This window comes from Triticum urartu, chromosome 7 (assembly GCF_003073215.2).
Source record: "Triticum urartu cultivar G1812 chromosome 7, Tu2.1, whole genome shotgun sequence".
Classification (NCBI taxonomy): domain Eukaryota; kingdom Viridiplantae; phylum Streptophyta; class Magnoliopsida; order Poales; family Poaceae; genus Triticum; species Triticum urartu.
Genome location: NC_053028.1, coordinates 289073606 through 289145694, shown reverse-complemented (window position 1 = coordinate 289145694; position 72089 = coordinate 289073606). Strand labels below are relative to the sequence as shown.

Genomic DNA, 72089 nt, shown 5'->3' with positions numbered 1-72089 from the left:
GCCAGGTACAGGCCCAATATCGAAGCAACCGTACCGGATGCCAGCAAAGGATTTGGTGGAAATTAAGAATCAGATTAAGGAGTTATTGGATAAAGGTTACATTCGCCCAAGTTCTTCGCCTTGGGGATCACCCGTACTTCTAGTGGAAAAGAAGGATGGATCATTAAGGATGGTTGTAGATTATCGGGGATTGAATGAAGTAACCATCAAGAATAAGTACCCACTGCCAATGATTAATGATCTGTTTGATCGTTTACAAGGAGCTAAAATGTTTTCCAAGATCGATTTGCGATCAGGATACCATCAATTGAAGATTCGAGAGCAGGATATACCTAAGACTGCATTCACCACGAGATATGGACTGTATGAGTATACCGTTATGTCATTTGGATTGACTAACGCACCTGCCTATTTTATGAACCTGATGAACAAAGTGTTTATGGAGTTTTTGGATAAGTTCGTTGTAGTGTTCATTGATGACATCCTGGTTTATTCAAAGAATGAAGAGGAGCATAAGGAACATTTGCGTTTGGTTTTGGAGAAACTAAGGGAACATCAGTTATACGCCAAATTCAGCAAATGTGAGTTTTGGTTGAAGGAAGTTGGATTCCTCGGACACGTTATATCCGGAGAAGGTATAGCAGTTGACCCCACTAAGGTTGAGACCGTAACCAAATGGGAATCACCAACGACAGTTGGAGAGATCCGGAGTTTTCTTGGACTCGCAGGATACTACCGGAGATTCATTGAGAACTTTTCAAAGATTGCAAAGCCTATGACCGAATTGTTGAAGAATGATACTAAGTTCAATTGGACTGAGGAATGTGAGGCTAGTTTCCAGGAATTGAAGAAACGCTTGGTTACCTCACCAGTATTGATTTTGCCAGATCAGACCAAGGATTATGAGGTGTATTGCGATGCTTCACGTCGAGGACTTGGAGCAGTGCTTATGCAGGAAGGAAGAGTTGTTTCGTATGCTTCACGGCAACTGAAGCCTCATGAGTTGAATTATGCCACGCATGATTTGGAGTTAGCAGCCGTAGTGCATGCATTGAAAACGTGGAGATATTTCCTCATTGGAAATCATTGTGAGGTGTACACGGATCACAAGAGTTTGAAGTACATTTTCACGCAGAAGGAGTTGAACCTCAGACAAAGGAGATGGTTGGAACTCATCAAGGATTATGACACGAGATTGCATTACCATCCCAGAAAGGCTAATGTGGTAGCTGACGCATTGAGCCGTAAGAGCCATGTCAATATGGTAATGACAGGAGAAGTACCAAAGGAGTTAGCAGAAAACCTTCGTGAGCTATGTTTGGAAATAGTTCCGAGAGGCTATGTAGCAACATTGGAGATTCAGTCAACATTGATGGATAAGATCAGAGAAGCTCAGAAATCTAACAAGGAGATTGCTGCTATAAAAGAGAAATTGAGCGAAGGACAAGCAAAGGGATTTCGTGAGGATGAGCACAATACCTTATGGTTTGAGGACCGTGTCTACGTGCCAAATGACCCGGAGATCAGGAAGTTGATTTTGCACGAGGCACATGATTCACCGTATTCGATTCACCCAGGGAATACCAAGATGTATTTGGATTTGAAGGAAACATTCTGGTGGACCGGAATGAAGAAGGATATTGCAGCACATGTAGCAGTTTGTGACGTTTGTCAGAGAGTAAAGGCAGAGCATCAGAAGCCTGCCGGATTGTTACAACCATTGCCGATACCCGAATGGAAGTGGGATAAGATAGGCATGGATTTTATCACAGGACTGCCTAGGACGAAAGCAGGCTACGACTCGATATGGGTAGTAGTTGATCGTTTGACGAAGGTAGCCCATTTCATTCCAGTTAAGACCACTTACACCAGTGCTAAGTTGGCAAAGATATACATGACTAGGATCATTTGTTTGCATGGAGTTCTGAGAAGAATTGTATCAGATAGAGGAACCCAATTTACCTCAAAATTTTGGAATCAGTTGCATGAAACTTTAGGAACCAGACTAGAGTTCAGCACAGCTTTTCATCCGCAGACAGATGGACAGACCGAAAGAGTCAATCAGATTTTGGAAGATATGCTGAGAGCTTGTGCACTAGATTATGGATCTAGCTGGGACGATAACTTGCCGTATGCGGAGTTTTCTTATAACAACAGTTACCAAACCAGTTTGAAGATGGCACCTTTCGAAGCTTTATACGGAAGGAGGTGTAGGACACCATTGTCATGGGACGAAGTTGGAGACCGTCAGTTCTTTTGACCAGATTTGATTAAGGAGTCTGAACGGAAAGTTAAGTTGATTCGCGATAGGCTCAAGGTAGCCCAGTCCAGGCAGAAGAGCTACGCAGATTCTAAACGCAAGGAGACAGCTTACGAAACCAGAGATAGAGTTTATCTTCGAGTATCCCCACTTCGAGGAGTTAAGCGCTTTGGAGTTAAGGGAAAATTAGCACCGCGTTTCGTTGGACCGTACAAGATCTTGCAACGTATGGGAGAAGTCGCTTATAAGTTGGAATTACCAAAGGAGCTGTCGGGAGTTCATGATGTATTCCATGTTTCTCAGCTGAAGAAATGTCATGCCGAGATGGCGGAGGTACCGCTAAGAGGTACCGTGCCATTCGAAGCGATTCAGTTGAAGGATGACTTAACATATGAGGAGAAGCCAGTCAAGATTCTCGATTATGCCAGCAGAGTCACCCGCAGCAAGGTCATCAAGTTTTGCAAAGTTCAGTGGAACCATCACTCAGAGGATGAAGCCACCTGGGAAAGAGAAGAAGATTTGCTCAAGGACCACCCTCACCTATTTTCTAGCCAACCCGAATCTCGAGGGCGAGATTCATCTTAAGGGGGGTAGGTTTGTAAAATCCCAAAATTGCAATTTGGAATGTTATACACTAGATCATCATGCATAGCATATTTTCTTGCATTTTGGTCGATCCTAGAAATTTCACGCAACTCAAGGACCTTCGGAGAGAGTTGGAGATTTCGTTATTTTCATTTGAGAGTTTTCTCAAATTTGAAAAGAGGATCATTTGATTTATTTATTTCATCTTCAATTATTTTTCCAATATCAAAAATATGAGAGAGGGAATAATATGACTTTCCCAAATTTAGGAAAAATGAAGATTTAATGAATAAATCAAATTTTGGTTTTGCCGGAGTTTTGTTTGCTTTTTATTTGGATAGGGAAAATACGTGTTTCCAAAAATTGCATCTAGGTCCGGAGGAAAGTTCATTTTGTTCGGCTCATTTGTAGGAGTAGGGGACTTACTTTAGATTTTTCGGAGTTCGTTTAGTTTCTTTTTCTTTGTTTTTCTGCGCGCGGAACTATTTAAAAAAAAGGAGACCGCAGGCCCAGCCGCCTGGGCCAAGGCCGGCCCAGCCGCGCGCGCCAGCCGCCAGCCCCGCCGCCAGGCCGAGTCCCAGCGGGACTCCAAGCCGCCGCCTCCCCTTGCCCCTTCCCCAAGCAAGAGACCCCCCCCCCTCCACCTATATAAATACCCCCATAACCCCCCCCTCTCCACACCACCCCAAGCCCCAAGCCGCCGCCGCCTTAAGCCGTCGTCGCCTTAAGCCGCCGCCGCCCTAAGCCGCCGCCCGGAGCCCCTCCTCCCGAGGTAGCCGTGCCGCCTCTTTTTCTTTTCCCCGGTTCGGTTTTTCTTAAAAGAACCGTTCCGTTTCTTTTCCGTTTTCTTTCCGGTTTTTCTTTTCGGTTTCTTTTCCGAAAACCCTAGATTGGTTTTCATTCTTCTTTCGGACCGTTCGTCTCAACGAACGTGATCACTGATTTTTCCCGGTTAACAACGCCCGTTCGTTTAACCGTTTACCCCTTTCTTTTTGTCAGATTTATTCCGCGATCGCGATCTCAGATCCGATCTTTGTTCTAGTCTTTCTTCCCGCTCGTTAATCGGAATCAGGTGATTCAAGCGCCTGGAGTTTCGTCTCGAAACCGCCGTTCCGTCTAATCAACTTGAACAAGTCTTTGCTACAGTAAAATTTGACCTAGTTGCAACTTGCTAGAACCGAGTTGTTTTCTTCCGCCGTTTGTTTTTCCGTCGTCTTTTCGGTTCTTTCTTTCTTTGCAACCGGAGTTCTTAAGTTGAACTTTCTGGTTCGTTCTCTTGTTCGAGTTTTACCCGTGCATTAGATGAGTACTTATTGTATGCTTGTTGTTTGTCTGCGATAGATCACCCGGATTGCGCCGCTTGTTACTTCGAAACCCTAGGTCTCGCGGATCCTCAGCAAGGCAAGTAACACTTTGATCATACCTTTTCTACAACCCATGTTTTATTGCATTAGATCAATCCTCTCACATTGCATGATTAGGATCTAATTAAATTGTGGGATGGGAAGTAGATGAGGTAGTACCTATTACCTGTATTATTATCAAACCTTTGGGAGTTACTTCTACGTTTGCTTATTATGCCATGCTATGCTAGTAGACGTGGATTGGGTGAGTGATATCCATGAAAGATGTGAGATTGATAATTAAGGGTTTATCTAAGGTGGCAACTTAAACACACATCTGGGTGGATTGAGGCACCTGATGTCTATCAGGACTTGCCTGTTTTTATTTCGGACCGCCACCCAGGCTCAAAGGGATCATAGGATCATTCATGCTAGTAACTTCCGTGTGCAGCCACAAGCCATTATGGGCTCTGTCATAGTTGACTAAGTTGTGCGAACTCTTACGGGTAGACTAGCAGATGTAGGGGAAAGTAGGTGTACCGGTCTACCCACATGTAAGGTGCTAGCGCTTCTGAAAGACTGTGTCTCGGTCATCCGTCTTCTCAAACACCCTGCAGTGCGAGAAACCAAACGGAGGTGATCGAGTCTTGTGGGGAAAAGTGCGCAAACCTCTGCAGAGTGTACAAACTAATCATGATTAGCCGTGTCCCCGGTTATGGACAACTTGAGTATCTAGTACTTGAATATCATGTGAATCCCATCACGTTACTTCTAATTAATGTTGTTGGGTTTTAATTACTTAATTGGGATCGGAATGCTGTCAACCATTCTCGATGTTTAACAACTACCATGATAGTTAAATAAATTTATTCCTTTGCAGTAGGGAAAAAACTGGCTTTACGCAAAACTGTAACCATAGAGCTTTCCACCAGCCATATATGCATATAGTATACCTGTTTCATTCCATTACTCTCTATGTGTTACATTGCCAGCATATTTCATGTGCTGACCCGTTTTCGGGCTGCAACTTCTCATGTTGCAGACTTTTCAGACGACGAGTAAGGTGCTTTGAGGTCGTGGTTCTATACTCAGTGATGCCGTTGGAGTTGATGGACCCATTTATCTTCGAGCCTTCCGCTGTTATCGTTATTAGTTGGCCTTAAGCCATATTTATTGTGATAAGTTCTCTTTTGAGACATCGATGTAATAAGTGTGTGATTGCCACTCTGCTATAAATCCTTCGAAGTACTGTGTGGTGTCAGCATTACTGATCCAGGGATGACACCGGAGCACAGTAGACTTGATCCCTTCGGGTCGGGTCGCTACACTGAGGAGGCGGAGGTGGAGTCTGAGGAGGAATCCGACTCAGGCGTCGCAAGTCTGGCTACAGCATACGTTGCCAAGTCATCTTCAACACTGAAGACAATGACTTCATCACCGACACCGATGCAAATGACAAGGACTACTCCGCTTCTACCTACTGCTTCATGGCACGCGGTGCCAAGGTAAACACACGCACTACTCACTATCAAACATCTAGTGATGATGACTCTGATTGTGGTTCAAAACCTAGCTACAAAACACTTGCTAAAATTGCAACTGAACAACAGAAAGCTATGGAACATATTCGAAAACTGTTAGACAGAAGCGATGATCTGTTAGGTGCTGAAATGACTCGATCTGAATCCTTAATTGAAGACATAAAAAATCTTCACGTTAAGTATCATGAACTTGAAAGTCATCATGAAACTCTCTCAACAACTCATGAAAAGCTTTCCTATGATTATCTTCAAAGGAAGCAGGATCTTGAGAAATTGAGAGCGGTTCATGAAGATCTTCAAATAGAAAACGAGTCACTTCGCGCCAAACAGATCAGTCCCGCTCAGGAAGGATTTGAACCACCATGTCTTAAATGCATTGAGCGTGATAATGCTACTTCTGTTGCTGAATGTTCTACTGCTACTGCTATTGCAATATCTTCAACTGTTGATGTGGTAACTAACCCCTCTGCTGAGGATACCACCGCTATTGCTGATGAGAATGCTAGGTTGAAGACACTGCTTGAAACAGGGATGTACAAAAGTCTTCAAGGGAATCAGACACTATGTGATGTCCTCAAAAAGCAGATTCTGAACCGAAATCCTAGGAAAGAGGGTGTTGGGTTCGTAAGGAAAATGAATGCAGATGGCTCTTACTGGATACCTGAGCAGTACCCCAAAACCATGTGGGTTGCTGCAAAGGAACCTTCAGCAGATCCGTCCAATCTAACTGGCTTCACTTGTGCTAACCCCATTATCATTGATGAATCCTTTGATGCAAACTATATACTGTTTAAGAATCAGAATGGTGAAGTGTTTGCCAGGTACATTGGTACTAACTGCAGGAATGGACCGCCTATGAAGAAGATCTGGGTTCCGAAAAGGTGTCTGGAAAATCTTCCTGTGAATGTCTTCATGACACCTCACGTGAAGAAGACAAACCTCAGACCAAAGGCTTCATACGGTCCAAAGGCTTCATACAAACAGAGGACTCACCTGAGTCGCACTAACGGAAATGTTTTGCAGGGAAACCATACTCAGGCATATGAATATGAGAGCGGTTCATCAAACCGCCATGTTCATAAGACCAAGAACTATTCTGCTTATTCTTATGAGTACTATTGTCCGCCTGCAAGACTGTTTGCTAGGGCTTCAAAGCCAAAATTCTCAGATGCAGCACTTAGACTTATTGCTTCTAAGCCACCCGTGAAGATGTGGGTGGCTAAGAAAGCTTAACTCTCTTTTGCAGGGAAAGGTCTCCAGCAGAAAACCAAAACCGTCTAACGCTATTGCTGGGGACCTTAAACATCTTGTAGGGCGCAAGATAAAATGCCCAAATGGTCTTACTATGTACTTCGTACCTGAATCGCTTGCTACTCTCCCTATTAGTCCTAACCTGGATCTAAGCTTTCATAACCCACTAGTTCGTCAAATGTTTTTGCTTCACAATGCTCTTGGTGAAGCCTATCCCCCTAACTGCACTGTAGGGTACGACACTAGCATCTTCAGAATGGATTATTGGCAGTGGGTGTACAAATCACATGACTGGCAAAAGAAGTCTTCTTATGGACTCAACCTTACGTCCATCCGACAAAAGCCACATCACATTTGCTGACACTGGTAAAAGTAAGGTATTGGGTCTAGGTGGAGTTGCAATCTCAAGGGATCAACACATGGATAAAGTCATGCTTGTTGAATCCCTTGGCTTCAACTTAATGTCTGTCTCAATGCGTTGCGATTTGAACATGATCGTAATGTTTGGAAAATATCGTTGCCTTGTACTAATGGAATCTGACAAGTCTCTGGTGTTTGAAGGGTATCAAAAAGATGATTTGTACGTGGTAGACTTCTCAGCAGGACCACAGCTTGCAGTATGTCTTCTAGCAAAGGCTTCAGAATGCTGGCTCTGGCATCGGAGGCTTGGACATGCTGGCATGAGGAACCTCCACACCCTTGCAAAGAAAAAGCATGTCATAGGCATCGAGGGCGTCAAGTTCAAGAAAGACCACTTATGCGGTGCCTGTGAAGCAGGGAAGATGACGAGGGCCAAACATCCCTCGAAGACAATCATGACCACAACTCGACCCTTCGAACTGCTTCACATGGATATTTTCGGTCCCACTCATTACTCAACTCTTACTACTACTGCTTGCCTCTATGGCTTCGTTATTGTTGATGATTATTCTAGATATATTTGGGTGCACATAATCCTTTACAAGACTAAAGTGCAGGATGTCTTCAGACGCTTCGCCAATCGAGCTATGAACAATTTTGGCGCCAAGATACAGCACATCAGAAGTGACAATGGCACTGAATTCAAGAACACTGGCCTTGATACATATCTTGATACCTTGGGCATCACACATGAATTCTCAGCCCCGTACACGCCACAGCAGAATGGCGTCGTCCAACGCAAGGACAGAACACTAATTGAGATGGCCAGAACAATGCTAAATGAATACAAGACCCCAAGAAAATTCTGGCCTGAAGCCATTGATACTGCATGCCATACAATCAATCGTTTTTATCTTCACAAGCTACTGAACAAGACATCTTATGAGCTCCTTACTGGGAAGAAGCCAAATGTCAGTTACTTCAGAGTATTTGGCGCAAGGTGCTGGATCAAGGACCCACATCACACCTCAAAATTTGCACCAAAAGCACATGAGGGTTTTATGCTTGGATATGGAAAGGATTCGCACTCCTACAGAGTCTTCAATCTCTTTCATTACAAAGTGGTTGAAACAGTGGATGTGCGGTTCGATGAGACCAACGGTTCACAAAGAGAGCAGCTGCCAAATGTGTTAGATGAAGTTCCATCCAGTGAATCAATCAAGCTAATGGGAAATGGAGAAATTATACCTTCTGAAGCTCATCCTGAAGAAGAACTTATCATTTCAGCACCTGATCAACATGAAGACAATGCTCAGCCTGAAGACATTCCTTCCAACAATGACAATGAACAGCAAGAGCAAAGTCTTCGCCCTGTACATCCTCGCGTTGCCAATGAAGTGCAGATTGAAAGAATAATTGATAGCATCAATGCACCTGGTCCACTCACTCGTTCAAGGGCAACTCGGCTAGCAAATTTCTGTGGGCACTTCGCATTCGTCTCAATAGCAGAACCGAAGAAAGTTGAAGAAGCCTTCATGGAACCTGAATGGATTCAAGCTATGCAAGAAGAGCTTCAACAGTTTGAGCTAAATAATGTATGGGAACTGGTTAAGCGTCCTGATCCACGGAAGCACAATATAATAGGCACCAAATGGATATACCGCAACAAGCAAGATGAGCATGGTCAAGTTGTCAGAAACAAAGCTCGTCTCGTTGCTCAAGGATATACTCAAGTGGAAGGCATTGACTTCGATGAAACATTTGCTCCTGTGGCTAGACTTGAAGCCATACGCATACTGCTGGCCTATGCAAATCATCATAACATACTTCTATATCAAATGGATGTGAAGAGTGCCTTTCTCAATGGCAAGATTGAAGAAGAAGTGTATGTTGCACAACCGCCTGGCTTTGAAAATCCAAAACATCCTGACATGGTATACAAGCTCAACAAGGCACTATATGGCCTCAAACAAGCCCCCGGGCCTGGTATGACACACTCAAATACTTCCTGAAGAGCAAAGGCTTCATACCTGGTTCCCTAGATCCCACTCTTTTCACGAAGACATATGATGGTGAACTGTTTGTGTGCCAAATATATGTGGATGACATTATCTTCGGCTGCACTAATCAGAAGTACAGTGAAGAGTTTGGATATATGATGCAAGAGCAATATCAGATGTCCATGATGGGGGAGCTGAAGTTCTTCCTCGGTCTTCAAATACGACAACAACGCAATGGCATCTTCATATCTCAAGAGAAATATCTCAAAGATTGCCTGAAGAAGTTCGGTATGCAAGACTGCAAAGGCTTCACAACACCAATGCCAGCCAAACATCATCTGGGTCCTGATGACAATGGTAAAGAGTTCGATCAAAAGGTATACCACTCCATGATTGGTTCTTTACTTTATCTATGTGCATCTAGGCCAGATATTATGCTTAGTGTTTGCATGTGTGCTCGATTTCAAGCGGCACCAAAGGAGTCGCTTCACTTAGCTGTGAAGTGAATTCTTCGATATTTGGCTCACACCCCAACTCTAGGGTTATGGTATCCAAAGGGCTCAGAGTTTGATCTGGTTGGATTCTCGGATGCTGATTATGCTAGTGACAAAGTTGATCGCAAGTCTACATCAGGCACATGTCATTTTCTGGGACGATCACTCGGTGGCGGCGACGATGTGGGGCGGCGCCGCGGCCCAATGCCGGCGTGACACGTGGCGGCGGGAGGCGGACCGAATAATGTCTGTCGGCGGGAATATGTCCGGCGCGTGCGAGGACGGGTGGATCTAGGGTTAGGGACGAAATGAACCCGAGATTTCGGAGGAGGGGCTATAAATAGGCATAGAGGGAGCTAGGAGAGTCCAAATGAGGTGCGGTTTTCGGCCACGCGATCGTGATCGAACGCTCTAGGACATGGAGCAGAGTTTGGTGGGTTTTGGGCCAAATTGGAGGGGTGTTGGGCTGCAACACACACGAGGCCTTCTCGGTCCCTCGGTTAACCGTTGGAGTATCAAACGAAGTCCAAATGGTACGAAACTTGACAGGCGGTCTACCGGTAGTAAACCTAGGTCGCTTGGCAAGTCTCGGTCCAATCCGGAAATGTTTAATCCCCACACACGAAAGAAAGCTAGAAATGACCACCGGAGGAGAACGAAGCGCCGGAATGCAAAACGGACAACGGGGAAAATGCTCGAATGCATGAGACGAACACGTATGCAAATGCAATGCACATGATGACATGATATGAGATGCATGACAAAGACAACAACACACGGAGACAAAAACCCGAACCCGAGGAAATAAAATAACTTAACGCCGGAAACGGCAAGAGTTGGAGTACAAATAGGGAAAGTTACATCTGGGGCGTTACAGTTGCCAAGTCCATCTTCAACACTGAAGACAATGACTCCATCACCGACACCGATGCAAATGACAAGGACTACTCCGCTCCTACCTACTGCTTCATGGCACGCGGTGCCAAGGTAAACACACGCACTACTCACTATCAAACATCTAGTGACGATGACTCTGATTGTGGTTCCAAACCCAGCTACAAAACACTCGCTAAAATTGCAACTGAACAACAGAAAACCATGGAACACATTCAAAAACTGTTAGACAAAAGCGATGATCTGTTAGACGCTGAAATGACTCGATCTCAGTCCTTAATTGAAGACATAAAAAATCTTCATGTTAAGTATGAGGAACTTGAAAGTCATCATGAAACGCTCTCAACAGCTCATGAAAGGCTTTCCTATGATTATCTTCAAAGGAAGCAAGATGTTGAGAAATAGAGAGCGGCTCATGAAGATCTTCAAAAAAAACGAGTCGCTTCGCGCCGAACAAATCAGTTCAGCTCAGGAAGGATTTGAACCACCATGTCTTAAATGCATTGAGCGTGATAATGCTACTTCTGTTGTTGAATGTTCTACTGCTGCTACTGTTGCAATATCTTCAACTGTTGATGTGGGAACTAACCCCTCTGCTGAGGATACCACTGCTATTGCTGATGAGAATGCTAGGTTGAAGACATTGCTTGAAACAGGGATGTACAAAAGTCTCAAAGGGCATCAGACACTATGTGATGTCCTCAAAAGGCAGATCCTGAACCGAAACCCTAGGAAAGAGGGTGTTGGGTTCGAAAGGAAAATGAATGTTGATGGCTCTTACTGGAAACCTGAGCAGTACCCCAAAACCACATGGGTTCTTGCAAAGGAACCTTCAGCAGATCCATCCACTCTATCTGGTTTCACTTGTGCTAACCCCATTGTTATTGATGAATCCTTTGATGCAAACTATAAACTGTTTAAGAATCAGAATGGTGAAGTGTTTGCCAGATATATTGGTACTAACTGCAGGAATTGACCGCCCATGAAGAAGATCTGGGTGCCGAAAAGGTGTTTGGAGAATCTTCCTGTGAATGTCATCATGACACCACAAGTGAAGAAGACAAACCCCAGACCACAGGCTTCATACGGTCCAAAGGATTCATACAGATAAAGGACTCACCGGAGACAAACTAACGCAAATGTTTTGCAGGGAAGCCGTACTCAGGCCTATGAATATGAGCGCGGTTCATCAAACCGCCATGTTCATAAGACCAAGAACTATTTTGCTTATTCTTACGAATACTATTGTCCACCTACAAGACTTTTTGCTAGGGCTCCAAAGCCAAAGTTCTCAGATGCTACACTTAGACTTATTGCTTCTAAGCCACCCTTGAAGATGTGGGTGGCTAAGAAAGCTTAACTCTCTTTTGTAGGGACGAGTCTCCAGCAGAAAACCAAAATCATCTGACGCTATTGCTGGGGACCTTAAACATCTTGTAGGGCACAAGATCAAATGCCCGAATGGTCTTATTATGTACTTCGTTCCTGAATCGCTTGCTACTCTCCCTATCAGTCCTAATCTCGATCTAAGCTTTCATAACCCACTGGTTCGTCAAATGTTTTTGCTTCACAATTCTCTTCGTGAAGCCTATCCCCCTAACTGCACTGTAGGGTACGACACCAGCTGCTTCAGAATGGATTATTGATAGTGGGTGTACCAATCACATGACTGGCAAAAGAAGCCTTCTTGTGGACTCAACCTTACGTCCATCCGACAAGAGTCACATCACATTTGCTGACACTGGTAAAAGTAAGGTATTGGGTCTAGGTAGAGTTGCAATCCCAAAGGATCAACACATGGATAAAGTCATGCTTGTTGAATCCCTTGGCTTCAACTTAATGTCTGTCTCAATGCTTTGCGATTTAAATATGATTGTAATGTTTGGAAAATATCGTTGCCTTGTTCTAATGGAATCTGACAAGTCTCTAGTGTTTGAAGGGTATAGGAAGGATGATTTGTACGTGGTAGATTTCTCAGCAGGACCACAGCTTGCCGTATGTCTTCTAGCAAAAGCTTCAGAATGTTGGCTCTGGCATCGGAGGCTAGGGCATGCTGGCATGAGGAACCTCCACACCCTTGCAAAGAAGAAGCATGTCATAGGCATCGAAGGCGTCAAGTTCAAGAAAGATCACTTATGCGGTGCCTGTGAAGCAGGAAAGATGACGAGGGACAAACATCCCTCGAAGACAATCATGACAACAACTCGACCCTTCGAACTGCTCCACATGGATCTTTTCGGTCCCACTCATTACTCAACTCTTACTACTACTGCTTGTCTCTATGGCTTTGTCATTGTTGATGATTATTCTAGATATACTTGGGTGCACATAATCCTCTACAAGACTGAAGTGCAGGATGTCTTCAGACGCTTCGCAAATCGAGCAATGAACAACTATGGCGCCAAGATAAAGCACATCAGAAGTGACAATGGCACTGAATTCAAGAACACTGGCCTTGATACATATCTTGATACTTTGGGCATCACACATGAATTCTCAGCCCCGTACACGCCACAGCAGAATGGCGTCGTCGAACGCAAGAACAGAACACTCATTGAGATGGCCCGAACGATGCTTGATGAATACAAGACTCCAAGAAAATTCTGGCCTGAAGCCATTGATACTGCATGCCGTACAATCAATCGTGTTTATCTTCACAAGCTTCTGAACAAGACATCTTATGAGCTCCTCACTGGCAAGAAGCCAAATTTCAGTTACTTCAGAGTATTTGGCGCCAGGTGCTGGATCAAGGACCCACATCACACTTCAAAATTTGCACCAAAAGCACATGACGGCTTTATGCTTGGATATGGAAAGGATTCGCACTCCTACAGAGTCTTCAATCTCTTTCATTATAAAGTGGTTGAAACAGTGGATGTGCGGTTCGATGAGACTAATGGTTCACAAAGAGAGCACCTGCCAGATGTGCTAGATGAAGTTCCATCCAGTGAATCAATCAAACTAATGGGAACTGGAGAAATCATACCCTCTGAAGCTCAACCTGAAGAGGAACTTATCATCTCCGCACCTGATCAACCGAAGACAATGCTCAGCCTGAAGACAATCCCTCTAATAATGACAATGATCAACAAGAGCAAAATCTTCACCCTGTACATCCTCGTGTTGCCAATGAAGTGCAGATCGAGAAAATAATTGATAGCATCAATGCACCCGGTCCGCTCACTCGTTCAAGGGCAACACAGCTAGCAAATTTCTCTGGGCACTTCGCATTCGTCTCAATAACATAACCCAAGAAAGTTGAAGAAGCCTCCATGGAACCTGAATGGATTCAAGCTATGCAAGAAGAGCTTCAAAAGTTTGAGCTGAATAATGTATGGGAACTGGTTAAGCGTCCTGATCCTCGGAAGCACAATATAATAGGCACCAAATGGATATACCGCAACAAGCAAGATGAGCATGGTCAAGTTGTCAGAAACAAAGCTCGTCTCGTTGCTCAAGGATATACTCAAGTGGAAGGGATTGACTTCGATGAAACATTTGCTTCTGTGGCTCGACTTGAAGCCATACGCATACTGCTGGCCTATGCAAATCATCATAACATACTTCTATATCAAATGGATGTGAAGAGCGCTTTTCTCAATGGCAAGATTGAAGAAGAAGTGTATGTTGCACAATCGCCTGGCTTTGAAGATCCAAAACATCCTAACATGGTATACAAGCTCAACAAGGCACTGTATGGCCTCAAACAAGCCCCTCGGGCTTGGTATGACACACTCAAATACTTCCTGAAAAGCAAAGGCTTCATACCTGGTTCCCTTGACCCCACTCTCTTCACGAAGACATATGATGGTGAACTGTTTGTGTGCCAAATATATGTGGATGACATTATCTTCGGCTGCACCAATTAGAAGTACAGTGAAGAGTTTGGATATATGGTGCAAGAGCAATATCAAATGTCCATGATGGGAGAGCTAAAGTTCTTCCTCGGTCTTCAAATACGACAGCAACGCAACGACATCTTCATATCTCAAGAGAAGTATCTCAAAGATTGCCTGAAGAAATTCGGTATGCAAGACTGCAAAGGCTTCACAACGCCAATGCCAGCCAAACATCATCTGGGTCCCGACGACAATGGTAAAGAGTTCGATCAAAAGGTATACCGCTCCATGATTGGTTCTTTACTTTATCTATGTGCATCTAGGCCAGATATTATGCTTAGTGTTTGCATGTGTGCTCGATTCCAAGCGGCACCAAAGGAGTCGCATCACTTAGCTGTGAAGCGAATTCTTCGATATTTGGCTCACACCCGAACTCTAGGATTATGGTATCCAAAGGGCTCAGAGTTTGATATGGTTGGATTCTCGGATGGTGATTATGCTGGTGACAAGGTGGATCGCAAGTCTACATCAGGCACGTGTCATTTTCTGGGACTATCACTTGTATGTTGGTCTTCAAAGAAGCAGAACTGTGTATCTCTCTCCACTGCTGAATCTGAATACATTGCTGCTGGATCTTGCTGCGCTCAGCTTCTGTGGATGAAGCAAACACTCAAGGACTATGGCATTCATCTGAAGCAAGTGCCACTTTACTGCGACAACGAAAGCGCCATCAAGATTGCCAACAACCCAGTTCAGCACTCGAAGACAAAGCACATTGAAATTCGTCATCACTTTCTCAGAGATCATGTTGTGAAGAAAGACATTGATATCATACACGTCAACACTGAAGAGCAATTGGCAGATATCTTCACCAAGCCCTTGGATGAGAAGAGGTTTTGCAAGTTACGGTGTGAGCTAAATATCCTGGAATCCTCAAATGTCCTGTGATCAGGCACACATCCTAACCCTTATGCATATTGATGACTTAGATGTGCAACACACGAAGTAAGGTATATCTTCAATCAATGAAGACATACATTCTAAGTGTGAATACATTAATGTGGAATTTGACTTCGGAGCGCCACGATAATTGTGCGCTGTGTCTGGGTCTAATACTTCCTATACGGTGGGTAACGCCACCACCAAACGTTCTATTTTGAAGTGTTTCACTCATGGCGTTACCTTGCAATGTCTTCACATTTGGTTTGGCTTCGATCTCAACATATTTTCATGATTATCTTCACTATGTTGATTATATATATATGCTAGTGTTCTGTCCTCTACAGCATTCACTTATAGCTATGTCTTCGTGTTGAATCTTTTGAACTAAGTGAATGTGATCGGACCCTAACCTCTCTATGCTTTCTATCTCAAACTCTATCTCCCCAAGTCATATGCATTCTATTGAAACTATCGAATGTCTTCTCTGCGTCCTTGTCAGCAAAAGATACAGAGACAACCATTAAGTCCGTTTTCAATGCTCATTCCTCCACATGAAATCCAGAGAAGTAGGAACGACCACCCGACAATCCAGGCGTGCGTGGGACGTGGAACAAACCCCAAAATTCCGCATACTGGCCACGTGTTCCTCAGATGCGAATCGCCAGGGGCACCTGTGTAATAGCACAGTGCCGCCCCTGTGCCTATAAATACACACTCACAACGGTCATTATCTCTTCTTCCACCCTCGCACGAACCCTAGCGCCACCGCTAGCTCTCAACGACACCGGCGACGAAGCGCTTCGCTGCCGCAACCTCTCCGACGCCGTCTTCACGCCAACCGCGGACATCGTCCTCTCCGCCGTCGCCGTAGGTGTCCTCCGTCGCCAAGTTAGGGCACGGAAGAGTGAACTGCTCGGCCTCATCTCCCACTCCGTCTAGCAGTTCTCAGTGTGGTAAATAAAACTCCCTTTTTATAGCACCGTTGATCCTATTGATCTGTCACTTTCTACCACAAGCAGTTTCTGTTCACACAAGCTAGATCTCTCTCATACTGCATCTCATAACATGCCTAGTATATTCAGTTGTGCTTCACAAAGTAGTTAGATTCCTCACTTGTACTTATCTGTGGATTCGTACAAATCTGGAACCAAATTCTTATCTATAAGTGAATGTCTTCGCACGATGAGGTCAATGTCTTCTAAACAGATTTATCTTCAAAATCTTCTGAGAATGCATATGACCTCTTCCCCTTCCCTCGCACCTTAATGCTGTCACAGGTACATGTCCGTGGGAGAATCCTTTGGTTCTCATAGTCTGCATTCATTTGCAGAATTCTTACAGCATCACATAAATTCTCCCGAAGCCAGTTCATGTTGGTCCAGCAAACGAAAACCTTTGAAGCCTTTGAACGTCTTGAAGCCTTTCAAGTTAAAGTTTATGGCTTCAGAGAAAGCAGCAAGGAAGGGTGGCAGAAAGCGTCGTGGTGAGACCTCCAAAGATCTGCCAGATGAACTCTCAGAAATGTACAAGACAGATCCTGAAGAGGATTACAGTCAGCGCAAGACACGAATCCAATGGATTCAAAGATATTGGGCAGAACAATGGTTCAAATACAGATTTTTGACCCAGGAGTATGCTGAGAAAAACGCCATCAAGAGACCGTGGGGTGACATCCTATTCAAGAATCTTCTACCCAGGTCCAGAGATGAAGCCATTGCTCAAGGCTTCTATCCATGCATGGTCCGTGGACCACAGCCTGCTGATGCACACTCGTCGTCACTGCTATGGTGTTGTGACGACAATCTGTTCAAGCGCAACTTCCAGTTTGCTCAGAACTCAGCAAAGCAGAACAAGAAGACTTTTGGGTTAGACTTCAACCCTGGTCCCTCATCTCCAAGGGCAGATGGCACACGACATGCAGAACCCAATGTCATTGGTCCTTTTGCCAACCTTGAAGGCCTCATCACCTACATCTTGGTTCAAGGGACTACAGTGAATGAGCCTGCAGCTGACACTGAGTCTGATGACGTGCCTGCAGTGCCGAAGCCAAAGCAGTTGAAGAAGCCAAAAGCTTCAAAGCCGGCCCCTTCACCAAAAATCTCAAGGGCGAAGCCATTGGCAACTGCACCTCCTGAAGACAGTGTGCAGTCTGAAGACTTATCACGCATCTCCAAGCCCCAGAAGGCCAAGATGCCTCTGTCTCACACTGGCAAAGAGCTATCAGCTGCTGCCATTCTGCGCAACGACGACATTGATCTGTCAAGTGATGAAGATCTTGCAGATGACGCTCTTGAGCAACTCATCAAGAGCAAAGAAGAAGCAGAAATCTTCAATGATCTGCCTCTCTTTGATGCCACCATCATCCACAACTTCATTGACGAGTGGTTTGACACGCCAAACATCAACTTTGAAGATCTGCAGCTACCCATTGGCCTCAGTGTCGCCTTCTAAGGCGCCATTGCTTCAGAACTTGCTATTGCCCAACGCATTGTTGAACTGAAGCAGAAGATTGACTATGAAAAGGCTCGGTTCAAGAAGCATATGGCCAAGCTCAGCGTGCAAGAAGTGAAGAACTTCAAGACAATGATGCACGAGCTCAAGGAAGCCTTTGTGAAGAAGCGTGCAGAAGCTCAGGGTTCACGTGAGCGCATGAAGACTCTGGCTGACAGATGTGTGCAAGCCTATAATGAGGCTGAGAAGCGCAAGACACTTGGGCGTCCTGGCATCGACCCCAGGATGGCCGCAAAGAAGAAGAAGAAACCTGCTACGGTTGAACCTGATGCACCAAGGCAAGAAGAAGTTCCGATTGTCTTCCCAACTAGACTGACTGGCTCGAAGCCAAAAAGCTGGTCAACAGCTTCAGAGCTCAAGAAGACAAGAACTGCTGAGGCTGAAGCCAGGAAGAGGAAACACTCTGAAGCCTCTCCTACTGTCCCCACCAAGAAAAAGAGAAAGACCAAGAAAGCTCGGGCTGCTCCCACAGAGCCCTTGATAGTTGAACCCATTTCTATGGTTCATCCTGACGCAGAACGTCAACTGACAGTTCATGAGCCTGCTTCCACAGAGGCTCCTGAAGCTGAAGACATTCCAGTAGCTGATCCCATCGCTGCTGAAGACATTGGTCATCATGACAATGTAGAAGATGATGCAGTCCTTCCTCAGTTTGAAAACAGCAAACTCATCAGCATTGGTCGTCCACTGACGCCAATTGCACAGGATGCTTCATGGGCGGATCGCCCACAAGAGGAAGAAGACTATGAGGCCCAGCCCACTCCAACTCCACAGGCGTCGTCTGCGTTACGCAGGCTTCGCAAAGGTCCAAGGCCTCAAGTCTCTGCTGAAGACATTCCGGCTGCATCAGCCGCAGAAGAAGAAGTACCACAAGATCCCACTCCCCTGTTCCACCAAGAAGCAGTTCTCCAGGAGAACGTGCCTGTGACCGACCCTCCAGCTAGTCAAGTGGAGGATGAAAATCGTGAGGCTGCCACAACCACCAATGAAGCTAATGTGGAGCCCTCCCCAGCAAAAGCTTCAGAAGACAGTGAAGCCACTGATCCCGCCACTTCTGTTCCTGAGTCTGCTGCCGGTCCCCAATTCAACTATCATGTTGAGCACAGGCCTCAGGTCCAGAAGCCAATCCCAAGACTGCCAAGGTTTCCAGGTCCTGCATCAGCACCTGGCTCCTTCAACATCAATGGCTTCAGGGCAGACAACACCTTCTTCAATAGCTCCAGGAACCCCTACTCAAGGGAAAGGATATCATCTGATCGGTTCTGGAGCTATCCTCAGCGAAGCTATTACTCTTGCATTCTTTACAACCAAGGTCGCATCTTCCCACACAAGCGCCTTGACGTTGAAGCTATAGCTGGTCTGCCCTGTCTAGAAGAAGCGTTGGATTGCTTCAAGCAAGTGGGTCTGCTGCAGTTTGTTACTGATGAAGAGCATTGGAATGAAGAGCTGCTGCTACAATTCTATGCCACACTTCACATCAAAGGGTATAGCAGAGATACGAAGACTTGGGTCCTGGAGTGGATGACTGGCAACATTCATCACGAAGCCAATGCATTTGACATCATTGAGCTCACTGGCTTGCCCACTCCTGGCGATCTCTTTGAGCAAGGATGTCAGCTGCATGCTGAAGCTATTGAGAGCATCTTTCAGCAGCCAGAACCTGATATGAGTCAAATGCTCAGCATGATGAAGCCATTGCCCCAAGATGCTGCGTATCCCACAGAGTTCTTCTTTGAAGACCTTGAGTACCTGCCCAGAACCATCTATCACATCATCCGGCGAACTCTCTGGCCTATCAAAGGGCACTCTCCAAATGCCAAGATTCAGGGTGCAATGAAGACTTTGGTCTTCTATATACTTCATGGCAAATGCTTCAATGCACAGGACTTCTTCATACGCCAACTTGCTGCATCAGGCATTGATCTGTTTGGTTTGAAGTTCTACGCCCCTTGGGTCATGCGGCTGATCAAGCTACACTCCGCCATCTCGTATCAGCCCTCAGCCCGCAACCATCGGATCTTCTTGCCTGACGTGGACATGTCTACTGAAGCCATATATTTTGAGCCTGCCAAGCAACCTCTAAGTCTTCAAAATGCAGACCATCAGAGTTTTACTCAGAACGTTGAAGGCGTTGAAGCAGTTTCTCGGGTGTATCCTTTGGCTGGCACTACACGTGCACCACACCCTGCTTCCACTGAAGCCACTGACAGTGCCACTGCTCCAAGACCCAAGAAGCGCACTCGTGTTCTCAACGACCGAGAGCTTCTTGTGGCTCTACATCAGAAACAGGATAAGCATCATGACTGGCTGAAGTGTCAGATGAAAAGCCTCTTGGTGGATGTTAATCGCACTCGAAATCTTGCCACCAAGAATGCTTTCGTTGCCCATGAAACCTGTCGCCGCACATGGAAAGGGCTCACGATGATGTGTTCTGAAGCTGATCTTCAAGAGGATGGCTTCTCTGAGAGATTCAAGTTTGACTCCACACCTCCTCAAAGGGCTGTGCTGCTAGGAACTCCATCCCTTGAAGACTCTGAGTTCTCTTCCTCTGCTGCCACAGTGACTGCCAGAATTATTGAGGAAGAAGACGATGCTACTTCACCGCCACCTCCTTCAGCACCTCCAAGCTCTTCTGCACCGCCAAACAACACCAACAACCCTGCTACTTCACCTACTCCTCATGGGAACGAGTAGAGGCTCTATGTCTTCAAACCTTTTTGGTCATTACTGACAAAAGGGGGAGAAGCATATGAGATTGATAGTCTTCAAGCGGGTCCATATGGGCGGGTGCTTTATATTTTGCTTCGTGCTTACAACTCTCGTTTTTGCTACATTTGGTTCTTATGAGTTGTAACACTTAAACTAGATGGTCGTCTGCTACTTATTTGCCACCTTGTTTTGCGAAGATAAATTCCGCATGTGCGACGATAAATTCCGCACTTAGCTCATTCTGCAGACGTCCATTTTCCATTATGCATGGCATTATCTTCATATACTTTCACATGCATAGTGGATTGTCATCATAAGTTGAAGTGGATCTCCACAAGTACAACCTGCCATGTGCATTTGCATTCCAAAAGCAAATTAACTTATATGCACATCTTCAGGGGGAGCCCTTGCAACTTATGAAGACAATTCCTTATCCTTTACAATTTCACAGATTATATTCCCCGTTGAAAACTTCAACTAGTTTGTCATCAATCACCAAAAAGGGGAAGATTGTAAGTGCATCTAGTGCCACCCCTAGTTGGTTTTGGAGTATTGACGACAAACCTAGTTGAGGCACTAATGTGTTTGTGAGAATTGCAGGATAACACAGGTAGAAGTCCCTCATTGATTCGGTTTTACTACCAGAGATGACCCCTAAAAATGTATGAAGACATTGAAGTCAAAGGTGGTATATGAAGATATTCACATTGAAGACTATGACAAGAGAAGACACTATATGAAGCCTATGGAGCTCGAAGACTTAGATCTTTCGTAGTTCTTTTTCTTTTGTGTTGAGTCATAGGAACCACCGTACTGTTAAGTGGGGTCCAAGAGAACCGGTCAGAATGACTAAAGTGATGCCTAAACCAAAAACCTATGTCTTCGAGTGAAGACTATGAGAGCGAATCTTGTCCAGAGTCGGACAAGTCAGCTTTGCTTGTAGCCCAAGTAAAGTTGCCGTGTGAGTTTGAAATCTGACCGTTGGAACATGTGTCAGTTCCTTAGTGACCTAGGGTCATTTCGGACAATTAGGTCGGGTTGCCAAGTGGCTATAAATAGCCCACCCCCTACAACCATAAACGGTTGGCTGCTCAGATTGAAAGCACGGCTTTTGTCGTTTGAGAGCAACCCACCTCGAAGCCTTTGAGAGAGAATTCCTTGCAAGGATAAATCCCTAACCACCAGAGCCAGAGCGAATTGGGCATCACTTAAGTCTTCTTGTCTGTGTGATCTAAAGACTTATTACACTTGAGGACTGTGCATCCTCCAGCCGGTTAGGCGTCGCGTTCTGAGCATCCAAGAGACATTGTGGATTGCCAGTGAACGAAGTCTGTGAAGGTTTGGGAGTCTACCTTGAAGACTTACCAGAGTGATTGGGCGAGGTCTATGTGACCTTAGCTCAAGGAGAATACGGTGAGGACTGGGTGTCCTGAGCTGCGTGTTCAGGACTGGGTGTCCGGGACTGTGTGTCCTAAGGTTTAAATACCTAGCCGCTCCAACCAGACGTACAGTTGTCACAGCAACTGGAACTGGTCCAACAAATCATTGTCTTCAACGAGTCACTGGTTTCATCTTCACTTCACTTTACTTAATGTTACTCATTGTGATGTCATTGTATGTTTGCACTATCATTTGTCTTCACTGAGTGACTGCGTGTTCTGTTTGGCTTCACAATAACTTCCTACCTGATCCTTACTACCTAGCTGCTATTAGTCTTTGTGCTTTCACTTCATTGAATACTTGACTATGGTTTGCCTAGTGTAGTCTAGCTTCCGCTGCATGGTAATAGGTTTAATTTTATCGTTTGTCTTCAAAACTCCCATGTTCTGAAGACTTTCATAAAAATTGCCTATTCACCCCTCCCCTCTAGTCGATATAACGCACTTTCAAAGAGGTTTTCAGCAATTCCACATACTCCACTATCATTTAGTCTTTCACAATTGCTAACACTCACGCAATATTTATGGGTATGAAGTTATAGTCGGACACAGAGAAAGATAGGGGCTTATAGTTTTGCCTCCCAACCTTTTACCTCAAGAGTAATGTCAACAATAATAGTTCATGAAAACTCACATCCAATTAGCCATATATATCAGGATCTTTCCAACACATTGTGCTTGCCAAAGGATTAAATGTAAAAAGAAAAGGTGAAGATCACCCTGATTCTTGCATGAAGTATAAGACAAGAATAAAAGATAGGCCCTTCATAGAGGGAAGCAGAGGTTATCATGTGCTTTTATGGTTGGATGCACGAAATCTTAATGCAAAAGAACGTCACTTTATAATGCCACTTGTGATATGGACCTTTATTATGCAGTCCGTCGCTTTTATTTCTTCCACATCACAAGATCGTATAAAGCTTATTTTCTCCACACTAATAAATCATACATATTTAGAGAGCAATTTTTATTGCTTGCAACGATGACAACTTACTTGAAGGATCTTACTCAATCCATAGGTAGATATGGTGGACTCTCATGGCAAAACTAGGTTTGAGGATGTTTGGAAGCACAAGTAGTATCTCTACTTGGTGCAAAGAATTTGGCTAGCATGAGGGGGTAAGGCAAGCTCAACATGTTGGATGATCCATGACAATATAATTTATTTCAGATGTAAGAAAACATAACCCATTATGTTTTCTTCCTTGTCCAACGTCAACTCTTTAACATGTCATATTTTAATGAGTGCTCACAATCATAAAAGATGTCCAAGATAGTATATTTATATGTGAAAACCTCTCTTTCTTTATTACTTCCTATTAATTGCAACGATGACCAAGACTATGTTTGTCAACTCTCAACAACTTTTATTCATCATACTATTTATATGTGAAGTCATTACTCTCCATAAGATCCATATGATCTCTTTATTTCTTTTTATTCTTTCTCTTTTATTTTATTTTTATACCCTTAGGATCATAGCACGATAATCAAGCCCTTGACTCAACACTAATCTTTATTATATATAGCTCACGGACTCGATTACATAGAAGGATCATAAAGAAAAAAAATCAAAACTAGATCATAATAAAAATTTATTCTACTAGATCAAGATATTACCAAAAGGATCGAATTTAAGAAAAACGGTAAAGATAAAAGTGTGATGGTGATACGATACCGGGGCACTCCCCCAAGCTTGGCAGTTGCCAAGGGGATTGCCCATACCCATGTGTTTATGTCTCCTTCTTCGGGGGTGGTGATGTGATATTCTTGGCGATGATGCCCCTCAGGATGCGATTCTCTTCCTCGAGCTTATTGACTTTCTGCTTGAGGTCCATTATTTCCTTGCGGAGCTTGCCCGTGACGGCTAAAGCTTCTTTCACCCAAGGATGTTGCATAGCTGCGGGAGAACAAGTAACACTCTTTTTCATATTTTCATAAGAAAGAAATCTAACATTGGAAGGGATGACCGAGTTTGGAATAGCCGAGCTTTGTAGTTCCCCCATCGTGAATCCAGCTCGGAAATGAGAAGTAACTTCTTCATCCTCCTCCATGGCATCTATCCTTTTCAAGTCAGCCTCCATCTCTTCCTCAGTTGATGGCCCAAAGTGGTCAGCATTGATGTTTGCTTTTGGCCCCGGTGTCGGATGAGACACCCGACTCTCCCCGACTAACTCTTGAGAAGATATCTTGCTCTAAATCTGCAGCAGAAACAGCTCGAAACAAAAACAGAGGATTTTTGCGTGGTACGGTGGTCAAAACCTTCGAGAGATTATATAATGAATTTTTACCGACCAAAAGAAGTATTGTGCAAGAAAACGGAGTCCGGAGAGCACACGAGGTGCCCACGAGACAGGGCACGCCCGGGGGGTAGGGCGCGCCCTCCACCCTCGTGTCCTTCCCGGACTACTTCTTATTTTCCTATTTTCTTAAATATTCCAAAACGGAGGAAAATTGCCATTAGAACTGTTTTGGAGTCGGTTTACTTACCGTACCTCATACCTATTCCTTTTCGGAGTCTGAAACGTTCTGGAAAGTGTCCCTTATGTATTCCTCCAGGGTTACGGTTTCAATAACATTGGTTTCAACATTTATGGGATTACCTGGGATATAATGTTTGATTCTTTGACCGTTCACCACCCTCGGATTTGTGCCTTTGAAGTTGTTGATTTTTATGGCACCGGAACGATAGACCTCCTCGATGACATAAGGACCTTCCCATTTAGAGAGGAGTTTTCCTGCAAAAAACCTTAACAGAGAGTTGTATAATACTACATAATCACCTATATTAAACTCACGTTTTTGTATCCTTTTATCATGCCATCTTTTAACTTTTTCTTTAAACAGTTTGGCATTCTGATAAGCCTGAGTTCTCCATTCATCAAGTGAGCAAATGTCAAAAAGCCTCTTCTCACCGGCAAGTTTGAAATCATAATTGAGCTCTTTAATGGCCCAATATGCCTTATGTTCTAGTTCAAGAGGTAAGTGACATGCTTTACCATAAACCATTTTATACGGAGACATACCCATAGGATTTTTATATGCAGTTCTATAGGCCCATAATGCATCATCAAGTTTCCTGGACCAATTCTTTCTAGATCTATTAACAGTCTTTTGCAAAATTAATTTAAGCTCTCTATTGCTCAGTTCTACTTGACCACTAGACTATGGATGATATGGAGATGCAATTCTATGATTAACATCATACTTAGTAAGCATTTTACGAAAGGCACCATGAATAAAATGTGAACCACCATCAGTCATTAAATATCTAGGGACTCCAAACCTCGGAAAATAACTTCTTTAAGCATCTTAATAGAGGTGTTATGATTAGCACTACTAGTTGGAATAGCTTCTACCCACTTAGTAACGTAATGAACAGTAAGTAAAATATGAGTATACCCATTAGAGGAAGGAAACGATCCCATATAATCAAAGCCCCAAACATCAAATGGCTCAATAACAAGTGAATAATTCACAGGCATTTCTTGACGTCTACTAATGTTACCAATTCTTTGACATTCATCACAAGACAAGACAAACTTACAGGCATCTTTGAAGAGAGTAGGCCAATAAAAACTGGATTGCAATACCTTATGTGCAGTTCTGTCTCCAGCATGGTGTCCTCCATAAGCCTCGGAGTGACACTTGCGTAGGATCTGTTCCTGTTCATGCTCAGGTACACAACGTCTAGTAACACCATCTACTCCTTCTTTATAAAGATGTGGGTCATCCCAAAAGTAATGCCTTAAATCATAAAATAACTTTTTCTTTTGCTAGTATGTGAAACTAGGTAGTATAAACTTAGCAACAATATAATTAGTATAATCAGCATACCATGGAGTAGTACGAGAAGCATTTATGACAGCTAATTGTTCATCAGGAAAGCTATCATCAATAGGTAGTGGGTCATCAAGAACATTCTCTAGCCTAGACAAGTTGTCTGCAACGGGGTTCTCAGCTCCCTTTCTATCAATAATATGCAAATCAAATTCTTGAAGCAAGAGAACCCATCTAATAAGTCTAGATTTATCATCTTTCTTTTCCATAAGATATTTAATAGCAGCATGATCAGTGTGAATGGTTACTTTAGAATCAACAATATATGGTCTGAACTTATCACGAGCAAATACATCTGCTAAAAATTCTTTTTCAGTACTAGCGTAATTTCTTTGAGCACTGTCTAGAGTTTTACTAGCATATTGAATAACATTTAATTTCTTATCAACTCTTTGTCCTAGAACTGCCCCTACAGCATAATCACTAGCATCACACATAATTTCAAAGGGTAAATTCCAATGAGGAGGCTGAACAATAGGTGCAGAAATCAAAGCTTTCTTAAGTATTTCAAATGCTTCTACACAATCATCATCAAAAAAAGAAACATATTTTTGTAAGAGATTATTAAGAGGCCAAGAAATTTTTGAGAAGTTCTTAATGAACCTCCTATAAAAACCGGCATGACCAAGGAAGCTTCTTATACCTTTAATGTCCTTAGGACACGGCATCTTTTCAATAGCATCAACTTTAGCTTTATCAACTTCAATACCTCTTTCAGAAGCTTTATGCCCCAAGACAATACCTTCATTAACCATAAAGTGGCACTTCTCCCAATTCAAGACAAGATTAGTTTCTTCACATCTCTGCAAAACTTGATCAAGGTTGCTTAAGCAATCATCAAAAGAAGTGCCGTACACGAAGAAATCATGCATGAAAACCTCAACAATCCTTTCACAAAAGTCAGAGAATATAGCAGTCATACATCTTTGAAAGGTAGCAGGTGCATTACATAAACCAAAAGGCATACGTCTATAACCCAAGGTACCGAAAGGGCAAGTAAAAGTTATCTTTTCTTAATCCTCTTTTGATACAGGTATTTGAGAGAAACCAGAATAACCATCTAGAAAGCAAAATTGTGTATGTTTGGATAATCTTTCTAGCATTTGATCAATAGAAGATAAAGGGTAATGATCCTTTTTAGTAGCTTTATTTAATTTGCGGAAATCAATTACCATTCTATAACCTGTAACAATTCTTTGTGGGATCAGTTCATCTTTATCATTAGGAACAACAGTAATACCTCCCTTCTTAGGGACACAATGGACAAGACTTACCCACTGACTATCAGCAACGGGATAAATTATACATGCCTCCAGAAGCTTTAGTATTTCTTTTATTACCACTTCTTTCATCTTAGGATTTAACCGTCGTTGGTGATCAACAACCGGTTTCGCGTCTTTCTCCAATTTTATTTTGTGCTGGCATAGAGTGGTACTAATGCCCTTAAGATCATCAAGAGTATATCCGATAGCAGCCCGGTGCTTCTTCAGAGTTTTCAATAATTTATTTTCTTCATGCTCTGAAAGGTTAGCACTAATAATAACAGGATATATATCTCTTTCTCATCAAGATAAGCATATTTAAGAGTATCAGGTAAAGGTTTAAGCTCAAACACGGGATCACCCTTGGGTGGAGGAGGATCCCCTAGAATTTCAACAAGCAAGTTGTGTTTCAAAATAGGTCCCTGTTTAAAGAATACTTCATCTATTTACCTTCTTTCATTCATAAACATATCATTTTCATGGTCAAGCAAATATTGTTTCAAAGGATCATTAGGAGGCACGGCAATAGAAGCAAGACCAATAATTTCATCTTTACTAGGAAATTACTTATCATGGGGTTGTCTATGAAATTTAGCAAAATTAAACGCATGAGACATATCCCCTAAACCAACAGAAACAATATCCTTATTGCAGTCTATCTTAGCATTAACAGTATTCAAGAAGGGTCTACCAAATATAATGGGCCAAAAGTTATCTTGTGGGGAACCAAGAACAAGAGAATCAGCGGGATATTTAACTTTCCCACACAAGACTTCTACATCTCTAACAATCCAACTGGTGAAATAGTGTCTCTATTGGCAAGCTTGATTGTAACATCAATTTCTTCTAACTCAGCAGGTGCAATATCATGCATGATTTCTTTGTATAAGGAATGAGGTATTGCACTTGCACTAGCACCCATATCACATAAGTCATGATAGCAATGATCTCATATTTTAACAGAAATAACAGGCATGCCTACAATAGGTCTATGTTTATTTTTAGTATCAGGTCTAGCAATTCTAGCAGCTTCATCACAGAAGTAAATAACATGCCCATCAATATTATCGGCCAAGAGATCTTTAACCATAGCAACACTAGGTTCAACTTTAATTTTCTCAGAGGGAGTAGGTGTTCTAGTATTACTCTTATGAACCACAGTTGAAGCTTTAGCATGACCCTTTATTCTAACAGGGAAAGGTGGTTTCTCAATATAAGTAGTAGGAACAACAGGATCATTATAAGTGATAGTTTTTTCTTCAACTTTAATGGGTGCAACTACTTTTAATTCAATGGGAGCATTATATTTAAACCACTTCTCCTTAGGGAGATCAACATGAGTAGCAAAGCATTCATAGAAAGAAGCTACTATCTCAGAGTCAAGTCCATATTTAGTGCTAAATTCACGGAAAACATCGGTATCCATAAAATACTTAACACAATCAAACTTAGGTGTTATACCTGACTCCTTACCTTCGTCGGGATTCCAATCTTCAGAGTTGCGTTTAATTCTTTCCAATAAATCCCATTTGAATTCAATAGTCTTCATCATAAAAGAACCAGTACAAGAAGTATCGAGCATGGAGCGATTATCGAGAGAAAGTTGAGCATAAATTTTTTGAATAATAATTTCTCTTCACAGCTCATGATTAGGGCATGAATATACCATTGACTTAAGCCTCCCCCAAGCTTGAGCCATGATTTCTCCTTCGCGAGGCCAAAAATTATATATATAATTACGATCACGATGAACAAGATGCATAGGATAAAACTTCTGATGAAATTCCAATTTCAATTGGTTGTAGTTTCATGATTCCATATCATCACATAGCCTAAACCATGTCAATGCCTTTCCCTTCAAAGATAAAGGGAATACCTTCTTCTTGATAACATCCTCGGGCTTACTTGCAAGCTTAAATAATCCACAAACTTCATCCACATAGATTAGGTGCAAATTGGGATGTAATGTTCCATCACCTGTGAAAGGATTAGCTAGCAGTTTCTCTATCATACCCGAAGGGATTTCAAAGTAAACATTCTCAGTAGGTTCAGTAGGTTGAGGAGCAACTCTTTGATCTACTGGTCGGGGTGAAGATACCCGAAACAAGCCCCTCAAAGGATTATGTTCCATAGTAACAAGTGACGGTAAATTTCAGCACACTATATAAATTTTTCCTTACCAAATTCCACCTACCAAAGGCGCTTCACTCCCCGGCAACGGTGCAAGAAAAGAGTCTTGATGACCCACAAGTGTACGCGATCTATCCTTTTCAATAAGTAAGAGTGTCGAACCCAACGAGGAGCAGAAGGAAATGATAAGTGGTTTTCAACAAGGTATTCTCTGCAAGCACTGAAATTATCGGTAACAGATAGTTTTGTGATAAAGTAATTTGTAACGAGTAACAAGTAATAAAAGTAAATAAGGTGCAGCAAGATGGCCCAATCCTTTTTGTAGCAAAGGACAAGCCTGGACAAACTCTTATATAAAGGAAAGCGCTCCCGAGGACACATGGGAATTATCGTCAAGCTAGTTTTCATCACGTTCATATGATTCGCGTTCGGTACTTTGATAATTTGATATGTGGGTGGACCAGTGCTTGAGTACTACCCTTACTTGGACAAGTATCCCACTTATGATTGACCCCTATTGCAAGCATCCGCAACTACAAAATAAGTATTAAGGTAAACCTAACCATAGCATGAAACAGATGGATCCAAATCAGCCCCTTATGAAGCAACTCATAAACTAGGGTTTAAACTTCTGTCACTCTAGCAACCCATCATCTACTTATTACTTCCCAATGCCTTCCTCTAGGCCCAAACAATGGTGAAGTGTCATGTAGTCTACGTTCACATGACACCACTAGAGGAGAGACAACATACATCTCATCAAAATATCGAACGAATACCAAATTCACATGACTACTTATAGCAAGACTTCTCCCATGTCCTCAAGAACAAACGTAACTACTCACAAATCATATTCATGTTCATAATCCGAGGGGTATTAATATGCATAAAGGATCTGAACATATGATCTTCCACCGAATAAACCAACTAGCATCAACTACGAGTAATCAACACTGCTAGCAACCCATAGGTACCAATCTGAGGCTTTGGGACAAAGATTGGATACAAGAGATGAACTAGGGTTTGAGATGAGATGGTGCTGGTGAAGATGTTGATGGAGATTGACCCCCTCCCGATGAGAGGATCGATGGTGATGATGATGGTGATGATTTCCCCCTCCCGGAGGGAAGTTTCCCCGGCAGAACAGCTCCGCCGGAGCCCTAGATTGGTTCCGCCAAGGTTCCACCTCGTGGCGTCGGAGTTTCATCCCGTGAGCTAGCTTATGATTTTTTCCTCCACGAAAGACCTCATATAGCATAAGATGGGCATCTGAGGGCTGCCAGGGGGCCCACGAGGCAGGGGGCGCGCCCCCCACCCTCGTGGACGGTGGGTGGCCCCCCTATGGTACTTCTTTCGCCCAATATTTTTTATATATTCTGAAACATGCTCCCGTGAAGTTTCAGGACTTTTGGAGCTGTGCAGAATAGGTCTCTAATATTTGCTCCTTTTCCAGCCCAGAATTCCAGCTGTCGGCTTTCTCCCTATTCATGTAAACCTTGTAAAATAAGAGAGAATGGGCATAAGTATTGTGACATAATGTGTAATAACAACCCATAATGCGATAAATATCGATATAAAATCATGATGCAAAATGGACGTATCAAAGACCACGATCAAAATGTTGAGTGGCTCTCGTATGAATAATTGTTGAACTAATAAGGAGCTCATTTTACCTTGTCTTCTCCTATTGAATAAAATATTTGCAGATTCCAGCTTAGTCAACGACACTCTTGCACTATTATTATTTTCATATCATTCGGTCGTGCAAGTGAAAGGCAATAATGACGACATTCGATGAACTAGTTGTGGCAAAGAGAAACTGGTATGAACTCAACTTTTTCTATTTGTGTAAATATGTTTAACCTAGTATCCAGGCTTCAACCCATTATGATTAAACATGTTTGCAATGACAATTAGAGATTATAGTTTCTCATGCCATGCATAAGTAGCTGGGAGTTAATAATGATCTATCTTGGATATCAACATAGTGTTAAAATGATTGTGATGTAGTATGATGATATGGTATCCTCCTTTGAATGTTCAAGTGGCTTGACTTGGTACATGTTCATACATGTAGTTGAATCAAAACCAACATAGCCTCTATAATGTTTATTTTCATGGTGTTCATATCCTACTCATGCTAGTGTCCAATGTTACTTACGCACAATGCATGGTTATGATCGTTGTTGCTCTCTATCTGGCCGCTTCTCAATCTTAATTGCTAGCCTTCGCCTGTACTAACTGGGGATTCTGCTTGTACATCAAAAACCTTGAACCCAAAGTAATTCCAGATGAGTCCACCATACCTACCTATATACGGTATTACCCTGCCGTCCTAAGTAAATTTGCATGTGCCACCTCTAAAAACTTCTAAAAAATTATCCGTTTTGTGTGCCTGGATCGTTCATGGAACAACAAGAGGTGGACGATATCTTCCGTGCTAAGCGGGTTATTCTCAGGTCGAGTGTTTATTCACTCGCCATCGCACGAGAAAATGGGCGGTAATAGGGATGCCCAGTCCCAAACTGCAAAATACAAAAAGAGTTCATCTCTTAAATAATCAAACAAAAACTCCCAATGGAGTCAAAACCTTTACTTTTACCGCTTGGGAACCATGGTGTTATTTTTGTGCAGAAATAAAAGTTCCCGTAATGGAACGAACCTTTGCGAGGATTTTTTATACCAATAATAAGAATTTCTGGAGCCAAGACCCATCGGAGAGGGAGCCCTGGGTGGGCACAACCCACCAGGCATGCCCCCCTCTCCTGGCGCGCCCAGGTGGGTTGTACCCACCTGGTGGCCCCGCTGACGACCCCCCTGATACTATAAATTCACATTATTTCAGAAAAAATAAGGGAGAAAGAATTATCGCGATCCACGAGACGGAGCCGCCGCCAAGCCCTGTTCTTCCTCGGGAGGGCAGATCTGGAGTCCGTTTGGGGCTCCGGAGAGGGGGATCTTCGTTCTTTGTCATCACCAACCCTTCTCCATCGCCAATTCCATAATGCTCCCCATCGGGAGTGAGTAATTCCTCCGTAGGCTCACTGGTCGGTGAGGAGTTGGATGATATTCATCATGTAATCGAGTTAGTTTTGTTAGGGCTTGATCCCTAGTATCCACTATGTTCTTAGATTGATGTTGCTATGACTTTGCCATGCTTAATGCTTATCACTTTGGGCCCGGGTGCCATGATCTCAGATCTGAACCGTTTATGAATTCATCATTATATCCATGTTTTAGATCCGATCTTGCAAGTTATAGTCACCTATGCTACGGTTACAATCCGACAACCCCGGAGTGACAACAACCGGGCCCACTCTCGGTGATGACCGTAGTTTGAGGAGTTCATGTATTCACTATGTATTAATGCTTTGTTCCGGTTCTCTATGAAAAGGAGGCCTTAATATCCGTTAGTTTCCAATATGGACCCCGCTGCCACGGGAGGGTAGGACAAAAGATGTCATGCAAGTTCTTTTAATAAAGCACGTATGACTATTTACGGAATACATGCCTACATTATATCGATGAACTGGAGCTAGTGTCGTATCGCCCTAGGTTATAGCTGTCACATGATGAATATCATCCAACAAGTCACCGATCCAATGCCTACGAATTTATCCCTATTGATCTTGCTGCGTTACTACTGCTATCATCACTGTTACACTTGCTACAAACTGCTGCTATCACTGTTATTGTTACCATTGCTGCTGTCACTATTATCAAAACTATCAAACTAGTTTGCTACTGATCACTTTGCTGCAGATAATTAATCTCCATGTGTGGTTGAATTGACAACTCAGCTGCTAATACCTTCAAATATTCTTTGGCTCCCCTTGTGTCAAATCTATAAATTGGGTTGAATACTCTATCCTCGAAGACTGTTGTGATCCCCTATACTTGTGGGTTATCAATAGTCGATTCAGAATAATCTTCATGCTTCAAGTTCATATAAGTTTAGCCACAGACAACAAATGTATCCCAACTCCCATGCATCGGCAACCCCACAAATCTCTATGCCGATGAACAACATGATGAGTTGGGTTAATCAAGTTGATACACCCTACGTAGGAACTTCCAATAGTATGCAACAAAGTGTTTCAACTTTTTATTCATCGGCAAATAACTTGCAGTATGTTAATCCAAACGTGTCGGTGTATAGGGGAATTGGCCATACTACTACTAGTTATTCGGCCAATTACCCTCAAACATCGTATGCTACACCTCATGCTACTAATTTTTTGGCACCATATGCAATTGTTGATGTCCATAATTCGGCTCCGCACCTTCATGGTCATGGCCGAATAAGTGAAACCTCTGCAGGAGCACAAATGCCTTCACCTAGTAACGTGGCATATCATGTCCCCCCCATACACAACTACAAAATTTCGGCAACATCTCATTACCGAAAGAGTCTAAAAGCATCAGGGGCAACCATATCCAGACTGTGTAATTGAGAACAAGCTTACATTCTCTTGGGATTTGTGCAATTCCATTCGACGGGAACTAAAAGAGGGCGGGAAGCCTCATGATTTTGCTGCTGAAAAAGCTAGAGTTGTGCAAATGATGCATTCGCCCAGTGTTGTACCATCCAGTGCACCCCATAAACAATTGCAAAGTTCCGGCACCTCATTGCCGGAAAAGTTCAAAGTTTTGGGGGGCTATATCATGAGGAGTGGATGGAAATTGAGATGAAAAAGTTTAAAGCTCGCCAAGCTGAGATGTGGGCTAAAATTAGATAAGAGCGAGAAGCCTTGCAAATACAAAAAGATAAAAGTATTGATTCAGGTAACGAAGAAAATTCGGTTATCAAAAAAGCCGAATCAAATAGTATGTGTACCGAATCTATTGAAGAAAAATAGGATGCCAAGGCATTGGAGAGTCATTCAAAACTGGAGTAAAGTATTATCCAAGTGATACAACCATCATGCTCTCCTAGCGTGTATGAAGAGGTATGTCTAGCAAGTGATTTACCTATTTTCATATTTGGTCACAACTTTATTATTGATGCATATATTAGGAAAAATCTTATAAGTAATTTTGAAAGACCAATGATGAAGGGCAATTTACTTGGTAGCAATAAAATTGTTACTAAGCATATCGATCAACATATTGTACCATTTAAAGAGACCGATAGTGACTTATTACTGCAGCCAAAACTTTTCCCATTGCTTTATTTAAAGTTCATATCTAATTGGGTATCTTTGCTTGCTTCATACTTGGCTTACGCATGATCTCAATTGAGACAAGTATGTTCTAACTACTTTGATTTCAAAAAATTTAAGCCAATATTATACTCTGTTGAGAAAACTGATGATAGTATAATTTCCTTTTCAATGTCATCGGAGACAGAGTGCAAAACACAATGCATAGCCAAATGGTGTAATGCAAAATCTGAACCACTCATTTGCTTAACTCCAAAGCCGTTCTCACAACAAGATCGGCTAGAGAATAAAAAGTTTACCTTCAATTCAAGCATGTGTGATCAAATATTTGATTTGTTGCTGAAAAATAATTACATTAGAGTTCTTGATCACCATGTGAAGCCATCAATCCAATGACGAATGTATTGCAAGTTGCATGATTCATCCAAGCATAATTTTGAGGATTGCAACATGTTTCGTCAAATAGTTAAATCGGCCATTGATAAAAGACGATTAAAATTTGTTGAAACACCAAGAGATGACCAGTCTATTGCGATTGGTCCTAATGGAAAAAAAATTGAATCGACTTCTTCAAGATGATTACTTTAAAGATGAGAAGGTAAAAATTATAGGTGATGGGATCAAGTTTTCAAGTAAAGAAGTTGTTTAAGAGCACAATGAAAATATTCTTGAAGGCTTGAGTTCTATCGAAGATACAATGAAGACGCCAAGGACTGGGGGGGGCAACAAAGCAATCCAAAGATCAATGCAAGCAAAACCAAAGGAGATAAATGCCGCAATAAGAACAAGCACAAGAAAGCCAAGGTCACTTCTGCACAGTTATTAGATAAATATCAAAAGAAAAGTGAAGAGAGTGGTGCTAATCGACCGAGTAATGCAAAAGCATCAAGATCACCCCCTAGGTGCAAATCTGAGGATTGGTATGGGCAAAGCAAGAATTTTAATGCAACGTGTTCACATCCTTATTTTGGGCCGCCAATGCCAATGTCGTGGATGCCTCCCTATGCTCATGTAGATCGATATTCATCATGGGAAAGGTATGATACAATGGCACATTCTCCATCATATTTTAGACCATCTCACCATTATTATTCAGCTCCAAGAAGATCAATGTTCAGTGAGCAGTCATATGTTCAAAACCGTTTTAATAAGAAAGAATCAGTCCGGAGCTCAAGAAAGAAGAAAGAGGTGATCGAACAAGTATATCGAGTTAAAAAATATGATCGCAAGAGTGCCAATTTAGATTTGATCTTAAAGGATAAAGAGCCAATTAAAGTGTTGACATTGGCTACTAAAGGCAATGAGATGAAGCAATCAATTGTCGAGAATCAAACTGCCAAATCTGAAGAAAAGGAGTTGAAAGTGCACAAGGTAAAACAAGAATTGTCATAAGTTCAAACAAAATCATAGCCAGGGCGCTCACTCGGCTTATCGTATTGGTAAAAGAAGAAATTACAAAAAATATAGTGCACAAGAGCTTGAAGAGAGAAACATGGCATGGGTTCCCAAAGGAAGTAATCAAAACAAGAGTGATGTGCAAGGTTCCATTGCAAGAAGTGCCACCGAGGTAAAGAAGGAAAAATGTGAAAATTATGAATGACCAAGCCGAAGGTTTCAACGTCTTCGGTGCACACATTATCCACATTCTCCAACTATGTCATTGATGCCGATGACATGGAATTCATCCTCAGGTATGACTAGTTACCCTCCATGGAATTATTTTGATCCATGGACGCAATATAACTTTTTTTGGGGGAAAATGGACGCAATATAACTTCTTACAACATGCAAGGGTTTTACCTCATCAGCATACATTCGATTAGTTGTATTTTGTTGCTAATCAAAGTGGCCGATATATAACTATCGCCCTAACCAAAGACATTGACGATATATAACTATCACCCTAAGCACATATAAATGGACGATGCAGTGTTGACATCGTCCTTAAACCAAAGTCTTGCGAGTTATTTTCGGCCTGCAAGCTTTGCCGAAAAACAGGTGGGTATATGCTGACACCAGATTTTGGCATGGCACAAAACCCATATAAGATGGCCTTGGATGAAAAAAGTTTCAACATCAAAGTTCTTCGTCTCGTTGAAATGGACGATTTTGATATAAAAATCGTCTAAATCCGAGTTCGTATACAAAAATTAGAACCATCGGGATGCAACTCTACCACGAGGCAAAAAGTGGCGCGAGGCACCAGACACGATGTCTGATGGGTTGCGCGAGCAATTCGGCCCTTAAGATGACCTCAAATCAAAAAATGTTCAACAGGAAACTTGTTCCTCTTGTCGAATCGGTTAAACTTTCTTTTGGGCACATCTTCATCCGAGGTAGTATTTGGACCGAGAAACACAAAATCGATTTGCTGTCTCAGACATACCTAATCCGAGTTCGGCTAATTTTGGAAGGATTTGAAGGAGATTTGGAGTCATTTTCTTGTACGGGAAGACCAGCTGCCTCATAAATAGATGAGAGATGACGGCTGATTAAACAACACATAATCGACAAATCAATGTATCATCTTTTACCTTTATTTTTATCTTCTCCCTTGTTTTCTTGTTCTCGTTCTTCGTTCGTTCTTTTTGTTGCGGGACGGCGAACCTCGAGGCCCTAGGGGCAATCAGGTCGATCTAGGACAGCTCATAGCCGTTGTGCGCCTTGATGGGGTCTCTCCCAGGCGTGTGCGGTTTCGGGTCCACAAAAATGCCCGTCGGATTGCTTGCATATCGCGCTTTCGGACGGGTCTCCTTCGACGTGACCTACGATGCATCACCCTTGGTGTTAGAGATATACGGTGACGTATTTGTGTGCGAACAAGATAAAGTTAGGGCAAGGCCAACGCGCCACCGTGGATAGCTGCTCCAGCTATCCACCTAGGCACGGATGGTCCAAAACAGTTCGACGTGTTGCCTGAAGATTAACACAGATGCCTGCAGAGGAGGCCGGCTCCTCCCTGACCAAAGAAAGTTGAGCATGTACTGGTATGGAGTAGGCATGCTTTCAATCCATGCGATGAAAAGAAATAGGAAGAGAAAGAAACCGTGGACCATAATGAGGCAGCTACTGCATTGGGTGTTTATTTCATAATACTACTGCTCAGCGTATTTTATCTAGGTGGAGAGGATGGGGCAATACCCTACGGGTGCTTCCATTGCTTGTGCCCTTATAGGTAGATCCTTTGAGTATTCTCAGGAAAAAAAAAAGAAACAAACACTATACTGATAGGCAACTGATGTATGTGTCTACTGTAAACACAGAAATGGACATGTCTGGCTCCACCAGAGTGTGTGTGCATCGATCCCATTCGTATCCAGTGGGGACGCCGAGGCAGACATACAGCGGCTTTACAACGATGGCAACCACACCAGCTACCAACCTGATACCCCTCATCCGACCCCGTCACTGGATCACCTCCTTATCTTCTCCGGCTGTGCGCTACTACTACTACCGCCTACCGGCAATGCTTATCCCTGCCCCGTCACCGCCGTAAAGGCGCTTGCTTCCTTCCTTCCTTGAGCAAACTGCGTACAAAAATGACAGTTGATCTCACGCTTACTCAGGTACGTGCGCGAGAATATTCCGTGCTTAATTAGTTTGATAATCCGATACCGTATGAGGACGGAAATAAATGACGTGTAGAAGCTTGGCGGTTTGTGATGGGATCGGCCAATTTCGTGCTTGATGTCGTCGGCGATGGCGACGGTATAATGGTTATCATGTATTCAATCAGTGGGAGCTGAGATGGGTAATAACGACAGGCGCAACTGGACGAGCTGAATTAGGTAGGCTGCCTGTGGCTGGTGTTTGTTTTCCTTTCCGTTTCCTGTCGTCTTCTCCTTGCGGCGCGGGGCCCGGGTGACATGACGTGCATGGGAGTGGGTGATGGTTGGTTGGTTAGCTATAGCTGCTGACGTTGGGCCGGTGGCCTTGCTTCTTATCCATCTCATCTCTTTGGAGTTTCTTGGAATGGCAAAGCTGCCTCGACTAACTAGCAATAGCAAAGGCCTTCGATGGGTGGGTGTCTGCCGGTGCCGGATCATGCTTTCTGTGTTGCTTCTTTGGAAAAAACACACAATTCTAGTTTGTTAAACAAACGACAACTAGGTGGTTGCTACGTAGCCTTCTCATAGCAACTTCAATACGTCGATCCAAACAGACGTACGTTTTGTCCATTTTTTGTCCATTTGAATCGACTTGTTCGTCTCTTTTGCATTTGGGTTGATCATGCGCCCAACGCATGGACGCATTTGTTCTCACGGCCGGCCTGCATCTATTTTTTAACCTTTTTTTTTACAAACATACACAATTTTGGCCCTAGTTCACATAAACCAAAATACAAATATATCATACTTTCACAACCAAAAAAATATCTCATAGTTTAGAAGACAAATCAAATTTAAATTGTCTCATATACATTTTAAAATAAGATAGCCGATAAATATATTGGTTGCCAACGTGAGCCCACATATGCTCAATCAAATCATCTTGCAACTGAATGTGAGTTTGCCAATCATGCATTTGATGATAAAATTTGGTGAACTGTGCATTCGTTGCCATTCCTTCATGCTTAGGCACAACATTTTCATCCTGAAATTGAAACCCTTTGTCATAGATATGTTTCCGACACTCATCCTCTACGATCATATTATGCATGATCACGAAGTAGTCATCACCTCCCACAATTTTTTGGTACTCCAAGTTCTAGGAGGATACCGAACGATGCTGTGACGCCCCCGATCCAATCGTACACTAATCATGCACGCAAATGTGTACGATCAAGATCAAGGACTCACGGGAAGATATCACAACACAACTCTACAAATAAAATAAGTCATACAAGCATCATATTACAAGCCAGGGGCCTCGAGGGCTCGAATACAAGAGCTCGATCATAGACGAGTCAGCGGAAGCAACAATATCTGAGTACAGACATAAGTTAAACAAGGTTGCCTTAAGAAGGCTAGCACAAACTGGGATACGGATCGAAAGAGGCGCAGGCCTCCTTCCTGGGATCCTCCTAACTACTCCTGGTCGTCGTCAGCGGGCACCACGTAGTAGTAGGCACCTCCGGTGTAGTAGGAGTCGTCGTCGACGGTGGCGTCTGGCTCCTGGACTCCAGCATCTGGTTGCGACAACCAGAATGAAAGGAAAGGGGGAAAAGGAGGAGAAAGCAACCGTGAGTACTCATCCAAAGTACTCGCAAGCAAGGAGCTACACTACATATGCATGGGTATCAAATGGAGTAAGGGTATCATATGTGGACTGAACTGCAGAGTGCCGGAATAAGAGGGGGATAGCTAGTCCTATCGAAGACTACGCTTCTGGCCACCTCCATCTTGCAGCAAGCAGAAGAGAGCAAAAGGTAAGTTCACCAAGTAACATCGCATAGCATAATCCTAACCGATGATCCTCCCCTCGTCGCCCTGTGAGAGAGCGACCACCGGTTATATATGGCACTTGGAAGGGTGTGTTTTATTAAGTATCCGGTTCTAGTTGTCATAAGGTCAAGGTACAACTCCAAATCGTCCTGTTACCGAAGATCACGGCTATTCGAATAGATTAACTTCCCTGCAGGGGTGCACCACATACCCCAACACGCTCGATCCCATTTGGCCGGACACACTTTCCTGGGTCATGCCCGGCCTCGGAAGATCAACACGTCGCAGCCCCACCTAGACCAACAGAGAGGTCAGCACGCCGGTCTAAACCTAAGCGCCCAGGGGTCTGGGCCCATCGCCCTTAGCACACCTGCACGTTGCGTGGGCGGCCGGAAGCAGACCTAGCCTAGTGGCGTTCCAGTCCAATCCAGCGCGCGCCGCTCCGTCGCTGACGTCAAGAAGGCTTCGGCTGATACCACGACGCCGGGATACCCATAACTACTCCCGCGTAGATGGTTAGTGCGTATAGACCAAATGGCCAAACTCAGATCAAATACCCAGATCTCGTTAAGCGTGTTAAGTATCCGCGAACGTCGACCAGGGCCAGGCCCACCTCTCTCCTAGGTGGTCGGAACCTGCCCTGTCGCTCCGCCTCAAAGATCCACACAGAGGGCCGTTGGGACAAAGGTCCTTTCAGCCCCCAATCCGTGAATCACTCGCGGGTGCTCCACAAGCCGACCCGTCTTTAGTCACCACATGTATCATGTATAAAGCATATAGTATATACCCGTGATCAACTCCCGAGTGATCACGGCCCGATAGTATAGCATGGCAGACGGACAAGGATGTAGGGCCACTGATGAAAATACTAGCATCCTATACTAAGCAGTAGGATAGCAGGTAAAGGTAACAACAGTAGTAGCAAGGACAGGCTATGCAGCAGTATAGGATTAACTGAAAGCAGTAACATGCTACACTACTCTAATGCAAGCAGTATAGAGAAGAGTAGGCGATATCTGGTGATCAAGGGGGGGCTTGCCTGGTTGCTCTGGCAAGAGAGAGGGGTCGTCAACACCGTAGTCGATCGGGGCAGCAGCAGCGTCGGTCTCGGTGTCTATCGAGAGAAGAGGGGGGAGAAACAATAAATATTTAAGCAAGCAGATGCATAGTGATGCATGACATGACAAGTAACGGCGTTAGAGGTGCCCTAACGCGGTATGAGGTGATACCGGTGAAGGGGGGAAACATCCGGGAAAGTATCCCCGGCGTTTCGCGTTTTCGGGCAGAGGGGCCGTAGGGGGAAAGTTGCGAGTTGGATAGGTTAGGAATGTGTGGCGGACGAACGGGCTGCGTATCCGGAATTGTCTCGTCGTTCTGAGCAACTTTCATGTTGAAAATATTTTAATCCGAGTTACGGATTAAAAGATATGATTTTCTAAAGATTTTAATAATTTCTGGAATTTAATTAATTATTTAAATCTAACATTATCCAAAACAGTGTTTGCTGACGTCATCATGACGTCAGCATGACGTCAGCAGTCAACAGGGGCGTCGACTGGTCAAACTGACGTGTGGGTCCAGCGGGGCCCACCTGTCATACCCTGTTTAGGCTAATCAGGTTTTAGCTAAACTAATCACAGTTTAATTAGACTAATTAGTTAATTTGATTAATCTAATTATGATTAATTAACTTAATTAATTCCTTAATTAATTAATTAATTAATTTTTATTATTATTAATTTTAATTCCTTTTTTTTAATAAAACGTTCTGGGGCCGTGGGGCCCCCATGTCATTGGCACTAGTGGCCAGAGTGGTTTCGGTGTTAGCGGGCGCTGGGCACCCGCCCGAACTGGCGCAGCGGGCGCCCGTCCGCGGCCAACGGGGAAGGGGGGGCACGGCGAGCCGGGGCGCAGGCTCGCCGGCGGCGGCGACGGCGCACAGGGCGGAGCGGGGGAAACAGGGGCGCCACGGGGCCGGGCGCCGTGTGCAGAGGAGGCGGGGCACAGGCGGGTGAGGCCGGCAGGTAGCGGTGGTGGCCGGCCGCGGGCGTCGGCGACCAAAGCCACGCGCAGGCCGGCATGGAGAGGCGAGGCCAAGGCGAGGGGAGACGAAGCGGGACGCGGGCCACGGCGAGGGAGGACGGCCGGGGCGCGCGAGGCCATGGCGCAGTCGGCACGGAGGGGGGGGGGCGAGCAGGGAGGAGGGGCACCCGTGCGGGCGGTTGACCAGGCGAGACGCGTCGGGACGGGGCGACGGCGCGCGGCCAGGGCGCGGCCCGAACGCGGTGAGCGCGCGTGCGCGCGGTAGAGGAGGTCGAGGCGTCGGGCGCGTGGCCTGGACGCGCGAGGGGCGCGCGGCGCACGCCGTCGGTCGCGGCGACTGGGTGCGGACGTCGCCGGCGACAGAGGGGAAAGGGAGGAGAGGAGCTCACGGGGAGGGACGCGTAGGGTCTCGGGAGCGAGCTCGGGGGAGGTTGGGGAGGCCGCCGGGGACGAGCGGCCGACAGGGAGCAGGCCGGCGGGGTAGGAGCTCCGGGCGGCGGCGTCGTTCCACGGCGAGGAGGACGGGGGCAGGCCGGGGCGCGGCGCCGTTATCCTCCCGATCCAATCGGGAGGGAGGGGGGAGAGTGGATGCGAGTGGGGGTGGCTAGGGTTTCGGGGTCTCACCCGGGGGAATAAGGAGAGAGGGGTGGGTTTGCCAGGCGGCCCGGTGGCCTGCTGGGCCGAAGCCCGGGGGGGGAGGGGGTGTTCTCTTTATTTTTTTTTCTTTTTTGATTTTCTGTTTTTCTTTCCTTTTGTATTTTCTTTTATTATTTCTTTTCTGTTTAAATCATTTAATCCATTTAGCCATTTTATAAAAATATGTCTGTTGCACTATAATTACCTTTGTAATATTCGTCAACCACCGAACAATTTTATTTTAATTTTTGAAAACTTTTATTGTTTTCATCAATTTGAATTTTGAATTTGAACGGTTTCGAATTATTGCGAGGATAGCAACAGTAATCGGGATGACGTGCCATGATTAGCGTGGGATTACTGTAGCAAGATTATTCGGGCGTTACAGATGCCCCATCGAGATTGAAGAACATCAAAGGCATGCTCCACATCCTTTCTAGCACTCTCTTCCTCTTGGGCAAATCTCTTCTCTCCTGCGGGGTTGGAGATTGTCTTCACAAGAGTAGTCCACTAAGGATACATGCCGTCAGCTAGGTAGTATCCTTTGTTATAGTGGTGGTCATTGATCTCAACATTGACCTCCGGGCAGCTGCTTTCTGCAAGCCTAGCAAACACCGAAGAGCGTTACAGCACATTGATATCATTGTGAGATCCGGTCACTAGTAGAAAACAGGGCTTTGGTCACAGCATAATATACACATTAGTCCCGGTTGCATTACGAACTGCTAAAGGCATTAGTCCCGGTTCAAACGGGCTCTTTAGTCCCGGTTTGAGACACGAGCCGGGACAAAAGGGCATCGCACCCTTTAGTCCCCGTTCGTGTCTCAAACCGGGACTAAAGGGCCCGTTTCTCAAACTCTACACCCACCCCCCCTGTATCGTCATTTCAGTTTTGAAGAAACAAAAGAAAATGGTAAAAGCTTCAAAAAATAAAATCCTTCGAGATGTAGTTATATTACTACATCTACTAGTTAGGAAAATTAAAAAACTTAAATTTGGATATATTTTGCAAAAAAGTGTCATGAAAAAGTATAACGGCTATAACTTTTGCATACGATGTCGGAAAAAATATATAATATATCAAAATGTTCAACACGAAAATCTGCATCCGATTTTGACCACCTACGGCCTGTTTGCAAATTTTTAGAATCCTCAAATTCCAAAAGAAAAAAAGATATGCTTAAATTTCAGTTTTTTTGAATTTTGGCTAATTCTGGTCAAACTACTATCTACTATTCAAAAAGTATTAGTGTTACAACATAGTTATTCAAGAATATTAGTGTTACTAAATAATTATTTCAATTTTTTTGAATTTTGGTCAAATCTGGTCAAACTGTGGTCAAATTGTGGTCAAACTATGGTCAAACTACTTACTCAAGAAATATTAGTGTTACTAAATAATTATTGTTTTTTAGAATAACAGTTTACAACTCAAACAGTGAAACGTGTGACTTCATGCTCAAGCTAAACTCCCAAGGGTTAATAGGATTGACATCTTACTATTGTCAGGGAAACAACAAGTGCGGACTTGGAAATGAGGGGGAATAGAATCCTGAAGTTAAGCGTGCTCAGGCTGGAGTAGTGAGAGGATGGGTGACCGGCCGGAAAGTTAGATGATTTGGAATGATGAGGGGTGATTAGAGATTAGAGGTTAAATTGAGCAGTGATGAGGGGGTGATTAGAGATTAAATTGTAAAATAATTTTAAAATCGGGAAAAAAATAAAAAAATTCAAAAAAATCGTAACATTTCCTTTAGTCCCAGTTGGTGTCGGGACTAAAGGTGGACCTCCAGACAGCAGCCACGTGGAGGGCCTTTAGTACCGACCCTTTAGTCTCGGTTTCAGAATCAGGACTAAAGGCCCTCTAGAACCGAGACAAATGGCCCTTTTTCTACTAGTGGGCTATGCCGAAGAAAGAGTGCCAAATTCAGAGATCTTGTGAAGCCACGGCCTCGAGTATGACAGTGCAAGCTTTGACATGGCCCTATACTTCCCCTGCCAAGCAGAAGGGCAGTTCTTCCACTCCCGATGCATACAATCTTGGCCGGTGAAGAGCCTCGCGCCTCGCCTAGACCTGGTAGCAGGCCTGTCGACGTCCAGCAGGCATGACGGTGTCCGGCGAGCGAGGTCCCCGTGCTTGGGTGGTGCAGGCAGGTGAGAGCGCGGGTCGAGGGGCGGTGGCGGCGAGGTCAGGGGTGCTGCGGCGGCGGTGGGGAGCGGCAGTGGTGGTGGCAGCGTTGAAAGGTGGCGTGCTGCGGGAGGGGGGTATGTGAGTTCAGACGGCTGGCCACCATGCTGGCTATCGTTCGGAGGAAGATGGGATGGTTAATATGCCACCAACTAGCGGGCCAGGTGAGGATAAAGGTGTGTGTCATACGCGTTCGTTTTGTGTTTGCGCCTACGCAAAAACGGCTTAAATTTGAGCAGAAAATGGGTCGCACGGCGGACAAAAGGTGAATGTGTGTTTGTTTGAATCGACGTGTTGAATCGATTTTTATGTCCGTTTCAATTCAAACGGACACACGTAAACGAAGTGAGGCGGCCCGTTGGAGTTACTCTCATTACCTCGTACATACGCCCGTTGCAGCAATCTTTCTTTTTCCTTGCACCTGTAGCATGGATCTTCTTTAAGAAAAAAAAGTACTTCACAATTGGTGCCGGTATGATGAAACTATAAGGGAAAGATAAAAAAAGTTCCGCACACGCCAGCCTTTACTGCTCCAATCTTTCAGCTTTTATCTTTTTATGAAAGGTTCCAATCCTTCAGCCGTTTTTTTAGAATCCAATCCTTCAGCTAGCTCCAATGGGCAAAACTTATTTGACGCTGCAAGCGTCGGTTTCTTCGGTTTTCTGCAAACCAGCGCCTGCAGGCGCTTTAGTTGGGCGCGGCCGGTTTAGCTCTTTCGCTCGCGTATTCAAAGCGAGGTAACCACCCCGTCACAAGACCTTGCTGCACTTATGTCCATCACTTGTTTTAGTTATCATTTTTTCTTTTCTTTTTCTGTTTTGGTTTGTTGTTTTTTTCTGTTTTCTGTTTTTGTTTTTCTTCTTCCTTGTTTGATGTTTTTGTTCAAATCCATCCACATTAAAAAAAAATTATGAACTTTTTTCTAATTCAATGAACTTGTTTCAAATTTAATAAAAAAATTCAAATTCAATGAATTTTTTCCAAATTCAATGAATTTTTTCAAGATTGATGAATTGTTCCTTCAAATTTGTGAACTTTTTCAAAATCGATGAAAAACAAATGATTTTTTACGAAAATGAAGAACTCTTTTCCGAAAACAATGAACTTTTTAAACTTTTTCCAAAATTGGTGAACTTTTTTATGTTTGTGAACTTTTCTTCAAAAATGATGAACTATTTCTCAAAATCGATGAACATTTTTTAAGTTGTGAACTTTTGTCTCAAAATCAACGAATGATTTTAAATTAATGATTTTTAAAGAAAAAAATCTAAATTATAAATAAATAGCACGGCTATACTAGTTCACATATTGTTAGCGCTATTAAAATCACGGTTGTTCAGCTAAGCATGAAGAAGGCTTGACTTCGCGTGCGATGCGAGTTCGATTCCTAAAGCAGCTCCCCAATTTTTTGCGTTTTTATGTCGATTTTTTGTTTGTTCGCTGCGCCGAACAGGGGCTCCCGCTCCAAGGCTCCAATGTGCAATTCTTCTTGAGAAACGGCTACGGCCTGGTACTACTACTACAAAAGTTGTAGGTTATCTCAGCCCACTTATCATCCACGGCCCGGTAACGCCCATTAGCTAAGCTTCCGGTAACACCCCCATTAGCTAAGCTTATACAGTTCGCACAACATGACGGGGATAAGCCCATTAGTCCAAGCACCTCCGTCAGCAGTAAAATAAACAACCCTCGGCCAAACAAGTCCTTCGGAAACAGTTAAAACAAATAGACAAGCTGTGAACATAAACAGAGCTAGAGGAGCCATGTGCCACGACTGTGCTAAATCATTAGTACATTATGTGTCTTTCGGGCCACCCTTCTTTGCAGCCTCAGCAGCGGCCTTCTCTGCTTCAATCTCAGCAACATACTCATCGATCTCCTCTTCCTCAAGCTGGCGAAGACCATCTTTGTGCGTCATCACAGCAATCTCAATGTTCTTGCCACCACTCTCGACAACCTACAGAGAAGGGGGGAGATCAAATCAGTGTCATTTCGACAATATAAATGGAAGACAAACCAAATATTTAGGCTGAAGATACAAGAGGATATCCATTTCAACATACAATTAATTGTGATCAAATTATAATGTTAATTTGAGATGTTATCTTAGATGGGAAAAACTTGAGATATTATTCAAGGCAGATTTAAGCTGAAAATACAAGAGGATATGCCACTCTCGACAACCTACAGAGAAGAGGGGGGGGGGGGGGGGGGGTGTCAGAGACAATTATCAATAGAAGACAAACCAAAGATTTAGTCTGACGATACAAGAGGATATGCATTTAAACATGGGATTAATTGTGTCAATTGTAGTGTTAACTTAACATGCTAGGCAGAGCCAGCAAAAGCCTAGGGCTAATCCAGGTTAAACACTGTACTCTCATGTAATGTTTGCCTTCCCACTGAGGATTTACATGGATTTTTGGTCACAGGTCTCGGGCAACACAGCAACAGGCATGGCCGACCCAGACATATTATCTCTGTCCATTATCTGAGATGGAAAATGCCAGCTCTCCGGGACATATATTTGGGATGGCAGATATGCATTTGCCTCCAAAGATACTACAAAGACCACACATTTATACTACATCTTATATGCGCTACAGTACTTCTGGGAAACCTCTGCCAGCCAAGAAGTAATACTCCCTCAGTACCACAATATAAGATGTTATGATAACCAATATATGAGTACGTTAGTCGTAACAACACCTTATATTATAGGACAGAGGGAGTGGCTTTCTTTCACTAAATGAGTCACAAAGTATGCCAGTTACACAATGTGCAATGATACACAAGTACAAAAGCAACAATAGAGTCAACGCAGTTACATGCTCTGTATGCTATACAAAAGCAATAATAAAATTGGCAAAGCACAGCCAAGTTTTCAAAATTTTACGTACACAAGTATTAGAGCATCTAGAGCCGCGGTTGCCTAATTTGCGGCCCTATACGCCCGCGGACGTATCCGGGCACATCCGCGGACAGTGACCAAGCAGCCCACATTTGCCCCAGTCCACAACCACACCCCCATTTGTCCGTCCCCAAATCCATACAAAAGCATGCAAACTACGTAGATCATCATAGAACATATAAACATAGCAATCCGACGTAGATAGGCGTAGGCGTTGGCGGCGGGTGGAGCATCGTCGTCAGTCGTGCCACTGCCGAGGAGGACGAGGAGAAGATGATCAACGCCATGCGACGGGCGGCGTGGGGCTGCTCCCTCACGAGCCATGCGGCGGCAAAAGCCGCCAGCCTCTGACTCACCAACCTCTCGGACTCCTTGAGCCCGATGCAGAACACCACCACATTTTTGCAAAGCCGTCGACGGGCGTCCGTCTTTGCCGAGGTGTACGAGCAGCGCATGGCATCGCGGAGGGTCTCGTCGTCGTCGCTAGCGGACGGTAGCGGCTCTGGCGTAGACCTGCAGGACCCGCAGCCAGAGCGGATGGAAGTGGCCTGCGCTGCCCTCTGTAGTGATACGCGCGACCCTCAGACTCCAGCTGCCTTGCAGGCACGAGCAGCCAGCGCCACCCGGAAGGAGCAGCTGCTGGCGGTGCCGGCGCCACTGATCGCCACGCGGCCTAACCGGGGAAGGCATGGACCGCGTCGTGCGGCCGCAGGCTAGAGCGTTGCTGCAGCTGCCCACCCGGGCCGCCGGCAACACCAACGAGGAGGAGCTCCCGCCCCGGTCCATCCGCGAGTGGCGGAGGGCAATGCGGAGTGCTAGCTCCTCGTCGTCCGGCGCAGACGAGCTCGAGGAGTCCATGGAGAGCGCCGCCTAGTCGATATCGTCGGAATCGCTGCCGGATCCGTTCCAGGCCATGGCGGAGAGGAGGGGATGGGGCAGAGAGAGGAGGGGGAGGAGATGGCAGTGGAGAAGAGTGGTCAAGAGAGTGAGGTTTGACTAGGGTTCGGTCGTCCGGCTGGGGTATTTGTGGGGACAAGGGTGGGGACTGCGTGGGCCATAGTGGACCAGTCCGACGTGGCGGCGGTGTCCAGACGCGTCCAGGCCTTTCCATATCTGCCCCACATATGGGCTGGGTATGGGGGTTGCCGGACAGTCCGGACGTTTGGGCTGCGTTTGAGGAGGCTGGTGTGGCTTGTTTCTGTCCAGGCAGTAACCGGGCAGGCCGACCGGGCGTTTGGGGTGGATATGGGGCGTCCGGTTGTAGATGTTCTTAGACTATTGACATGAGAGAACCGACTTTTGAAAGAAAATTATACTCAAATAGCCCCTCTTTAAACTTTTATAAGACGTTTTAGGTCACTCAGAGGGAGTACTTGCAATAACATACAAGTGTAGATGAAATTGGCATTGCAAATGAATTTATTGCTGAGACTGCAGGAGCAAAACAACAGATGACGCCTATGAACATGTACTCTCGTTAGTGCAGATGAACAAGTATCACCCTAAAGTGGCAAGCACACACATGAATCACTCCTATCTCACTCAATTTTAGTTTCATTGCAATTTGAATGCAGTCGATAAAAACAGACATAGGAACTTGATCTAGCTTTGTACTAAAGTGAGTTTTATAACAAGTAAACCATGACTAACAACAAGCACTTTGCTGGCTGAGCAAAGAGAATGCATATAAAACTCTAGACATGAGCTTTCCAGTTAGGTCAGTCAATTGGCATATAATCACTTGTAAGAATTGGAAAAAAAAATCCTCCCCCATTTGTCATGTGTTAGAACGTCTATCTTCACATGAGCAGTTACTAATATAATATTTTGAATGCAACAAGCATCAGGAAACTGACCTAAGTTTGTATTAAAAGTGAGTTCTATAACCAGTAAAACATGACTAACACCAAGCACTTCGTTTGTTGATAAAACAAAAGAACACACAGAAACTCTAGACATGCGCATTCCACTAACACCTTGAGTAAGGGCAGCTAAGTTCCATTGTCAGCACCGCATGGTGCGGCAATTAATCAGTCAATTGACATATTATCATTCAAAAGAATGAAAATGTGTCCTTCTCATATGCTTAGGTTCTTTTTTTTTGACAGTGTGTCCTTCTCCTATGCTAACTACTCTCCATAATCCATCTGGCATCTCTTGGAGCATCTGTCCTCAGATGAGCCATTACCATTTTTTTGATTGACACAACTATTGGTATTCTGCTTCTCGCACATTTAACAAAAATACAATAAAATGGCAGTATGATTCTAGCTCCTGGTCGGATAGGATAATATGTTGTGAGGTAGTTACCTCAAGGAGGGCTCGGATGGTAAGCTTGATGGTCTCCTTGCCGGACGTCTCCTTGTAATTCTTCTCAAGGAATTCGCGCATGGAGTTGGAGTTGCGGCCGGTGGCGTTGGCCTTCCAGGCGGAAAAGGTGCCGGAGGGGTCGGTCTGGTACAGCGCGGGCTTCTCGGTATAGGGGTCGAAGCCAACTATGAGCGTGGAGAGCCCGAACGGCCGCACCCCTCCGCTCTGCGTGTACTTCTGCTGCAGGCCGGCGATGTAGCGCGTGATGTACTCGACAGTGACGGGGTCCTCGACGGTGAGGCGGTGGCTCTGGCACTCGACGCGCGCCCGGTTGATGAGCACGCGCGCGTCCGCCTTCAGACCCGCGCAGGCCAGCGCGATGTGGGTGTCCAGGCTCGCGATCTTGCGCACGGACCTGGGAAATTCGAGGGACGGGGGGATTCCCGGTTAGAAAACCACGAGATCCGGTCGATCCGGCGGCGTATGCGCGGGGAGGGGGAACGGACGGGTTTTAGGTCGCCTACCTGGAGTCCTGGAGCTTGGGGGTGGACTTCTTCTCGACACCGAGGACGACGGTGTCGACGCCTCGGACGCCGACGGCGGCGTTGCCCTTGCGGACGGCCTCGAGGGCGTACTCAACCTGGAAGAGGTGGCCGTCGGGGGAGAAGACGGTGATCGCTCGGTCGTAGCGGGCCATCGGTGCTGGTGCGCGTCGTCGCCGGTGACAGAGGCTTTCGCTTTGGGGAGTTCCGGTGAGTATATGTTTGTTTACTTTCGCAGTCCGGCACGGCCACTGAGACTCTGTTCTGTTCTGTCCTTTCTTGCGAGAGAAGAAGGTAAACTACATAGGCAAGACTAATTCCTCCAAGGGCTCCTTTGATTATTTTCATAGAAATTTAGAGGATTAGAATCCTTTAAAAAAATCCTACGTTTCTGTTTGATTCATATGATTGAATCAAATTATATAGGAATTTTTTCTAAGTTATATAGGAATTTTTTTAAGATTTTCCTTAACCACTTCCTATTGGGTTTCTAGCATCCACTCAAAACTTTTTAAAAGAACTCCTTTATTTTTCCATTATATGATGCAACCAAACAATCCCAAATCATCTAGGATTGAGATGAAAATGGCATTCCAATCATATGTACTTTCTTATTGTATTTTGAGAATCATGTGAATCAAAGAGGTTCTAAAAGAAGGGATACAATATGGATTCCGAGCATGTGAACTCGTATGATCCAGTCCGGACTCTAATTCAGTTTCAACTTTCAAGTCCCCGAGGATGAAGACTGCACTTCTCACCTGAAACTACTAGTCTGGCCCAAATTGAAATCAACCTGAAGGCGCGTGAGAACTCTGTTGGGGAACGTTGCAGAAAACAAAAAATTTCCTACGGTTTCACCAAGATCCATCTAGGAGTTCATCTAGCAACGAGTGATTGGATTGCATCTACATACCTTTGTAGATCACGCGCGGAAGCGTTCAAAGAACGGGGATGAGGAAGCCGTACTCGACGTGATCCAAATCACCGGAGATCCTAGCGCCGAACGGACGGCACCTCCGCGTTCAACACATGTACGGTCAGCGTGACGTCTCCTCCTTCTTGATCCAGCAAGGGGGAAGGAGAGATTGAGGAAGATGGCTCCAGCAGCAGCACGACGGCGTGGTGGTGATGGAGCTACAGTACTCCGTCAGGGCTTCGCCAAGCTCTACGGAGGAGGAGGAAGTGTTGGAGGGGGAGAGGAAGGCGCCAGGGCTTAGGTATGGCTGCCCTCCCTTCCCCCCACTATATATAGGGCCAAGGGAGAGGGGGGCGCAGCCTTGGCCCTTCCTCCAAGGAAGGGTGCGGCCAGGGAGGAGTCCATCCTCCCCAAGGCACCTAGGAGGTGCCTTCCCCCTTTAGGACTCTTCCTTTCCCTTATCTTTGGCGCATGGGCCTCTTGGGGCTGGTGCCCTTGGCCCATATAGGCCAAGGCGCACACCCCTACAGCCCATGTGGCCCCCCGGGGCAGGTGGACCCCCGGACCCCTTTCGGCACTCCCGATACAATACCGATAATGCGCGAAACTTTTCCGGCGACCAAAACAAGACTTCCCATATATAAATCTTCACCTCCGGATCATTCCGGAACTCCTCGTGACGTCCATGATCTCATCCGGGACTCCGAACAACATTCGGGTTACTGCATATACATATCCCTATAACCCTAGCGTTATCGAACCTTAAGTGTGTAGACCCTACGGGTTCGGGAGACACGAAGACATGACCGAGATTGCTCTCCGGTCAATAACCAACAGCGGGATCTGGATACCCATGTTGGCTCCCACATGCTCCTCGATGATCTCATCGGATGAACCACGATGTCGAGGATTCAAGCAACCCCGTATACAATTCCCTTTGTCAATCGGTATGTTACTTGCCCGAGATTCGATCGTCGGTATCCCAATACCTCGTTCAATCTCGTTACCGCCAATTCACTTTACTCGTACCGTAATGCATGATCCCGTGACCAGACACTTGGTCACTTTGAGCTCATTATGATGATGCATTACCGAGTGGGCCCAGTGATACCTCTCCGTCATACGGAGTGACAAATCCCAGTCTTGATCCGTGTCAACCCAACAGACACTTTCGGAGATACCCGTAGTATACCTTTATAGTCACCCAGTTACGTTGTGACGTTTGGTACACCCAAAGCACTCCTACGGTATCCGGGAGTTACACGATCTCATGGTCTAAGGAAAAGATACTTGACATGGGAAAACTTTAGCAAACGAACTATACGATCTTGTGCTATGTTTAGGATTGGGTCTTGTCCATCACATCATTCTCCTAATGATGTGATCTCGTTATCAATGACATCCAATGTCCATAGTCAGGAAACCATGACTATCTGTCGATCAACGAGCTAGTCAACTAGAGGCTTACTAGGGACATGTTGGTGTCTGTGTATTCACACATGTATTATGATTTCCGGATAACACAATTATAGCATGAATAAAGACAATTATCATGAATAAGGAAATATAATAATAATGCTTTTATTATTGCCTCTAGGGCATATTTCCAAAAGTCTCCCACTTGCACTAGAGTCAATAATCTAGTTACATTGTGATGAATCGAACACCCATGGAATTCTGGTGTTGATCATGTTTTGCTCTAGGGAGAGGTTTAGTCAACGGATCTGCTACATTCAGGTCCGTATGTACTTTACAAATATCTATGTCTCCATCTTGAACATTTTCACGAATGGAGTTGAAGCGACGCTTGATGTGCCTGGTCTTCTTGTGAAATCTGGGCTCCTTGGCAAGTGCGCTCCAGTGTTGTCACAGAAGAGTTTGATTGGCCCCGACGCATTGGGTATGACTCCTAGGTCGGTGATGAACTCCTTCACCCAAATTGCTTCATGCGCTGCCTCCGAGGCTGCCATGTACTCCGCTTCACATGTAGATCCCGCCACGACGCTCTGCATGCAACTGCACCAGCTTACTGCCCCACCATTCAAAATATACACGTATCCGGTTTGTGACTTAGAGTCATCCAGATCTATGTCGAAGCTAGCGTCGACGTAACCTTTTATGACGAGCTCTTCGTCACCTCCATAAACGAGAAACATTTCTTTAGTCCTTTTCAGGCATTTCAGGATATTCTTGACCGCTGTCCAGTGTTCCTTGCCGGGATTACTTTGGTACCTTCCTACCAAACTCACGGCAAGGTTTACATCAGGTCTGGTACACAGCATGGCATACATAATAGAACATATGGCTGAGGCATAGGGGATGACACTCATCTCTTCTATATCTTCTGCCGTGGTCGGGCATTGAGCTGAGCTCAATTTCACACCTTGTAACACAGGTAAGAACCCCTTCTTAGACTGATCCATATTGAACTTCTTCAATATCTTATCAAGGTATGTGCTTTGTGAAAGACCTATGAGGCGTCTTGATCTATCTCTGTAGATCTTGATGCCTAATATATAAGCAGCTTCTCCAAGGTCCTTCATTGAAAAACTCTTATTCAAGTAGGCCTTAATACTGTCCAAGAGTTCTATATCATTTCCCATCAAAAGTATGTCATCTACATATAATATGAGAAATGCTACAGAGCTCCCACTCACTTTCTTGTAAACGCAGGCTTCTCCATAAGTCTACGTAAACCCAAACGCTTTGATCATCTCATCAAAGCGAATGTTCCAACTCCGAGATGCTTGCACCAGCCCATAAATCGAGCGTTGGAGCTTGCACACCTTGTCAGCATACTTAGGATCGACAAAACCTCCCGGCTGCATCATATACAATTCTTCCTTAAGGAAACCATTAAGGAATGCCGTTTTGACGTCCATTTGCCATATTTCATAATCATAGAATGCGGCAATTGCTAACATGATTCGGACGGACTTCAGCTTCGCTACCGGTGAGAAAGTCTCATCGTAGTCAACCCCTTGAACTTGTCGATAACCCTTAGCGACAAGCCGAGCTTTATAGATAGTCACATTACCATCCGCGTCTGTCTTCTTCTTAAAAATCCATTTATTTTCTATGGCTCGCCGCTCTACGGGCAAGTCAGTCAAAGTCCATACTTCATTTTCATACATGGATCCTATCTCGGATTTCATGGCTTCCAGCCATTTGTCGGAATCCGGGCCCGCCATCGCTTCTTCATAGTTCGAAGGTTCACCGTTGTCTAACAACATGATTTCCAAGACAGGGTTGCCGTACCAATCTGGTGCGGAACGTGTCCTTGTGGACCTTCGAATTTCAATAGAAGCTTGATCAGAAGTATCTTGATCATCATCATTAACTTCCTCTCTAGTCGGTGCAGGCAACTCAGGAACATTTTCTTGAGTTGCGCCATTTCCCGGTTCAAGAGGTAATACTTCATCAAGTTCTACTTTCCTCCCACTTACTTCTTTCGAGAGAAACTCCTTCTCTAGAAAGGATCCATTCTTGGCAACAAAGATCTTGCCTTCGGATCTGAGGTAGAAGGTATACCCAATAGTTTTTTTAGGGTATCCTATGAAGACGCATTTTTCCGACTTGGGTTCGAGCTTTTCAGGTTGAAGTTTCTTGACATAAGCATCGCATCCCCAAACTTTTAGAAACGACAGCTTAGGTTTCTTCCCAAACCATAATTCATACGGTGTCGTCTCAACGGATTTCGACGGAGCCCTATTTAAAGTGAATGCGGCAGTCTCTAAAGCATAGCCCCAAAAAGATAGCGGTAAATCGGTAAGAGACATCATAAATCGCACCATATCTAATAGAGTGCGATTATGATGTTCGGACACACCATTACGCTGAGGTGTTCCAGGCGGCGTGAGTTGTGAAACTATTCCACATTTTCTTAAGTGTGTGCCAAACTCATGACTCAAGTATTCTCCTCCACGATCTGATCGCGGGAACTTGATTTTCCTGTCACGTTGATTCTCAACCTCACTCTGAAATTCCTTGAACTTTTCAAAGGTCTCAGACTTGTGTTTCATTAAGTAGACATACCCATATCTACTCAAGTCATCAGTGAGGGTGAGAACATAACGATAGCCACCGCGAGCCTCAACACTCATTGGACCGCACACATCAGTATGTATGATTTCCAATAAGTTGGTTGCTCTCTCCATTGTTTCTGAGAACGGAGTCTTGGTCATTTTACCCATGAGGCATGGTTCGCACGTGTCAAATGATTCGTAATCAAGAGACTCTAAAAGTCCATCAGCATGGAGCTTCTTCATGCGTTTGACACCTATGTGACCAAGGCGGCAGTGCCACAAGTATGTGGGACTATCATTATCAATCTTACATCTTTTGGTACTCACACTATGAACATGTGTAGCATTACGCTCGAGATTCATTAGAAATAAACCATTCACCATCGGAGCATGACCATAAAACATATCTCTCATATAAATAGAACAACCATTATTCTCGGATTTAAATGAGTAGCCATCTCGAATTAAACGAGATCCTGATACAATGTTCATGCTCAAAGCTGGCACTAAATAACAATTATTAAGATTTAAAACTAATCCCGAAGGTAAATGTAGAGGTAGTGTGCCGACGGCGATCACATTGACCTTGGAACCATTCCCGACGCGCATCGTCACCTCGTCCTTCGCCAGTCTCCGCTTATTCCGCAGCTCCTGTTTTGAGTTATAAATGTGAGCAACCGCACCGGTATCAAATACCCAGGAGCTACTACGAGTACTGGTAAGGTACACATCAATTACATGTATATCACATATACCTTTCGTGATGCCAGCCTTCTTGTCCGCTAAGTATTTGGGGCAGTTCCGCTTCCAGTGACCACTTCCCTTGCAATAAAAGCACTCAGTCTCGGGCTTGGGTCCATTCTTTGTCTTCTTCCCGGTAGCTTGCTTGCCGGGCGCGGCAACTCCCTTGCCGTCCTTCTTGAAGGCTTTCTTACCCTTGCCCTTCTTGAACTTAGTGGTTTTATTCACCATCAACACTTGATGTTCCTTTTTGACTTCTACCTCTGCTGATTTCAGCATTGCAAATACTTCAGGAATGGTCTTTTCCATCCCCTGCATATTGAAGTTCATCACAAAGCTCTTGTAGCTCGGTGGAAGCGACTGAAGGATTCTGTCAATGACCGCGTCATCCGGGAGATTAACTCCCAGCTGAGTCAAGCGGTTATGCAACCCAGACATAGTGAGTATGTGCTCACTGACGGAACTGTTTTCCTCCATCTTACAGCTGAAGAACTTGTCGGAGACTTGATATCTCTCGACCCGGGCATGAGCTTGGAAAACCATTTTCAACTCTTCGAACATCTCATATGCTCCGTGTCTCTCAAAACGCTTTTGGAGCCCCGGCTCTAAGCTGTAAAGCATGCCGCACTGAACGAGAGAGTAGTCATCGGTACGTGCCTGCCAAGCGTTCATAACGTCTTGTTCTGCAGGGAGAACAGGTGCGTCACCTAGCGGTGCTTGTAGGACATAATCTTTCTTGGCAGCTATGAGGATGATCCTCAGGTTCCGGACCCAGTCCGTGTAGTTGCTGCCATCGTCTTTCAGCTTGGTTTTCTCTAGGAACGCGTTGAAGTTGAGGACTACATTGGCCATTTGATCTACAAGACATATTGTAAAATTTTTAGACTAAGTTCATGATAATTAAGTTCATCTAATCAAATTATTCAATGAACTCCCACTTAGATAGACATCCCTCCAGTAATCTAAGTATAACATGATCCGAGTTAACTAGGCCGTGTCCGATCATCACGTGAGACGGACTAGTCAACATCGGTGAACATCTTCATGTTGATCGTATCTTCTATACGACTCATGCTCGACCTTTCGGTCTTCTGTGTTCCGAGGCCATGTCTGTACATGCTAGGCTCGTCAAGTCAACCTAAGTGTTTGCATGTGTAAATCTGTCTTACACCCGTTGTATATGAACGTTGGAATCTAACACCCGATCATCACGTGATGCTTCGAAACAACGAACTGTTGCAACGGTGCACAGTTAGGGGGAACACTTTCTTGAAATTATTATGAGGGATCATCTTATTTACTACCGTCGCTCTAAGTAAACAAGATGCAGAAACATGATAAACATCACATGCAATTAAATAATAATAGTGACATGATATGGCCAATATCACATAGCTCCTTTGATCTCCATCTTGGGGCTCCATGATCATCTTGTCACCGGCATGACACCATGATCTCCATCATCATGATCTCCATCATCAAGTCTCCATGAAGTTGCTCGCCAACTATTACTTCTACTACTACGGCTAATGCGTTTAGCAATAAAGTAAAGTAATTTACATGGCGTTTCTCAATGACACGCAGGTCATATAAAAAATAAAGACAACTCCTATGGCTGCTGCCGGTTGTCATACTCATCAACATGCAAGTCGTGATTCCTATTACAATAGCATGAACATCTCATACATCACATATATATCATTCATCATTCATCACAACTTTGGCCATATCATATCACAAAGCACTTGCTGCAAAAACAAGTTAGACGTCCTCTAATTGTTGTTGCAAGTTTTACGTGGCTGAAATAGGGTTCTAGTAAGAACGTTTTCTTACCTACGTGAAAGCCACAACGTGATTTGTCAACTTCTATTTACCCTTCATAAGGACCCTTTTCATCAAATCTGCTCCAACTAAAGTGGGAGAGACAGACACCCGCCAGCCACCTTATGCAACTTGTGCATGTTAGTCGGTGGAACCGGTCTCACGTAAGCGTACGTGTAAGGTTGGTCCGGGCCGCTTCATCCCACAATACCGCTGAAGCAAGATAAGACTAGTAGCGGCAAGAAAGTTGACAACATCTGCGCCCATAACAAATTGTGTTCTACTCGTGCAAAGAGAACTACGCATAGACCTAGCTCATGATGCCACTGTTGGGGAACGTTGCAGAAAACAAAAAATTTCCTACGGTTTCACCAAGATCCATCTAGGAGTTCATCTAGCAACGAGTGATTGGATTGCATCTACATACCTTTGTAGATCACGCGCGGAAGCGTTCAAAGAACGGGGATGAGGAAGCCGTACTCGACGTGATCCAAATCATCGGAGATCCTAGCGCCGAACAGACGGCACCTCCGCGTTCAACACACGTACGGTCAGCGTGACGTCTCCTCTTTCTTGATCCAGCAAGGGGGAAGGAGAGGTTGAGGAATATGGCTCCAGCAGCACCACGACGGCGTGGTGGTGATGGAGCTACAGTACTCCGTCAGGGCTTCGCCAAGCTCTACGGAGGAGGAGGAAGTGTTGGAGAGGGAGAGGGAGGCTCCAGGGCTTAGGTATGGCTGCCCTCCCTTCCCCCCACTATATATAGGGCCAAGGGAGAGGGGGGCGCAGCCTTGGCCCTTCCTCCAAGGAAGGGTGCGGCCAGGGAGGAGTCCATCCTCCCCAAGGCACCTAGGAGGTGCCTTCCCCCTTTAGGACTCTTCCTTTCCCTTATCTTTGGCGCATGGGCCTCTTGGGGCTGGTGCCCTTGGCCCATATAGGCCAAGGCGCACACCCCTACAGCCCATGTGGCCCCCCGGGGCAGGTGGACCCCCTTGGTGGACCCCCGGACCCCTTTCGGCACTCCCGGTACAATACCGATAATGCGCGAAACTTTTCCGGCGACCAAAACAAGACTTCCCATATATAAATCTTTACCTCCGGATCATTCCGGAACTCCTCGTGACGTCCGGGATCTCATCCGGGACTCCGAACAACATTCGGGTTACTGCATATACATATCCCTATAACCCTAGCGTCACCGAACCTTAAGTGTGTAGACCCTACGGGTTCGGGAGACACGAAGACATGGCCGAGATTGCTCTCTGGTCAATAACCAACAGCGGGATCTGAATACCCATGTTGGCTCCCACATGCTCCTCGATGATCTCATCGGATGAACCACGATGTCGAGGATTCAAGCAACCCCGTATACAATTCCCTTCGTCAATCGGTATGTTACTTGTCCGAGATTCGATCGTCGGTATCCCAATACCTCGTTCAATCTCGTTACCGGCAAGTCACTTTACTCGTACCATAATGCATGATCCCGTGACCAGACACTTGGTCACTTTGAGCTCATTATGATGATTCATTACCGAGTGGGCCCAGTGATACCTCTCCGTCATACGGAGTGACAAATCCCAGTCTTGATCCGTGTCAACCCAACAGACACTTTCGGAGATACCCGTAGTATACCTTTATAGTCACCCAGTTACGTTGTGACGTTTGGTACACCCAAAGCACTCCTACGGTATCCGGGAGTTACACGATCTCATGGTCTAAGGAAAAGATACTTGACATTGGAAAACTTTAGCAAACGAACTATACGATCTTGTGCTATGTTTAGGATTGGGTCTTGTCCATCACATCATTCTCCTAATGATGTGATCTCGTTATCAATGACATCCAATGTCCATAGTCAGGAAACCATGACTATCTGTCGATCAACGAGCTAGTCAACTAGAGGCTTACTAGGGACATGTTGGTGTCTGTGTATTCACACATGTATTATGATTTCCGGATAACACAATTATAGCATGAATAAAGACAATTATCATGAATAAGGAAATATAATAATAATGCTTTTATTATTGCCTCTAGGGCATATTTCCAACAAACTCCGTCCAGGTCCCGAAGAAGCGTTGGGTCCTTATACCAAAGGTTCCCAGCCGCAGTGCAAGGGCAACCTGCATCTTCTATGCCATCATCGCCAACGCCCAAAGCAGGTCCTCAACTTCCTTCCTGGCAATCTCCGGGAGAGGAACTGTGACAAAAATAAAAAGAATAAGGACACACAAGCTCTGCAAACTATACAAGAATGAAGCCCGCATATGCGTACGTCTCGCGACAGCCTCCATATGCACGTGGTGCTCTTGCGCATGTCTGAGTTGGGCGGACGTGTCGAACAGCGAGTTTTGATGCTACACAACGTCCTCCTCAGACTTCTTGTAGAACTCATTGCGATTCCGGAGCTCCATCTCAAGGGTCTCGTCCTTATTACCGAAGCGGCTAGGGACCATTAATGACAGTGATCATACAATGCATAGTCTCACAAATAAGTCACATACTTCTTGATACACACGCACGCTCCAAATTCCCATTGGCCCGCCGTGGGACCTCAAGTTGTTCACGCAACTCTGATTTCTCAGAGGCCACCTTGTTGTTCTGGCATGCCAGCGCCTGCAAAGAAGATGAGGACATATTTAATAACATCAGTGGCTAAATAGGCGAAGGACACCATTAAAAAAGAACTAAGCCCGATTCTAGGCTGATGCCGCACTTAGTCCCAGGGGCTACAATTACCATAAGCACAAAGCAAATGACAAATACATGAAGGACTTATCGTAAATATCGGGCTCCACTGATAGGCCATGCCTCCGGATGGAGGAGTAGAAGAGCTTCATCTCATTGCCAGCCCATCCATGGTGGTCCTGGTCCTTCTAGCACATCCGTCCTTAGCTCACTCCCCTTTGGGAGGAGAGATGGTAGCGACACCACGACTAAATCTGCCGCCAATTTTCTCTTCTTCTTCCTCACCTTCGGGTAGTAGCCTCCATCTTCGAGACATCGACGGCGAACTTCAATATAAAAGTAAAATTATCGGCAAACGCTTCTTTTTCCTTTTTTTTCAAATTAAGGGTGTCTAACAATGCATGCATCATTCCACCATGTGACGACAATGTTTATAGAACTCAAGCATGTGGTTGAAATATCAATTATGTTTTTATAAATACCAAAAAGAACAAGGGAATAAATGCCCTTTCACATGCAATGGAGCGGGATGAAAAGGTTGTTGCTCGCGAGCTTAACGAGCACTCAAAAGTTCAGCTCGTTAAGGATCATGCTCGTTAGTTCATGAACCAAGTCGACAATCAATTTTCTAGACGAGCTTAATGAGCGAGCTTGCATGTTTCACGAGCAACTCATTTGGCTCGTTGTTAATCCCAAGGGTCCTGCCATCTAGCCCATTACTAATTATCAAGACTCGAATGCTCAACCCAATATAATTATTGCTAGTTAAATCAAAACCATCATTAAGTGCGGGACAAGAACTACCGCCAACAAAACCTAGATCATCTACAACCACTTCCTTCCCCTCTCGCCGTCGCCAGAGTGTGTTGTTGGGCAAATCCCATGCCGCTTTGGCAGGGAGGTCCTACTTGTGGATGGTGTCCTGATGCATCGATTTGGCGAGGGGTCTCTGTGTCTTGGTCGGGGCTACAAGACGGTGGCGTTGCCCTGGTTTAGAAATAATGCCCTCCTTGTTCTATCCTCGTTCTTTCTAGCGGTTAGCGCCGGTGGGTGGCATGCAGAGGTGTGTCTTCGACGAAACTTCCTGGATCCGGTCAGTTTTGGTCTCCGGTGGATCCGTCTGGCGGTGTTCATGGTGTGTGGAGTATCTACATGATCTTCACGATGTCTTCTTCTCCGGGGCGACTATTTGCTATGAAGATTGCGGCATTTGGCGTCTGCTGGTTTACATCAATGACTTGTCAGACGTTGTTTCTACAAGCTTCTGAGTTTAAATATGTTTGCTCCGCCGAGGCGGAGGCCAGGAGGCAACATTGAACTTTTGCTCACGGTGCGTAACCAATGGATATAGGAGTAAGATTTTGGCACACAAGGAATTTGATGTATTTTTTTTGTGTAAGGGTGTGTTCGCAAAGACTGTGATACAGTTAATGTACTCCTTTCGTTCCACAATGTAGTGCACATAGATTTTTTTTTTCAAAATTCAAGCTTATCAAACTTTGACTAAGTTTATAGAGAAAACTATCTATATCTATAATACACACATGTACATTACCAAAATATAACTCATGATGTACGATATGTATTTGGTATTCTAGATGTATCTATTTTTTTATAAAATATGATCAAAGTTTGCATAGTGTGACTTTTGGTAAAACCTATATGCACTATATTTTGGAATGGAGGAAGTATGACTTTAGGCTTTTCTGAAAGCAAAAAAGAATGCTCTCTATACACTTAAATTGAGGTCATCCATGTTCAAATACATGGTTGACTAATCATTGATGTTCAAACCATGAAGTCATCCATGTTCAAACTTTTTTTATTGTGCTACTTATTTGAAAGTTTCAATTTTGGGAAAGGTTGCTGCAGTTGTACTCAGCTACATGTTTAACTATTCGCTACTTCCTCCGTTCCAAAATAGATGACCCAATTTTATAATAACTTTGTACTAAAATTAATACAAAGTTGGGTCATCTATTTTGAAACAGAGGGAGTACATGTTAAAATTTTGAATATGTGATACAATGCTTTTGTGTTGTTTCCAGCTTTACCGGTACACGTGAGCACTCAACTTAATGAGTGTTAGCTTTAACGAGCTTATCAACCGAGCTTCAATGATCACGAGTTTAACGAACGGAACAACTCGTTTATCTCATACCTGTCCATCGAAACAGACCATTTCTCTTAAAAACTTCTACCCTTCAAGCATTGTACATATTTCTAAGCTTAGATTGCATCTGAATTCCAACAAAATTTAACAAAATTTATTGGCCTGAAGCGGTGTTAATAAATGATGGAGCTAATTGGTGATAATCAAAGACGGAGGTAATTGAATTTGTCGACATCATCAAGATTTGTTGTTTCCTTCTCTCACGAAAAAGAGAGGCTCAGCCAGGATACGGAGAGTAGATGCCACTGCAAGATTGACAATTCTAGAGACCGGGTCTTCCAAAACGCAAATTTTGCAGTGTCAATCAGTCTAGATTTTGTTTTCATCGATGTCCCAAGGGACCAAATCGGACTCATACTTGAAAACTTCTTGTATGCATTTGTGATGCACGGGGACTTCTGCTATCTCGCCCCTCCAAAAATCGTACCTGCAAAACATATGCAAAATTAGTAACACTTCGCTTGCGAATAATGAAGATTGTAACGAAGATTTGAAGGAGAATTAAGCGAGCGATTTCATCACCAGATCACTCCGTATACACTGTTGAAGAATGCGACCTCGGATGAGCAGAGATCCCTGAGTATAAGGGCTCCCCCTTCCTGCATCCCGAGATTCTTCAAGTTCACTGCCATCTTCTTCTCCCATCTCTCCTGCTGCCTGCCGTAGTCGGCGATCACCCACACCTCCGCCTCCTCATCCACGGTCACTACCAGGCACAGCTTCCCCTCCACCGTCACCAGCTTCTTCTTGCCCGCCCACCTGTCCGTTCTGTCTTCCACCTCCGGCGGGAGAACAATGAGCCTCCACGCCTCGCTCTTCATGTCGAACGCGAAGATGTCCTCGGCGGCGCCGACCCTGTCCGGCCACCGTAGCCAATGCATGGCGCCGTGGGCCCTCACCGCCGGGCCGGCGGCCACGAGCGACTCCGGCCACACCATCACGTCGGCCGAGCGCCGCCACGCGCGCCTTCGCGAGTCGAAGATCTCGCAACGCAGGTGGTCACGCAGCGTCGGGACCGAGAGCCGGAGGATCTTGAAGTCCGCCGCGGCGCCGGCGCCGGCGGGGCGCGCCACCATCGCGGTGACCGCCGTGGGGAAGCGCAGCCTCGGGTTGGGCAGCGCCCGCCACTGCCTCGTGGCGGGCTTGCACGCGTAGTAGCATCGCGCCGACGACGTCTTGCCGCCCATGCGCGCGGCGGCGTCGGCGTCGGCGTCGACGCAGCACGCGAGGCCGCGGTGCGCGGAGACAGCCTCAACGCGGACGTGCGCGGAGGGCAGGAAGTCGAGGGAGACGGACGGATCAGCGTCGGCCTGGGAGGGGTGCATGGAGACGAAGGTGGCGGAGTAGCGGTTGCGCGCCATGCCCTGCACGAAGTATCCCGAGACGACGGCGTCGGCGCGGCGGCGGCAGTGAAGCGCCGAGAAGGCCGGCTCGTACGTGAGCCGGCGCCACTGGGCAGACACCTGGCGGCATGCGGAGAGGTCGTCGAGGGAGACGCGGGTGAGCATCTCGAACATCTGGTCCTCAGGCAGGCCGCCGCTATGTTCGTCATCGCCAGCACCATTGCCTTGCTCCGGTTCGCTTGACATGGTCGTCCGATCGGCCCGTCCCCGTGACCCGGGAGCTCGCTGGGCAATACGAATCTGAGTTCAGGCCAGAAGAGACCGGCTACATTGGCTGCGTCAATTAAACAACGGCGAAATAACTGCGAGGATTAGGGCGGGAGGAGGAGGTAAGCTTGAGAACCAAGAAATTTGTGTACAAGACCACTTGAGAACCAAGAAACCCTCCCAACGATCTCCCTCGAAAATAGAAGAAACCCTACGATCAGAAGGCTGCGGCCGAGGGCAAGACTGTTGGGCCGTTGGATGAGGATCAAGGCTGCTGCCCAGTCAACCGGGCCTAGTCTATCTATCTATCCCCAAGACAAAAGAATGCAAGTATGAAAGGAGCAGCCAGCCACACGGCTACTGCGGTAGACCTTGGCGCAGGCCTAAGAAAAGAGGCTGTCCATCGAATTCAAGGCAACGTGACCAACGGAACTGTTGAATAAAACTTGCGCTGTCTAGTATAGGACTTTAGGTGTCCTGGCAGAACTTTGTACACTGCCATGGCAGCTGTTTTACGTTGAATTATCCTACCACGGCAAGATTTGTACACTGGCTGCTCATGCGCCAAGCTAGCTGATTAGAGCATGACCTAGCAAAAGTGGTTATTGGTGGACGGGCGAAGCGCCGGCCCCTCTTCGCCGTCCTCCCATCTGCGAAGACCTTTGAGCTCCAATGTCCGCCTCGCAGGGGCGAAACCAGCGTAGAGTTGTTAGCTTCAATTGAACCCAATGATGATAATTTGATGTCACGTACTTGTGTACTGTTTTTCTTTGGTATGTACCCAATGAAAAAACGGAATGTGGTGGCTATCTCGAGTGTACTACATCTGAGTTTGTCAAAAATAAATAAATTAAATGTGATCAAACAAAATCCAAAAAACCTGAAATTTTGAGACATCAAACCTTATCAACTTATCAAATGGTAGAGCTTCTTGCAAAATTTCAGCCAAAAATAACATTAGACAAGCTCTCACTAAAAAGACGAAATCACTGCTCAAAAATTGAACGAAACTTTTAACATTGATTTTGTTTTTTTAGTGAGGGATGCTCAGATGTTATTTTTGGGCTCAAATTTTCCAAGATGCTCCAACATTTGATAAAGTTTGATGTCTTAAATTTTTAGATTTTTTGGAATTTGTTTGATCATGTTTTGTCATATATTTTCTGCAAACTCGGTCATAGTACACCAAGAATAGAAAATCCACTCTCATAAAAAAGCATGGCCGAACCCACTAAGCTAGAATACAAAGTGAGGAGGCAATAAAAAGCCCACAAGCAGTAAATCGCCCCGTACATTGCCTCTTCGGCATCCGTTATTTCGTATGATCGCTATGATATACACGGCGGCGGCAAACCTCTCTTCGTTCTTGTTCGGCTTTAGAAAACTCGCAATCTCTCCCCTGTTCGCCGTTCAACCAGGATGCGTCGTTAGACACCTACTGTCGAGAGACAATCATAATTTGAATTCGTGGTTTGAATCACATCTTCATGTCCCCTCTCTCATGTGCATGTTCTTTTTAGTCCTAACTTTCTAACTAATTATCCTCTTACTTTGATTGATCTAAGATATGGGACCATATTTCTCGAAGAGAACTTGATCACCAAGTCCAAATAATGATGACGATACTTTAAGGATAACCATTAGACGTAGGCAAGGTGTACCAAATGTCAATAATGCAAGAAATCTCCCGAAGCCTTCTATCCAAAGAGAAATTTATTTAGAGGAGTTCTTATGATATGGTTGATCGTGAGAGAATTTCATCCGGATATATCATGCAGTCTTTACTTTTAGTGTAACATAATACTCTCTTCATTTCTTTTTAGTTTACATATAAGATTTGATTAAAGTCAAACTTCATAAAGTTTTTTTTGCGGGGGATAGCATTTTATTAATTAATTGATAATGTTTTTACAATCATTCACAATGATAATGCTAATCTCCGGAGGAACATTTGCTAACCAACATGACGTTCGTTCTTGTGCTCGTCCAATGGATGCCATAGCATGCGCAACCTTGTTCTGCGTCCGACTAATATTCTTGATTTGAGCTTGCCTTGAGCTTGCCTCTCCTTCAGTAGGTCCGAGATTTCAGCCACTTGATACATGTTTCTCGATCGATCAGGTGGGCGAGCATTGATCAGAGACAAAATTTCAGCACAGTCCGTCTCCACTAGTAGCGGCTTCTGGGACTAATGCAACGCCAACTTGAGTCCCTCCTCACATGCAATGAGCTCAGCCTCGAGCGGCCCATGGCAGTTTAGGAGCCATCTACAAGCGGCATAGATCACCTAGCTAGTATGGTCATGCAGGACCATGCCCGCTCCTGCAGAACCGTCGGCAGTGACATACGATCCATCAAAATTTAGCTTGACATGATTTTCTGGCGGAGGTTCCCATGATGCCGTGGTCGGACGTCTTGACTCGCTGCTGGTGCTATGCAGTATTGCCCCTTCCAATATATTTGGTAGCTTCCCCTTGATGATATCTGTGTGCGGATACTGACTGATCATGAGTAGTGATTCCGCATAGCTGCATAAAAAACGTTTAGACACTTCAACGGGGATCATTGGCTTCTCATGGGTAAGCTCATTGTGTACATACCACACGCGCCATAGCAACATGAGTACAAGCATGTGTTGTGTGCATTCAGCTCCTGTAGCAGCATTAACAACCAGTCCGGCTATTTATTTCTGAGAGATTCAACAGGTGGTAAATCCCAGACCCTTCGCATTGCGTCCCACAAGTTCTAAGCATGAGGGCATCGGACTAGAGCATGATGAGCCGTTTCTTCCTCTTGCCTGCAGATCGTACAAATACCATCCAGCTCCATGTGTCGACGCTTCTTGTTCGCCCTAGTAGCCAGTGCCTCCCGAGCAGCTTTCCAGGCGAAGACGCGAACCTTCGATGGAGCCCCACATTTCCATAGCAGCTTCCACGCAGGTCTTGATCCATCTGTTCTAGCACTTGACTCTCCAATTCCTTGTTGAGCCATGATCCGATTGTGAGCCATATTGTAAGCAGACCGCACCGAGAACTGACCTTGCTTATCTGGTTGCCAAGCAATAGAGTCCGCTTCCAAGTGGCGAGAGGGCTTAATTTTCAGAATTTCCGTGACATCCGCTGGAAGAAAATGTTGCCTGAGAAGTGCTCTATTCCAAGAGCCATCACCATTGAGGAGATCTGCCACCCATTTTAATCTGCATCGACGTTTTGGTGTGATCAGCCTAAACGAAGGCCCCCTTGGGATCCAAGGATCGCGCCAGATGTGTATCTCTGCTCCGTTGCCAACACGCCAAATACATCCCTGCTTAACTAGCTCGAGCCCATATTCAACGGCAGACCACGTCCACGATCCATTACCTGTGAAGACTATATCCGTGATGGAGCCGAACGGATAGTACTTGGCCCGTAGGACCTGTGCACATAGGCTCTCCGGGAATTGTATTAAACGCCATGCTTGACGTGCTAGCAAGGCTTGATTGAACAACCTTAGATCTTTAAATCCCATTCCCCCTCTTCCCTTGGGTCGCAACATACTGTCCCAAATTACCCAATGAGTTTTTTGCTTGCCTTTTTCTGCACCCCACCAGTAGCGGCGAATCATCCTCGTAAGTTCTTCATAGAGGCCAGCTGGTACCTTGAAAACACTCATGATATAAACTGGGAGAGCTTGGGCAACTGCTTTAATTTTTATTTCCTTACCACCCATGGACATATGATTATCGCCCCACTCCATCAAGCTCTTTGCTAATCTCTCTTGCAAACTTTTGAGTTTCCCTTTACTCATTCTTCCCTCCGGCGTCAGGAGGCCAAGATATTTCGCTTCAAATGTCGTTTGAGTAACTTGGAGTGTACCCTTAATGCTTTGCTGGACTGTTCTTGGACAAGTAGGACTGAACAACATGGAACCTTTGTGAGGGTTGATCACTTGGCCAGTCCCTTTAGAATAAACCTCTAGAACATGTTTTACCCTTTTTGCCTGTTCACTTTCAGCCTTGGAGAACATCATGGTGTCGCCAGCAAACAACAGGTGGGAGATCCCCGGAGCTCGACGGCATACTTTGAGTGGTGTGATAGTGCCCTGGATTGCTTCACGATGCAGGAGAGCAGAAAGGCCATCAACGAAAAATAAGAACAAAAAAGGAGATAGTGGATCACCTTGGTGAAGACCTCTGGACCGGGAGAATGAATCAAGAAGGGTTCCATTGAATTTTACCGAGTAGCTCACCGAGGTCACACAGGACATTATCCATTCCACCCATAGGGGACCGAAACCTAAACTCTGCATCGTTCTTCTAAGGAAGTCCCAATCAACCCTATCATACGCCTTGGACAGATCCAACTTATACGCACAGAAAGATTCATGTTCTTTTTTGCAGTGCTCAATTGCATGGAAGCATTCAAATGCCACCAACGCATTATCAGTAATCATACGCCCGGGGACAAAGGCACTTTGGTTCAGGGATATAATGTCACCAAGAAGTGGTCGAAGTCTGTTCACTAAGCATTTGGCCACTATTTTGTAGAGCACGGAACATAAGCTGATAGGCTGAAATTCTCTGAGTGTCTCTGGTTGGTCCGACTTTGGGATTAACACAATTGACGTGGAGTTAGTATCGGATGGCATATGTTCTGTAGCAAAGAATAGCCTGACCGCCGCAACAACCGCGTCCTTCAAAACTGCCCAATTCCTTTGATAGAACTGCGCCGGGCACCCGTCCGGCCCTGGAGCCTTTAGGGGACCTATTTGAAACAGCGCATCAGAAATTTCTTGCTCGGAAAAATCTTTACAAAGTGAATCATTCATGTCATCCGTTACTTTCTTCTCCAGTAAGCTGATAATTTCATCTACATTCAATGATGGGTCTCTAGTGAACAACTCCTTGAAGAAAGAGGACGCCATCAGCTCCATAACTGACGGGTTAGACTGCCATACTCCCTCATCATTTTTAGCTTCTTAATCTTGTTTTTCCGTGCCCGCCATACAGAGTTATTGTGGAATACCTTCGTATTTCGGTCACCCTCTTTGAGCCAATCAATTCGTGATCGTTGTAGCCATAGGAGCTCTTCTCTATAGAGCAGTTCGTCATACAATCAAAGAGTCTTCTAATCTCTTGCTGATCTCCATTTGTCTGCAGCAACTGGTAATTTTTTTTACGTGTGCTGTCGAGCTCTCGCAATATATTCCCAAACTTATGCTTGCTCCAGCCTTGCAGATTTTCCATCACTTGGCTCAACCCTACAGTGACCGAAGCAAGGTTGTCGGTGGTCTGTGTTGCCTCCCATGCCCTCCGTATTAATTCTGGAAGTTCGCCGGCTCGTTCCCAGAAAATTTCATACTGGCTAGTGCGCCTACGTTTTAGCAAGAAATCCTCCTTTTGCAGGTGGATTAAGAGTGGAAGATGGTCCGAGCAAGGGGACACAAGGTGTACCACAGTCGCGTCCGAGAATATATCTCTCCATCTATCATCAGCTAGAGCCCGGTCCAATCTGACCTTCACGTTTGCTCTTCCTCTTCTCTTGTTATCATAAGTGAAAGGAACACCAGAGAACCCAAGGTCATGGAGCTCACAGTCCTGCACAACCTCTCGGAAAGCGGCAATCTGACTAGCGGGCGAGGGGTGGCTGACATATGTTCACATTGCCAAAGGGTTTCGTTGAAGCCCCCCATGAGCATCCATGGGAGGTCACTGGTAGCTCGCAGCTCTGACATCAAGGACCACATACGGTGGCGATTTTCTGTTCGAGGTTCCCCATACACACATGTTAAACACCACACAGGGTGAGACGGGGAGGCGTGGATATTAGCATCAATAATTCTTTCATTCTTATCTGTAATCTCCACTGACAATTGATCATTCCAAAACAGTGATAATCCACCACTTTGGCCATCACTGCTCACGCTGCAAAAACCACGCATGCCTAGGTGATGCCAGAGGTGGTGGACTTTTCTGAGCATTGTCTAGTTTCACACAAGAAAACAAATTGCGGACGATGACTCTACACAAGGGCGGTGAGGTCACGAACTGTCGAGGCGCCCCTACGCCTCGACAGTTCGAACTCAGTCCTATCATTGCTCCTAACGGGGCGCCACACTCGGCCCCGTCAGGTTACCGGCGGCCCCTGGGCCGGTTGCCTCCAAATGTCTCTGTTCCATCCCACTGATTTCCTTGCCTTCTGTTTCTGCCATGACCACAAATTCCCCATCAGCCGGCTTTGGGCGGGCAGCATCCACAAAGGGAGCCCCGTTATCGCCCCCACCAAGCTCCGGGTTCATGGTAGATACCCCTAGTATCCTGGGTGTCTCCATCGCCGATGGTCTCTTCATCTTAAGGGAGCGCCCATCTGGTGATGGATCACAATCTGGTGGATCACAAAGTTTAACATGAGTTACTCCGGTCGCCTGATGGTTCCTGTATTGTGAAGCATCCCTCCCGTCGGTGTCCCTAGAAGAGGGATTAGGAATCATGGTGCCTACAAACTCCCGCTTCCATGCAATTGTGTGAATTTCCTGTGACTCCTTCCTGATCTGATCACATGCAGGGCTGCTAGGAACACGAGGATCCAGCGGCCAGGGCGTGGACGAGGCCGCAACAGGTCCATAGTACGCCTCGGCAGTGCACATGGAAGCATCGCCAGCAGCCGCAAGGCCCGGGCCTGTTAATTTCATGATGCATCAAACAATATTGATTTCATGATGTGAATCTTGCTATTTTTTTCTATAAACTTAGTCAAAGTTAACAAAATTTGACTTTGACCAAATCTTATATGGAGACTAAAAAGAAATGGAGGGAGTATGTCATAAGTGATGTTGTATTTCTGTTTGTTATGTTGTTTTTAGTGCTATACTTTTGTTGTAAGATGATGTAAAGTTAGAGTTTACACTGGCTCACCTTGCCCTCGAGGATATTTGTATGTACAAATCTATTTGTTTCACCTATCGCAACTAGCTATTCCACATGTCACTACTGCAACCGTCCTGCTGAGACCACGACCGACTATCCCACCCATGGATCAAATAGTGATCTACCTGGTTCACGGTCTATTTCCCAAAAATTGGCTTGATTCCTTGTTGCCTACCCCGCTCGTGCTTAGGTGGGGTTTGTAGCGACCAGACCTCAAACAGTATGATCTCTGTGCTCAGGTGTCATCCCTGGATCAGTAATGCTGACACCACACAATACTTGGAGGATTTGTAATAGAGTAGCACTCACACACTTATTACATCGTGTCTCCATAGAGAACTTATTATGATATATGGCTTAAGGCCATCTAATAACGGTAACAGTGGAAGGCTTGGAAGATAAGTGAGTCCATCAACTCCAACGACATCACTGAGTATAGAACCACGACCTAAAACTCCTTAATCTTCGTCTGAAAAGTCTGCAACATTAACGTTGCAGCCCGAAACGGGCCAGCACATGGAATATGCTGGCAAAGTAACACATAGAGAATAATGGAATGAAACAGCTAAACTATATGCATATTTGGCTGGTGGAAAGCTCTATGGTTACAATTTTGCGTAAAGCCAATT

At 45.0% G+C, this 72089-nt stretch overlaps 2 protein-coding genes across 2 annotated transcripts; both read right to left on the bottom strand.

The window, feature by feature from the left end:
* Positions 1 to 46394: 46394 nt before the first annotated feature.
* Positions 46395 to 50856, bottom strand: LOC125521632 (proteasome subunit alpha type-7-A). Its single transcript, XM_048686694.1, has 3 exons — positions 50559 to 50856; positions 50035 to 50449; positions 46395 to 46770 (listed from the first exon to the last, which is right to left on the bottom strand). The coding sequence occupies exons 1-3, from the start codon at positions 50729 to 50731 to the stop codon at positions 46609 to 46611; spliced, it is 750 nt and encodes a 249-aa protein (XP_048542651.1). The 5' UTR covers positions 50732 to 50856; the 3' UTR covers positions 46395 to 46608.
* Positions 50857 to 62937: 12081 nt separating this feature from the next.
* LOC125524801 (F-box protein At5g49610-like) lies at positions 62938 to 64690 on the bottom strand. The gene is made up of 2 exons (XM_048689827.1): positions 63469 to 64690; positions 62938 to 63373 (listed from the first exon to the last, which is right to left on the bottom strand). Exons 1-2 carry the CDS (start codon positions 64533 to 64535, stop codon positions 63256 to 63258), a joined length of 1185 nt encoding a protein of 394 aa, XP_048545784.1. The 5' UTR covers positions 64536 to 64690; the 3' UTR covers positions 62938 to 63255.
* Positions 64691 to 72089: the final 7399 nt, after the last annotated feature.

What these genes read in the sequence shown, in the direction of transcription:
- LOC125521632 (XM_048686694.1), bottom strand. Translation starts at nt 50,731, where the DNA reads ATGGCCCGCTACGACCGAGCGATCACCGTCTTCTCCCCCGACGGCCAC. An exon ending in CCCAAGCTCCAGGACTCCAG is followed by an intron (nt 50,450 to 50,558) that starts GTAGGCGACCTA and finishes CGAATTTCCCAG; the next exon opens with GTCCGTGCGCAAGATCGCGA. An exon ending in CCATCCGAGCCCTCCTTGAG is followed by an intron (nt 46,771 to 50,034) that starts GTAACTACCTCA and finishes CCTTCTCTGTAG; the next exon opens with GTTGTCGAGAGTGGTGGCAA.
- LOC125524801 (XM_048689827.1), bottom strand. Translation starts at nt 64,535, where the DNA reads ATGTCAAGCGAACCGGAGCAAGGCAATGGTGCTGGCGATGACGAACAT. An exon ending in AGTGTATACGGAGTGATCTG is followed by an intron (nt 63,374 to 63,468) that starts GTGATGAAATCG and finishes TATGTTTTGCAG; the next exon opens with GTACGATTTTTGGAGGGGCG.